The sequence below is a fragment of the Erigeron canadensis genome, chromosome 2 (assembly GCF_010389155.1).
Source record: "Erigeron canadensis isolate Cc75 chromosome 2, C_canadensis_v1, whole genome shotgun sequence".
NCBI lineage: Eukaryota > Viridiplantae > Streptophyta > Magnoliopsida > Asterales > Asteraceae > Erigeron > Erigeron canadensis.
In genome coordinates, this window is record NC_057762.1 from 140,612 (window position 1) to 212,700 (window position 72,089).

The window sequence follows — 72,089 nt, forward strand, 5'->3', positions numbered from 1 at the left end:
ATATTCCATTTCCCAATGAGTCATCCCCCAAAGATGGAGATGTAATACCACATCGGGAATAAACCAAGATTCATCTTACTGATGTGGATAACCATTCCTCAATTACAGATGTAGTCCAGGTCGAAAAGGAGCAAGAGCTGGGTGAAACAAGCAAAATCGAAGAATCTGAAAACGGTCAAATGCACCCAGTGCTACTGGTCCCTCAAGCCAGCGCCGCTAGTGACAACCTGCGCCGCTGGGAGCCCCAACAACAGCTCAGATTTTCGCGAAACTTCATTTTTATCTCATTTTGAAGGTGCCGATGAAGCCCAAATCTCTAGCAAATGCAAAACCAATCAACATAAGGTTACTTCAAGCACCAAGGGTGGACAATCTTTCAAGGTGGGAACAAGAGCATGTAATCCCGAAACAAGAGGAGTTGAATCAAAGTGAAGCACCACATCCGGAACCAAACAAGAGGAAGCTTGTTGATGTTGATATCGTTTCGTCAACTGATGGTGAAGTGCAGGTCATAAGGGAGCCAAACGAAGAAGAAATGGAAGAAATCGGGAGACTCTCAGCGCCGCTGGTGGCCCCTGCAGTTCAAATTTGCTTGAAAATTCGTTCTTTGCTCAACCGTTCGATACTGAGGACTTTGAACTTGATCTATTTGAAGGAGAAACTAACGAAGAAGAGGAGGAAACTAGTGTTCTCAAAGATGAGATGCAAGAAGATTCAACCCCAAAGAAAGACGATCATGACACACCACATCTGGAACCGCACGAGTCGAGTAAGGAGAATGGGAATGACCGTGTTGATGTGGTATTGGAAGAAGAGAGTCAAGTAGTTTGGGATGATGCCGAATGTGAAGACGAATTTGAGATCATTTGGATGAAAAGTTAGTGACGACCCCGACCATGGAAACCAAGATTGTATCCACCATTAGGAAGATGCCACCCGACATTGAAGCTCATAAGGAAGAATGGGTAAACATCAATTGGGAGAAGTCCAATGTCGAATGTGAGGACTTCTCACCTTTCAAACATAGACCCCCCAACACTTTAAGTGTGGGGGAGTCCATAATCCCACTGACTCGAGACAAAGTGAATTATATGTTCACTTATTTAGGTAAGTATTCTGAACCCTCTATCGATTTTACATTTATACCTGATAATAGTTGGCAGGTCCAGAGATTGAAAGCTTAAAAGTGAAAAAAGAGATTGAAGAACCGGAACCTAGCCCAGACAGAAGCAGCACCGCTCCAACTGCTGTGGAGCGCCGCTCATGGCACCAGGACAACAACCAGTGCCACTGGGAAGACCACCAGCGCCACTGGTATCTTCAGATCAACATCCAGTGCCGCTGACAGCCCTGTTTCAAACAGATTCGTGTTTTGAATTCATTTTCACTCCGGAATGGAAGTCCAGAGTGCCGATGCCGCTGATATCTTTCAAAAGGATCATGGCATGGTAGAAGGAGCCAGACAAAGAGCATACGGCTCCAATGATAGCCGAAGTTGAGGACACAGGACAACATCATTTGCAAGCTAAGTCGGGTTATCCAGGGAGCTCTTTTACTCTAACTTATTGCTATTCAACTTGCATTGAGTTAGAAAATATTAGGGTTAGTAGTAATTTTATGCACTACTTGTTTTTGGACCTAGCTCCCGACCCTTTAGAATGGATGGATATAAGCCTTAACATGAAATACTTTAAGGTTCCATGTCATAAGGGAATTCTTGAAATGGTATACGTTAGGATGAAAGGATACATTTTTAAGATGACTTTTACAAAGGAAATGAATAATTTTGACATCTTAAAAATGAAATGGATTTTTGTTAAGGTGAAAGAAATGGTTTGGGTAATGGTCAAGATTAAATTCACATTTTACTCACCTTATTCGCGTAAACCACCTGACACTTTAAGTGTGGAGGCCTTTAAGACCCCGTGATGGTAAGTTTGGGAATGAGTCCGGCTGAAGACTCGGTAAATTTAGCGCTTCTTGGGAGGAAACCCATGTTTTGGTTTTATTTTTCATGCATTAGACCATATTGTTTAATAATAATATTACTTCTTGTTCTATTTCGGTTGAACAAGCAAGTAATTGTGTTTTTCATTTTTGTTTTTTCTTTTCCGTTTTGATATTTTGATTTAAATGTGCAGACGACAGGTTAATCATGAGCTTTATAGATCATTTCAAGTAGTAAGGAGGAGAACATAAAGGAACAAGGTTACACGAGCTCAAAGAAGTGTAGTGGCATGACTGTAGTGTGAGAGTATGTCTAAGTAGTCACTCACAAGTACACAAACGAATGAAATGTAAATGCCTTGCTAGTAGCTAGTAGATCTGATTGCTATACAAACCTTAATTAAGTGCTTAACTAGTCAGCAGAAGGAAGTAAGATTGAGTTGTAAGACATGTGGAATTATAGAACGGTTTTAGAGGTATTAAAATGAATATAAGGTTAACTTTTAGTTTAGACTGACTGATTATCTTTACCTCTAGCTATAGCTTACTGATTTTGTCTTAAAGCTTTCTCAAAAACAAATTGCATAACTAGCTTTGAATGTTTTGAAAAGTAGAAAAGTTTTGTCACTTAAGTTGTCCGCTCATCATTTTAAAGTTTTTATTTTTCTTTTGGACAATTTGCTTGAGGACAAGCAAAAGCTTAAGTGTGGGGGTATTTTTATTTTTCTTTTGAGTTGTGATCCACAAGCTCATATGAGAGCTAGAGTGGAGATCGCGGATTATTACTATGATCCAGGATCTATGAGGGATCAAGAGAAGAGGAGGTTACGGTAACTCATACTCCTTCAAAGTCAGAGTCGGATTCTGATTTTGAGACTGAGACTGAGACTAAGAATGAGCGAAGCAAGAGCAAGAAGAAGAAGCAAAGGAAGTAGATTGATGAGCGATAAATATATAGACTTTTACCGCACTATTCTTGGCCACTTAATGGCATAATATGTGATTTCAGGTTCATTGCTCGTGGCATGATGGAAAAACACCAAGAAATGGTGATAAAGGACTTAAAGAAAGATAAATGATGGTTCGATGAAGGTTCGGGTCGAGTTTTAAAACTTAAGATGAAGAAACTTGTGTTGACATGAAGCCTATGACCATGTGTTAGTACTTTGGGGATAACATCTTCATACGGACTCCGTTTCTGACGAGTAAGCTCTCCACGGAAAGTCGAGAGAAAGATCTACAGCTTTTGTGTTGAGCCTGAAGCATCCAGAGCTGCTCATTTCTCTTTAGCACCGCTGGAAGTCATCCTAAAGCTAACAAGCGCCGCTGGTGGCACTACCAGCGCCACTCCTCACCCAGAAAGCATGCCCAGCGCCGCTGGAACCTCACGAACGCTGCTCCTACTCCATGAGCGCCGCTGGGACTTTCCCAGCGCCGCTCTGAAGGTCGGTTCAGCTAGGGTTTGGCCCTAAAACCTATAAATACCCCTCTAAAACCCTAGGGCCGCAACAATACTTCCTCCAGACGACTTTAGGGGCTATTCTAGGGTATTTTCATCGGATCTAAACCCTCACAACACCTCCATATCATCCGAAAGATCAAGCATCGATTCTTTACAACATAATCATCAATAAATTCTCTATTTCATTGTCGGTACATTATGTTTTCATATATTACTGATTGTGATTGTTCTTTTATTATGAGTAGCTGAATAAGTAATCATCTACTAAGATGAAGTGACATGATTATGTGATGGTTGCATGTAGATACACTTAGCATTTTGTCGTGATCTTGATATACTTAATCCTTGTTAATTATTGTTGAATTGTTGGTTTTGTATGCATGCTTGTAATGGTATTATTGGTGTGTCTTCATGTTCTTGATTGTCTAAGGTTTAGATAGTTGGATTTATATCATGGACTGGTAAAGAATAATTCAATAGTAATAGGATTAAGTGTGTTAACGGATTGGTAATTCGGTAGACAATATTGTCATTGAAATAGCTAAACAAACTAATTGGTTAGGCAACTATAGGTGGATAGGGTGGTACTCACACTTGTAGCTAATCGGTTTGGGGATTCGAGTAGGAGACAAGGATTTGTTAGCGAATAGGGTGGTACCCACGTGACCGAGTGTGGTAACTTATTTAGATCTCAACTATGGTATTGAATAGTGCAACCTGAAACATGTCATGGATCTGATTCGAGGTAGATGACTTTTTACTTTATTGTTTTTTAATTAAAATCTTTTCGTTGTGTCTTTCGACACGGCCTGCCCCGGTAATACCGTATTTAATTGTCTTTTATTTTCATTAGTTTACTTAGTGACAAAACCCCCCAACAAATCTTAGTATTACTTGATCTTGCTTAGTTCTTAAACATAGTCCCTGCGAACGAACCTGGTCTTACCTATAGCTATATTACAAACGAACAGATCTACTGTCCGTGAGTGTGTATTTAGTTTGGTATTTCCTTGATTTTATAAATTTAAAACTTGATTGCTTTTAATTATACACAAACGACACATCATAGATTGATGACAAAGACAAGACGAAGACATTTATTTTAACATCTAGATGCTATTGCCAGGGGGAGTCTGTAAGTGCACGTCTATGTCAATAGTAGTCTCGATTGTTCGGGCTTATATTGTAATATGTCTTTGTAATGTGATTGTCATTAATGAACTTTGTATTATGCATAGAATACTAGATTAAGTGAGAGTATTGAATGTATAATGATAATCTACTAAGTGAATTGCGACCTTGCAATTCACCATATGAATACGACCCCGTATTTACAAGGACAAATACGAGGCTAGAGCATGAATACGACCCGTATTTGGGTCGAGCTGGACTAGAAATACGAGGTGGGCATGCTGAAGCCCAGTCGTGTGTTTTTCTATATATACCGAACCCTAACAGAGATTAGGGTTGAACATTTTTCGAATTATTAAGCAGGTATTGCTAGGTTATAGTCGTCAAAGGTTGGTCCGCTAGCCTGAAGAAGATCTGCGAGGCAGCAAATTATCTAGAGGCTTTGTTGCGAATCAACAAGTTATAGAGAGGGATTCCGCACCTCTAAATAACTGGAGCAAACTATTAACAATCCGTTTCAAGGGAACTTACACTACTGACGTCAGCACGAGGAGCGTTTTGTATCCTTTATTTTGCATATTACACAACGTTCAATCACCGTTTAAGCATACTAACACAATCATAACTTTGGTTCTACATTCTTGTACCTGCAAAACAATAATATAATACACAAACATAACAATAAACATAAACAGAACTTACATTGAAGTTCAAACGTTATCTTTAAATACAAACGCAAGTCCAAATGACTTATTATTTAAACGATTACAAACATATTCCTAAAACAAAAACGTTAATCAAATCTACTTTGCTATTGTCACACAAATCTACATCTACAACATGTATTAATATGTAATATTAATGTCATAAGTCTCGTGTCTAGCGTTAGACACGGGTTTAAAATCTAGTAAAATAACTATACTAGCATTTACATCAATGAGGTTTAGATTAATAACCACATGGTTACCACCGCCGCCATTAGCATGCACCACCCGTTGTTGCCACCGCCGCCGCATTGTGCGAGTACCCATCTCGTTTGTATATGTAATGATTATCAAAAAATATTGAATGACTTTAGATGTATGTGAGATTTCACACACGACAATTTATCATTAAGCAGGTATAATATTAATATTTATTACATGACATAACATAAGTGGGAATCAAATCCTCAATTGATTTTTTTAGCCATAAATAAGAATCAAATCTTTACTTTCATAAATTTTTATTATGACATATTGATTATCTTATAATATTGAATGAATCAAATATTATAACAAATACACGTGCTCTTTCAAACATGATAGTTTATATTATATAGATGCTTATAATTATATATATATAATGCGTTTCATGTGGGTACTCTATTTTTTCCATCGTTATGCACAAATAACTTGCTATATGTAAGAATCCAATATATTATAAATATGCGTAAGTTAAATCATAGATAAATGTATTTTTCAAAATTATAAGTTCCCAGCTGTGAAGTGTAATATGACTCATTTTAGACATATTTCATACATTTGATTTGAACTATTTAAATATTTTTTTTTTTATCATTTATATAAACATTCAGTACTTAGATGTATGATTTTGTGATTTCACATTCATTTGGTATAATAAGAAGGAAAACACTTAAAAAAGTTTTTCTATATACATATATATATATACATATATCTATACTCCCTATATAAACAAACTACCCCCTTCACAAATTAAACACTCTACCTTTAAATTCTTTATTTTACCCTTATAATTTATATTTTCCCAAACACTTTATTCTTGAATTTCCTAAAATACCCTTAAAGAAACCTTATGCATCTACGCAAGGTTTGGGATACTCGTGACTCAGACTCGACTCGGCGGGGAGGGGGGGAGGTTTCAGGAGTTTTTGAAAAATCGGACTCGACTTAGGGGGAACTCGGATTGGAGTTTTATATACAAACATAAGTATTTTTTAAATTATATGTTATAAACTTTAAAAATATATTCTAAACTTCAAATTTAAACATAATTGTTTAAAAAACATTAACATAATAATTCAAACTTCAAATTACACGTTAGATTAGTTGATAGATGCACGTTTCATCATCATTTTTTCCGTGTCAAGGTTGGAGAATTAGTGACTCGGACTCGACTCGGCGAGATGGGGAGTCAGGAGTTTATCTTGAGAATTCGGCCGACTCGGAGGAGTTTTACAACCTTGCATCTACGTATCTATCATTGACTTTTTGGAATAGAGATGTTTGTGCGTTTAGGTAATGGATATTGTGGTATGTTGATGTTGCAGGTTGTTCACTATGTATAGTCATGTAGATTGAAAGTAGTTTTTTTTTTTCAATTTTGTTTTAATTTTTATAATGCTGGATTGATAAGGGTTAGTTGATGTAGAAGACACGATCTCATTTTAATTTCTATATTCGATTAGAATTATTAGCCGGATCACGTGTATTTCTATTCAATACAGCCCATTGTTTTTTGTTCATGATACCCCACATTTTACCCTTTTTTTTCCCCAAAGGTGCCGCTGCAACGCGCGGGTATCGCTCTAAGTATATATATACATATACGGACAACGTCATACATGGACTGAGTCCAAAAACACTTTATTGAAAATCAACATATAATAAATACGTTTGCTCACAAGTGTTTCTAATCAAATATATATATTAAGAAAAATACCCCGTTCGATTCTTTATACACGTTGCATGGTCTTATTATTGATATTACATCTATGATTTGGCGTGGTTTCACTATTTATTTTTGCTAACAACTTTGCGTACAAAATATATATATTTATTTATGGGCAAAATATAGGCAACATCATAAAAGGTTCAAAAGTTTTCAATATCAAATACTTGTATTTGTTTCGTGCAACAAAACTCAGCATCAAATACAAACAAATACCAAATTTCAAAAAACTATGCAAAATATTAAATATAAAACAAGATATATAAAAAAATTATATGTTTGCTAAAAGGTTTGACAGTCTTACACCTATTTAGGAAGAGGTATAACACTATTTATATGTCAACCTCACTCATACACCGTCGTTATATTGGGACCTAAAATCCATAAAAGATAACATTTGATGTTTACTTACTAGCTTATGTAAGCCTAATGTTTGAGGTTGTGGATGAAGAAGGTAAATGGTATAAGGGGCCCTTAAGTGTTCTCAAGGATTTGTTGGCGATTCCCCGAAAGTTAGAACAGTGTTCCTTTACGCTACCGAAGGTGGATGGAAGTGATAGTCGAGTTGTATTCGACTTTGGGATTTGTGGTATTGGTTCGATCCGTGATCGTATGAGAGGGGTTTATTCGGTGGTGTTCCGAATGTATGATAATCGAAGTATATATCGTTTATGAGGGAATCCTCCTCCTTTTATAGGAGGAGGTTCCTTGGGGGAGAAGGTTAGGGTTTTTGCCTATTCCTTTTTTGTATCAAACTCTACTTACCATATTTATCCGATCTAGATTCCTTAGGATGATATCCTAGAGAGATCGAATTAGGTAAGGATTGTATTTGTTATTTGGAAAGGATTTATGTTGATCTTTTTGTCCTTCGTTCGACGTTAGGTACCTTCGGGCTTATATCCTTCGTGAGAGAGCTTCGTTGTTATTAATCCTTCGTATAATGATTCGGAGGGATACATCATCAATCACAAACTAAGTTAAGTGGTGTGTATTGTTCACTATCGAATTAAGCAACATGTGTGTCCATTTATTTGTTATCGAATTAAGTAACATGTGTGTCCATTTATTTGTTTTATATGTGAGAATCACTATCAGCCTAATATATTTTTGAGTTAATTACTGAAATGGTAACTAACGTTTGCGCCATATTATTGATTTCATACCTTTCTTTTTGAAATTACGCTGATCAAACCCAACGTATGCAAATTTCCACTCGGACCATACTGGATGCTAACACCGTCACGTGGCCGTTAAAAACCCTCTCACGTGACTTGCACGTGAGGGGTAAAGATATAATATCACGTTTATTAATTACTTAAATGGTACCTAATGTTTTTCTTAATTACTTAAATAGTACCTAATGTTTAGTTATTATTTTTTTTATTTTTTTCTTTTGAAGGGTGAATTCCGTTTTAAGCCAATGTCTTAAAAACTGGTATTTTAGTCATATTGGTGTGGAATTTTTTTTGGTCTTCTCAGTATTACCGAAAATACTGGCCGGTACAACTATTTTTAATTTGTTTTATTTTTCTTTTATGAAAAGTTTCCAAAACTTGTTTATATTTAACGAAAATAGTCAAAATGCACTTGTAATACAGTAAAAAATAATACAAAATAGATTTTTCATAACAAAATATAAGTTTAAAGCTCACAAATAACCAAAAAATAACAATAAAGTATCATAAAAATAATTTATAAACAAATTCAAATTTTCTTTTTTAAAAATACTGGAAATACCGCAATGGTAATACCGGAATATTCAAGTAATACCAGAAATACCGATCAATATTTACTGCGACACGAAGCTTAAAGCAATGTTTTAAATACCGGTAAATACCGGCCGATATTTCTGGTATTTCTGGATATTTCTGGTATTACCGTTGCGGTATTCCCAATATTTTCGAAAAAGAAAATTTGAATTTTTTATAAAATTATTTTTATGATACTTTAATACTATTTTTGGTTATTTGTGAACTTTAAATTTATATTTTGTTATGAAATACTTATTTGGTATTATTTTTTACTGGATTATAAGTGTATTTTGACTATTTTCGTTAAATTGTAACAAGTTTTGGAAACTTTTCATAAAAGAATAATAAAACAAATTAAAAATAGTCGTACCGGCCAGTATTTTCAGTAATACAGATAATACCAAAAATTTTTCCAGACCAGTATGACTAAAATACCAGTTTTTAAGACATTGACTTAAAACGAAATTCACCTTTCAAAAAAAAAAAATTAAAAATAAAAAAACTTAATAACTAAACATTAGGTACCATTTAAGTAATTTAGAAAAACATTAGGTATGAAATCAGAAATATCGTGCAAACGTAAGGTATCATTTAACTAATTAAGAAACGTGAAATTACATCTTTACCCCTCACGTGGGGGAGTTTTTAACGGACACGTGATGGCGTTAGCCTTCAATATGGTCCGAGTGGAAATTTGCATACATTGGGTATGATCAACGTAATTTCGAAAGGAAAGGTATGAAACCAGTAATATGACGCAAATATTAGGTACCATTTCAGTAATTAACTCTATATTTTTTAAGTCATAAATGGGAATCAAATTTTAACCTTATATATTTTTTTTCTGCATTGTATTTGTGTGTGTAATGATTATCCTAAAGTATTGAATGACTTTAAACATATATGATATTTCACATACGACAATTTATCATTAAGTAGATAATATATAATCACATGGCATGATATATGTGGGAATAATCCTCAATCTATTTTTTTTTTAAGCTTAGAAATGAGAATCAAATCTTTACTATATATAATTTTTTATTATGATTTAGTATTTATACGCATATTGGTTAACTTAAAATATTGAATGAATTAAATATTAAAACAAATACATGTGCTCTTTCAAACATGAGAGTTTACTATAATTATATTTATAATGTGTTTCATGTGGATACACTATTATTCTGTCGTTATGCGCAATTAACTTACTATATGTAAGAATCCATTATGTAATAATATATTAGTAAGTTATAAATCATAGTTTAATGTATTTTCAAAATTATTATTTCCTAGATGTAAAGTGTGTTGTAACCCATTTTAGACATTGTTGAAACACCTTGGACCGTTTAAATCGACAATTTGCTCAAAGAGAAAATGGAGGGTTGTATTTTTGCGATCAATTGTGGATATCAATGTATGGAGGATTAAGCAAGCTAATAATGGAGGAGGCGCACCAAACAAGATATTCTATTCATCCAAGGATAGATAAGATGTATCAAAACTTGTGAGACCTGTTTTGGTGGCCAGGAATGAAAAATGATGTGGCGGTTTATGTGAGCAAGTGTTTAACAAGTCTGAAGGTTAAAGCAGAACACAAGAAACCGGGAGGTCTGTTGAGGCAACTAGAGATTCCCGAATGGAAATGGGAAAGTATTACCATCGACTTTGTCACCAAGTTACCTAGAACCAGTAGTGGTAAGGACGCGATATGGGTTGTTGTAGACCGACTGACCAAGTCAGCACATTTTATACCCATCTGAGAAGATTATGAGATGGTACCATATGCGCGACTGTATCTGAAAGAGATTGTAGCTAAGCATGGCGTTCCAATATCGATCATATATGACAGAGATAGTCGATTTACGTCACGATTTAGGAAATCAATGCAACAGGCTTTGGGAACGCGAATAGATATGAGTACAACTTATCATCCTCAGACAGATGGACAGAGTAAAAGGACGATTCAAAATTTAGAGGACATGCTAAGAGCATGTATTATCGACTTTAGAGGAAGTGGGGATACTCACCTCCCACTACTAGAGTTCTCGTATAACAATAGTTATCATTCGACTATTGGGTGTTCGCCTTTTGAGGCTTTGTATGGAAGGAATTGTCGATCTCCACTTGCATGGCACGAAGTGGGAGACATGCAGTTGATAGGACCAGAAATCTTTGTGGAAACTACTAGAAAAGATTGCACAAATCAAGGAAAACCTCATGAAGGCTAGAGATAGACAAAAGAAGTATGCTGACAATCGAAGAAAACCTTTAGAGTTTCAGGTTGGTGATCGAGTCATGCTTAAAGTGTCGCCTTGGAAAGGTGTAGTAAGATTCATCAAGAGAAGAAAACTAGCTCCAAGATATACTGGACCGTTTGAGGTTACAGAGAGAGTTGGTATTGTTGCTTACCGTTTGAGACTTCCTGAAGAGCTTAGTAATGTACACGATGTGTTCCACGTGTCAAACCTTAAGAAGTGTTTAGCTGACGAGACGACATACGTTCCTTTGAACGAAATACGAGTAGACGAGAACCTATGTTTCAAAGAACAACCCGTTAAAATTATGGATCAAGAAGTGAAAAAGCTTAAGAGACATAAGTATACAATTGTAAAAGTTCGTTGGAACTCACGTAGAGGCCCAGAGTTTACCTGGGAACGGGAGGATCAAATGAAGCAGAAGTATCCACACTTGTTCGCCTAACACGTTACACGAAGCTTAGTAAGTAGACTTGAACTTAATGTGTGACTACCTGAGATGAACTTAATGTGCGACTACCTGACCCGAACTTAAGGTATGACTACCTAACTTGAAATTAATGCGTGACTTATTGTTTGACAACCTAATGTGGAAACTTGTTACTTGAGATCTAGTGTGCATTTTGATACTTGAAAACTAGGCGTGTGTCCTAGAAATGAAATGTATTGTGTAATCTGAATTTCGGGACGAAATTCCCTAAAGTTGGGGAGACTGTGACACCCGTGAGTTGACCATTTAAGATTTCGAGTCAAAATTAATCTTTCTGTAAATACGACCTCGTAATTTTGGACCCAACCTCGTATTTTAAGTCGACATCGTAAATTAAGTGTAGCATCGTATTTGGAGTTTAGCCTCGTAATTGTGTCGGCCTCGTATTTTTGGTGTTAGCCTTGTATTCCTGTGTTTGCCTCGTATTCGGACGCCTAGTAATATGGCCTTGTATTGAATCTCCTATAAATACTCTCATTCTCCACACATTCTCATTTTCCACCACCTTAGCCTCCTAACAAAAACACACACACACTTTTGCTACTCCATATTCCCTTACTACCCCATCCTTACTACCTTACCTTTGCTACCCCATAAACCAAGCTTTAATGAAATTCAACTTTACTTTTGTTTAGATTTAGTGTCAAAAACTGTTTTTCTACCTTCTAAGCATCATCACAAACATCTATTTTGGGCAGATTTAATGTAAGAATCAAAACCCTTTTTATGCTCTTCTTTTTGTATTTTTTGGTTTTTCTTTTAATACACACACTACCCCCGCCAAGTATCAAACTTTTATGTTCAAAACGTTTAGAATCATATACTACATCTTTTGTCAAAGTTTCGTGTGATTTCGTGAACAAAATCTTGAGATATAAGAATTTTTGTACACTTTTTATAAACTTTGTTCAAATGGCTTTTCGGGTTTAAGTCCGTTTTTCGAGTTTTTGACTTTAGGATTGTTTTCCCATCATAATAGGGAGTCTAAAAGTACAATCCGATGATAAAAACACCTTCCAAATCGAAAGAAACGATTAGGGTTTACTAGATGGAATTTTGGGGAAGAACAACCTAGTTTGCGACCCCGTCGAAATGCAACCTCGTATTCCCATTTGCGACCTCCTATTTGATTTGTGACCTCGTATTTCAAATGTGACCTCGTATTTCAAATATGACCTCGTATTTCAGTTTGCGACCTCGTATTTCAAATGTGATCTCGTATTTCAGTTTGTGACCTCGTATTTCAAATGTGACATCATATTTGGAAATACTACCCCAGATTTACTAGCCTCTTAAGTTTAGCCTCTTATTTTAGCCTCTCAATTGTAATTTTATCCTTTAGTGAAAATAAGACCCCAAATTCAATTTAAGACCTCAAGATCAATTTAAGACCCCGAATTTCAATTGAGACCTCGGACTTCGATTACTACCCCGATTTGGTCAACCTTGGTCAACTTTGGTCGGTTTAGTCAACTTTGGTCAACTTTAGTCGATATGGTCAACTTTAGTCGATATGGTCAACTTTAGTCTATTTGGTCAACTTAGTCAAACTTGTAATTTCGTCAACCTTGGTCAAACTTATAAAAATTAGTTTAAATCAAACTAGTACGCTTTTGGACAAGATAGTCAACACTTGGCGGCACATTAAGAGCACGTTTACCTATAATGAACACATACTTAATTATGATAACTTGAAACAGATTGTTGCGTGCCGGTTACTTGCTTACTGATATCTTGTGTAGCATAATCTTGTTGCTAGCATTCAAGTAAGCTTTGTAGTCCCCTTTTTACATGTTTTCTCAGGGCTGAAAGGATACAAAATGTTTTCTTGTAAAACAGTATTTATGTGATATGATATTGAGACAACCTATTTTGACTATACGATTGATAATCTATTTTGATACATTTTGATAACATATTTGGATGCATGTTGATAACATATCTTGGGATACATTTTGATAATGTGATTTGAATACATATATGATTTCATGAGTTGGATACCTATTTATCTACATTATGGTTACATTATGGATACATTTGATGCATTGGATACATGTTTTTGAGCACGGCTTGTTCTTGAACCGTAAGTCCCTTCCGTTGTTAGCACGGCTGGTTGTTGAATTGTAAGTCCCTTCATAGTCAACCTTAGCCTGGTACCGTAATAGTTGTTAACCATGATAAGTCCATGGCAACCTTATGATTATGCCAACCGCGATAAGTTCATGACAACATTGTGATTATGGCAACATTGAGTATACGTTAAATGCATCACGTTAACCTGACAACCTAGACTACAATACTACGAACTCACCAACCATTGTGTTGACGCTTTTAAGTATCCTTTCAGGTGCACAGGTTAGAGGTGGCTGAGGAGAGTAGCATGGAGCCTTTATAGCAGACTTTGGACTGTAGGATTCCTTGTTGCTGCTATGTCATCTTATGTTCTCTTTGTATTAGTATGGCATTATGCCTAACCATTGATCCCCTGCGTGGGAGTTGAATTATGTTTTATTTGTGGTTAGATTTATGTTAAATGTTTGTGATAATCTATGATAAGACTATCTATATTTGTGGATTCATTTAGTCTTCCTATGTAATATCCATGACGTGTGTACTATGCGTCGCATCCCGAGTTTTCTGCCTTAGTCGGGATGTGACAGCGTGCGAGATACTGAAGGACACCGTGAAACTCTAGTGTGCATCCCGACTCAATAATGTTGAGATCAATTGCAGCATTATGTTCCTTGACGAACACGCGAGCACCTTGTCCTGCCATACCTACACAAAACAAACGAAAAACGACAAGAAAATAAAAAGTTAAAAGTTAAAAACTAAAAAAAAATTCTAAGTATCACAACTATCTTCATGATGACGTCAGCACAAAGCGTTCTCCGTGAACCTAGAAATCGATCAAAAACATATTCATATCAATGTTAAAATGAATCAAAATCTTATTTTAACATGAACTTGAACTTGTTTTGTTCTTAGTCGTGCCCAGAAATCAAATTCGAGTTCGACCTCGTGCTGACATAAGCAAGAGGTTTGTCGTGTGAACAGTGGACGCGGACTAAATTCATTGATTAATCTTGATTTAGAATATGTTAATTCGAACTTTTGTTAGATTTAAGGTGTAGAAACATCAATTAATCCAATTTTAAGTTCAATTTTAAGTCCAAATCACCAGAAATCAATAATCTAAAATTCAATTCGTCCAAGTTACTATTCACGCGAAGAACAAGTCGAAATTTGGGCATTATAACGGCTGAAATTCGATGATTTTTGAAGTTAAAACATCAATAATCTATCCCAAATCAAGTATATACCAACAAATCTGGAAGATTGAAAATAAATTGTAAGACAGTAAGTAGATACGATCTAGATGGGTGCCCGTGAATCTTCAACGAATCCGCCTAAGAAATTATCTTGATTGGAGATTGAAGAACCCTTGTAGAACAACTCCTAGAAAGATTTTTGATAACCTATTTTCGAACTAGGGTTTTTGCTTTTATACTCCTTCAAAATCTGATTCAGAAAACGATCCAACCCTTCAGCCCCCGTGCACCAACTGCGGCGCAGTGGGTAGTGCATCCCCATCTACGGCATAGTGAGGTAGGTTTGACTTTGGCTTCAAGGTGACTGCGGCGCAGTGGGCTTACGAACCCTCCACTGCGGCGCAGTCTAATTCCACGTCCTATTTTCCTCTTCCAGTGACTGCGGCGCAGTTATGCACATGCAACCCCCACTGCGGCGCAGTCATCATAGTGTAGAAATTCTTCTTTTGATCTTGAACTTGCTTATCTCGCCGTCTCTTCTACTCGAATCAACTCTTGATATTATAAATCAATTCTACGCCAATAAGTCTTCCAAAAATGCACCAATCGAACGCGTAACCTGCTTAGAACCTGAAAACACTAACACACACCATAAACACGCCAAATGCATACGAAAACGACTTAAAACACATAATAAAATGGCCAATAATGTTGTGGGTAATGGGTATAAATTAGTCACATCAAAGTTCTTAGTAGAGCTCTAAGAAATGGATGACGCCTTTAATGACACACTTTGAGTCCTGGGTACTCCATCCGTAATTAGATGTAGTTGATCAGGTTATGTCTAATTAGGGCAAAAGTACTTACTACTCAAAACGGTCGTATGAAGGATCACCTAAGAGTGGATTCAAGTTATAGCTCGAGTTTTCCTTAGGAAAAAGCTCGGTGTTCACTATAACCATGGCTCTGATACCAACTGTAACACCCCGCTAAAGCGGAATATACGGGATGAACAGATAAACACAATTGCACATAGTACAAGTTCCAACACAACCAATAACATTAATAAGAGAAGAAGTATAATAGTTATTATAGAATACGGGGTGTACCCAGAATAGTTAATATTCAAAAGACAGAACGATTGTCTTAAAGTACCGAAGTCTTGAATTGAATAAACAAGGGAAAGTCTTCACAGCTCCTGGTCTTGAATGCTCGAACAGTCGCCAAAAAAGATGAGTTTAAAATAGGATGACTCCTATGCAAAGAGATCTACTAGCCTAGCCTGAAAAGCATGTAAGTTCAAAAGGTCAATTACGAAAGTAGTTGGTGAGATTCATATGAAGTACTATTTAGTATACTTATAAATAATATGTAGAGTAAGAACAAGGTCATAAGATCTGTACGTTTAACAAAAGTATTTTGTACTAGTAAGAACAGTACAAGAACAAATAATGAACTGTAAATGTATTGTCACTACTAACCCGATTGGCCAGAACTAAACTGTAATGTGAGGATATGCTCATAATAATCAAGTAAGTCAAGTAAGATCTAGATCAGAACAAGAACAGATAATATGCATCCTCCAGGACTACGGAGAATGAGGGTGGGCCTACCCTAAACAGCGCTGTCCATAATTACTTATGGTTCAATCCCTGATCTGGGAGATATGAATTGATAGCAGTGAATAAGAACTGAACAAGAACAAGTAAGAACTAGAACATGGTAAAGAACAAGTACAGTAGTATAAGTGTATTTAAGGATCTTGCCCATTCAAGACTTAAATACCCTTTTTAAATAGTTAAGAATCATATCATAAGTATCTCATAAGATCATAAAATAGTACGTAAAATAGTTCAAGAACGTATATATAAGTACAAAATAGTTTTCATGATTTTCAGTCCCCGATAGAAGAACTTGAACAAAATGTACAAAAGGGGGATTAGTGAACTCATAGTGATCTGGTACGAGCACAGTTTATAATCACAAAGAACAAGCACAGAGATAGATAAGTTATATCTATCAAAATCCAAGCACGACTTGATGGAAGCCTAAGTACAAGTCATTGATCATAAACAAGCACACATATTAGTTCATGTGATTAATTAATCATTGAAATATCCTTGATGAACTGATGATTTGGCCCTTGATGATTTTTGAAAGTTTTGACTCAAAATGAATTTGAATGAACTTAGGCACTAGAACCGGACTCTATCTGAACGTCTTTGAACTCACACACATGTAATTATAATGTTAATTAGTTGAACATGTCTTTAATAATGATCTTTAGCCTTAAGAATTTAGTTTGGTTGTTCATAGAACTTGCACTTTAATGATTAAGATAAATCATGACTTTAATGTACTTGGTCAAGGATTGAGCAATGATTTTAGCTAGGATTCGAGTTAGGGCTAGCCTTGATATGTTTGTACAGCCTTTAGTGTATATTATCGCAAAGTAATGAAGCTAGGAACTGGTCTAGTGGTTATGTACAAGATCTAGTCGAATTAAGTTCAAGTATGTCAAGTTATAGGACCAAGATCGTTTTAGGGCCACACTAGGACCAAGATCGTTTTAGAGACACTAGGACCAAGATCGTTTTAGCATTGGAAGTAAAACGATTACATAGGTATTCGTATTGAACTCAGGACTGGGACGACTATGAGAGGATCGTCTTGGCTCAGGTAGAGGGATGACTTTGAGAGGAACGTATTAGCTCAGGTAGAGGGACGACATTGAGAGGATCGTTTCATGGTTCAAGAGCAAGAAAAAGGGTACACGATCATTTCTAGTTCAAGAACAATTGATTGAGCAAAACCTATTCCAATGGAATGGCTACCCAGGGTGTATGGTTCCCAACCACACACCGAAACAACATCACAATCGCAACACGAGATCCAACGAGCAAGCACATCAGAGTACAAAGGAGCAGCCTTAACACGATCCTTGTAAGGATCGTTTTAGACTCAAGGACAGGCTGAACAAGCACGAGCACAATAATGAATGTCTAGATCGATTTTCAAGACTTGTTTGGACATAGCACTATTACAATTATACTCAATAACAGTATCTAATTGTACCTTCATTTTCAAAAATGGGTTTTGTAGATTAAAGCATGTTATGACCCAAATTTGTTCATACAAATGTTATTAAACACATTTAGACACAACCCACTAACATTTAACACGGTTATCATTCAAACATTGGACCAAATCATCAAGAACATGAACTTGAAAAAGTACATTTTTAATTTGCTCAAAAACCCATCAAATGTTGTTGTTATCTGAGAAATGATTCAAGAAGTGTGTTTTCATTATCACAAGGATGCTAAAAGTACAAACGATTTCGATTAAACGTTTCAAAATCAAGAGATGCCCTAGTATGTGTTTTATGGTGTTTTGGTGTGTGTTTTTAGTGAGAGAGTGGAGAGATGTAGAAGATGGTGAATAGGGTTTTCACTCTTCAAACTCTTCTATTTATAGTCTTCCCATAATAAATGAACTTAATAAATGCAAGGACTATTTATCAACATTTTGAACTAGAACTTTTATGAACACGAAGATTTACGAAACGGACTCTAGTATTTCATCGTATTTAATCATAAACTCGTCATACAAATCAAGATTTAAGGTCAAATTGACCTTCATATAAGCACATAATTGGGTCTAAAGTACGTCAAGAACTTAAATAAATTAAACTTTCTAGCCGTTCTAATGGCGAAAGTACGATTCGAGGAACTTATTTAGAACATTTCTAAGACGGTTGTTACACTTTGTGTCTGATCAGTTGGACTAACTCTAAAACCCTCTTTAACTACTAATTGCTTTAAATTTAATTTTAGTATAGTTATAAGAATAGACTTAATAAAGTTATTATCTTGTCTAAGTTTTAAAAATGTCATGAAACAATTTGTATTTATAATCTCATTTTCCAATATCTTTCATTTATAATTCTCATTAATCGTATATTTTTTCTCACATGTTACACTAGACAATAGTATATATAGTATATATATATACTATATATATATAGCCATTTCTTGAGCGAAACCAGCTTCCCATGCAGCTCTAGTAACTTGAGGATCCATCTGCTTAACATCTTCAAAAGCTTCAAGCTGAGGAGTATTGGCAACTATAATCTGCTGCACCCCTTCATTATGTTCTTCCATTTCAATCTCCCCCTCAGCACCAGCAGGGGAGCTTCAGCACTTTCATCCTTCTCCAAATCTTCTTTAATTTTCTCCCCCTCAACACTAGCAGGGGGAACCTCACTTACATTTACCTCACTGACAGCCACAATTGCCAATTCATTATCATTTTTAGTTTCAGTGGCGTTAGTGGCATCATCTTCATCCAACACCTTCTCAGCAACTTTGTAATAAAGTTCTTTTATTGCTTAATTTACAGCTGCAGTAACCGATTCAAAGATCTCAGCATCCAGTTTCTCCCCCTTGGAAGCTGTATTATTAATTACAACTTCCACAGTGGCTACTGGTGTTGACTGTTGTTGAACAAGTTGTGACAGCAGTTGTTTGATCTCACCAACTTCTTTTTCCAATTTCTCTTGCCTTTGTCAATCTTCCTCAGTGAAAGAAGCTTAAGGAGTGCGAAGATCAGCCACTTGTTTTTCCAAGGCATTGATTGCCTTCGTATTGCTTTCTACTCGGGTGGCCAGAGGGGAGATGAGATCAGCCAGCTTCTTTACTTCAGCAGCGATATGAGTGCTAGTGGAGACTGCCTTCTTGGCTGAATAGTTGGTTGAATTTCCATGCTTTAACAGTGAGCGCATAGAACACTTGATGGCCTGCTGATCCTTCTGATGGTATTTGTAGATATGCGAGTTTTTTCTTGATCAACAGTCATGGAGACAGATTTTTCTTTGAGCCTTTCAAAATTTGAAGTGTTCTCTCGTTGCTTGTTGTACCAACTGGTTAACGTTTGTACCAGACTATCAGATTCAACATCACGTAATTCAAAGTCAGGCTTGGCAACAAATGAGCAACCAGGAACACTTGAGAAGGAGGAAGGCATGCCAAGAGATAGCATGGTATTCACTGGTCGAATGGTGGAGTCGGAGGCCTTGCAGTAAGTGTAACCCCCTCACGGGATTCAACATTATCAATATTTACTGTTGCATTGTCATCAGCTATAGCAGCAACATTCTCATCAGTGGCTGATGCATTTTCACCAAAAGCAGCAGCCTCATCATCAACTTCCATGTCACTAGCATCTAATTCATCAGCCATGAAATCTCCTAACTTTAAATCACTCTCCTCATCAACGAATTCAACATCAGCAGCATCAACAACATTCCCATCATTTCCAGCACCAGCAACTTCAACATTTTCTTCCAACACTTCGCTTTCATGTGTAATGTATTCAGCACCCATACCCATCTCAACATCACCAGCTACAACAACATCAACCTGCCTTTCCTCCAGAGAAAAATTTAAAGGGTTTGGGGAATTTGGTGCCTTTGTCTTAGTGTGTTCTAGCACCAAAACGTCATCGGCCGTAGAATTTGTTATCTCTAGCATCACCTGTGATCTGGCTGCTGACAACGACTTAGAGCGTTGAGAAGAACAGGGAATTATTGGAGTGGTTGACTCAACTCTAATAGGCTAGGGTGGCCCTTGTTCTACACCAAGCTCTCCAACAGAAGATTGAGGTGGCTGCTGACTGTTACCCTTATTCTCGTCAGCAGTCTTTTTTGAGACTGCTGTTGGGCTGGCTAGGTATCTAGTGTCCTTGGGCTATGAGGACGTCTTAGCCTTAGTGGTTAAGCCCTTTGGTACTCGCTGCTTCTGTTTTGGGACATCAGTAGGAGGTGAAGTGGAGGTAGATGTTACTTGTGTTATCTTGTTTTTTTTTTTTGATCTTTGGAGGCCGCTGGGGGGATTACCAGCAAACCAGCTCCAGAGGGTTGCTTCTAATATACATCAGGATAAGTAATGTATAGTACCTGTTTCATTGATGGTGGAAGCACAACATATTTGGCATTAAAACACTTCAATGTCACAAGCAAGTATCTTGTACACCATGCTGGCAATTCGTGGTGCAGAAAAGATAGTAGCACCATAAGGAAGATATTCTTCCTTTAGCTCATGCTTGAAGACCAGTGAGAGGAATCGAGTAAAGGGCACTGAACTCGATCTGTTCCTTGCCAGAAACTTTGCCTTCAAGTCTTCAAAGATGACACTGGCAAAGTCAATGAAACGACCCTTTGCCAGTGCATATATTATTTGCATCTGGGCAGCAGTGGCCTGATCAAATGACCCAGTATTCCCACCCTGGCATTGGCTGACATGGGTAAACAACAACCTCCATACCCTAGGCAAGAATTTCTTCTGAGGATTTCTGTAAACAGGTTGAGATGGTTCAGTATTGGTTCCATAACCAATAGACAGCAGCCATTGTTTCCACACCTCAGCAGATACCAAATCAGCGAATTGTCTTTCTTCATATTGGGAAGGAAGACGAAGAACATCTCTTAACAATTCAACAGAGATGGAGATGGTGTGTTTTCCTTTCACAACAGTACCAGTGATGGTGCTGCTAGCTATGTTGTAATCACATGTCCACCAAAATTCTCTTAACAGATGAACACACATATCTTTTGGGTCCTTGTAGATGGCCCTTCTAACTGGACATGCTCTAATGAAGTCAAGCATTTGATAGTAACCTTTAACCTTGGAAGGGATTTTAAGAGATCCAAGGTAGTTGCATGGTTTAATAGCCAACTTGTGGGCTTGGAAGGACACTTGATTTGATGGAACAATGCCTTCTGGATCGAAAACTTTCGATGAAAGATAGAGAGGAACATTTTCCAAGGTTTCTTGAATTTCAGCAATTTCTGGATTCTCAACAGTTTGAGGTTGTTGTTCAAGAATAGGTTGTTCAGATTGAGAAGCCATTTGTTTGATTTAAGAAAAAGATGAGAAAGAAGGATGAATGTTGATTTAAAGAGGAGAATGGAAGAGATTTGAAAGATATTTGGAAAATATGAAAGAAAAATGAACGTAAGAGATGGAGAAGTGGAAAGGATTTGTATATATATGGTATGGATATGGACCCCATAACTTCAAAAGTGAACCGTCACAGTTTTCTCTCTCATACGTCATAAATATATATACTTATTTATTTAAAACATAAAACTTAAAAGAATTATTTTTGTACCAATGAAAGTACAGAAAAATAATATTTATTTGAAGAAAAATACGTATGTGAGTAACGTATATAGGTGGTGTGATGTGACAACTTGTACAAGTATTTCAAATATACTTGAGTGTTTACGGCGAGTAAATTGTACAAGTTGCCCATTTGGGAGAAAATCGAGGTAGCCGTTTGAAATATCAATAAAATATTAATAAAAATACGTAGTGGATACACTCAAATTATTGAGTAGATAAGATTGGAAGGTATCCACTGATGAGTTTTTAGAGAAAAAATATTGGTTACCGTTTTGGAGAGTTTTTGATCAGCGATTTCTCAAAACGATGAAGGTCACTGACCAATTTTGTACAATTTTTGGCAAATTGTCAGCCATCAACGGATTTTATTTGTGTTTACCACCAGCCATTTGCTGCTGGACAAGATAGGGACTTTTAGCACCCTATTACTTTTGTTTTGCTTTTTCCCAAAGCAACAGGGATCAACGGATTTTACTTGTCTTTACCAGCAGCCGTTTGCTGCTAGACTAGATAGAGACTTTCAACACTCTATTACTTTTATTTTACTTTTTCCCAAAGCAACGGGGATCAACGGATTTTATTTGTCTTTACCAGCAGCCGTTTGCTGCTAGACTAGATAAAGACTTATAGCTCTTCATTTTCTTATTGTTTAGCAAGTAAGACAGACTTAAACTTACTGAGAAGAGTTTTGACAAGGAAGTTAATTGTTTAAGTTATAAGAGACATACAAGTTAAGCATCAGATTCACCATTCAGCATACCCAACCTACTAACGAGATCTTTGAATCTCTTTTCATCTAAGGGTTTAGTGAAAATATCAGCAAGCTGATCATTAGTGGGAATGAAGTAGATTTCAACATCCCTTTTGATGACATGGTCACGAATAAAGTGATACCTAATATCTATGTGCTTGGTCTTGGAATGCCGAACAGGATTATGAGTGACAACAATAGCACTGGTATTGTCACACATAATGGGAATCTTAGAGAAGTCTAGGTCATAGTCAGCGAGTTGGTTTTTCATCTAGAGGACTTGTGCACAATAGTGTATGTTGACATCCACTATTGGTGGTTTTCTTGTCTAACATGCATCCAGCATAGTCAGAGTCAGAGTATGCAACTAGGTCAAAGTTAGAGTCTTTGGGATACCAGAGACCTAACGAGGAAGTCCCTTTAAGATATTTAAAGATTCGCTTGGCAGCGAGAATAGGAGACTCCCTGGGAGATGCTTGATATCTTGCACAAAGGCAAGTAGCAAACATGATATCAGGAACACTCGCTGTGAGATACATCAGCGAGCAAATCATTTCCCGATAATGAGTAGGGTTCACATGCTTACCATCAGGATCAGCATAGATTATTTGGTGGAGACATAGGAGTGGGCTTAGGTGTGATATTGGTCATATCAAACTTAGTCAGCATGTCTCTTATATACTTTTTCCTGATTGATAAAGATGCCATCAATAAGTTGGCGAATTTCCAACCCAAGGAAGAAAGTTAGCTTACCCATCATGCTCATCTCAAAGTGAGAGGACATCACCGAGCTAAACTTGGTGCAAAGTTTCTTGCTGGAGGATCCAAAGATGATATCATCTACATAAATCTGAACATACAGGACATGAGCACCCTATCTAAAGATAAAGAGGGTGTTGACAATGGATCCTCGCTGAAAGTTATTTGATAGAAGGAATTCAGAGAGACTGTCATACCAAGCTTTGGGAGCTTGTTTAAGGCCATATAGAGCCTTGTATAGACGATAAACATGGTGTGGCTTGGCTGGATCTTCAAAACCAGGTGGCTACTGAACATAAACTTCCTCTTTGAGTTTTCCATTTAGGAAAGCACTTTTTTACATCCATTTGATATACTGTGAAGTTTTTATAAACAGCATGTGCCAAGAATAAGCGTATAGCTTCTAATCGAGCCAATGGTGCAAAGGTTTCATCACAATCGATACCTTCTTCCTGACATGTTGTCTTTGAAATTGAGTAATTTCCTCTTGCATGGCAGCAACCCAAGATGGGTCAACCATTGCTTCTCCAATGTTCTTGGGAGTGATCATAGATAAGAAGTTAACATAAAGACATGTGTTTCTTCTTACTGATAGAGTAGTAATACCCTGCAAAGGGTCACCAATGACTTGGTGAGCTGGGTGACTAGATGTCCATTTGAGTGAAGGAACACTTGATGAACCTAGGAGAGTGTCAGCGGAAGACTGAGTAGTGGGAGCAGCAGGAGTATTATAAGAGGAGAGATCAATGGTAATAATGGGTTCAGAAGTTTGATCAGTAGATCTATTCGACTGAATTGAGTTATCATTGATGTTGGAGTCACCAACAGACTCCATATCTTCAGCATTATCTGAAGCATCATGAAACTCTTCTTCAGTCATCAACATGCACATCATCAACCAGTGATCTAGGTTTGGCTGATACAGCATGGATTGATTTTAAGATAGGCTCAACTGGCTCAATCGAGTAGATATGAGCAACAACTTGCTCTAGTTCAGTGTCAACTGAACTATCCTGTAAAATTTGCTGATTACTTTCAGACAGCGAGCAAGAAGCATCAACAAATGAGTCAACATCCTCAGTGAGAAGATCAGCGAGCTCATTAAAAATGATCTTAGAGGAGGATGATTGAATTTTTTTAGTGCTGATGAACTTTCATCGAAAGTTACATGGATGGATTCATCAACCCTCTGAAGGCGAGTATTGAATACCTTTAAGGCCTTGTTGATGGATGAGTATCCAAGAAAATATCCGTCATCAGCTTTTGGATCAAATTTACCTAGGTGATCCTTGTTGTTAAGAATAAAGACAGGATACACTTCATATGCAGTCTTGTCATGTCTCTTGACAATCAGACATTGATTCTGAGTATGACAAGCAGTGCTTACAGCTTCTACCCAAAACCTGCTGGGCAGTGAGGACTCACTGAGCATGGCATGTGCTGCCTCAATAAGAGTTCTGTTTCTTCTTTCAGCAACACCACTCTGCTCAGGAGTTCTAGTAGAAGCGAAATTTTGTGAGATCCCTTGATCAGCACAAAATGTTTCAAGAGTGTGGTTTCTAAACTCAGTGCCATGGTCACTCCTGAGTCCTTTAACCCGTATGCTATTGATATTTTCCATTTTCTTGATAAACTTGATAATTTCATCATCATCATCATCATCATCACTCTTGGAATGAAGAAAGATGGTCCAAGTATATCGTGAATATTCATCCACAGTTACTAAAGTGTATCTGCTACCCTTTAGACTTTGGACATTCACTAGACCAAAAAGGTCCATGTGAAGAAGATGATAGCAGCCTTTGATAGTTATAGCTTGCTTTGTTTTGAAAGTAGACCTATGGCTTTTACCTTTCTCAAAAGCACCACAGAGTCTGTCCCTTTTGAAAGAGAGATGAGGAAGGCCACGAACAAGGTTCTTTTTGGCCAAAGAATTGATGGTTTTGAAATTCACATGCGACATACGCTTGTGCCATAACCAATTAAGTTAAGCTGTTGACTTAGCAAAGAAACAAATCTCGCTGTCGGTTTTGACAGAAGTAAAGTCAACAAGATAAACATCTCGTTTTCTTGGAGCAACCAAGACGACTTCCTTGTTAACATTTACAATGGTGCCTTGATGTTTATCAAGAATCCCTTTGTAGTCAGCATCACAAAGTTGACTTATGCTTATGAGATTGTATTTAAACTAATTTATATAAGCAACTTTGGTGAACTTGATAAGACCATTAGAAAGAAGACCATACCCTTCAGTTTGTCCAGTGGACAAGAGCCTCTATGTAGTTATCCAGTAGGGACTTAAAGCCAGTCATGTGTTTTGAACATCTTCTGTCCAAATACCACACTCCTTTTCCCAATGAGCCCTGCATGGATACAACAAAAGCATTTAGAGAGATTCACTGTTAAACTCACTGACAGCCATGTCAGCAGGATTAAAAGTGGATGCATCAGAATTGATGGCAGCAGATTCAGAGTGTTCCTTTGTAGAAAGAGCATATTCATGTGTGGGATAATTTCCCATATCGACATATCCATAAAATCTATCATTCTCATCAAAAGGCATTATGTTCCCACCATTGCTAAGAAGGAAAACATAGCTACTGACCACGTCAGTATCACTATATTCCACCAGCATGGTAGGTTCTCCAAAACCATTGGTGATAACCCTATGTGAGTGAGGAAGAGAGATGTGTTGAGAAGAAATGTACTCAGTGACATTTTCCTCAGTGATAGCAGTGGCATCACTTGACTCAAGTTCAGGAGAAAGGTTCTCACTGATCATATTAGAGGAAGAAGAAACTTCAGCAGAGAAGGAAGAATTAGGTTTAATGACAACTTCAAGAGCTTCTCTGGAGCTAACGCTTTCACATTCAAAAGCAACATGTCCTCTGCTGCTACATAAGTAGCACTTTTTGTTAGAGGGGTTACTTTTCTGATTTTGAATGAGAAACTCTCTCAATTGAGATGAGAGATCATTAACTCACTGAGTTATCTCATCAATGTGAGGATCAGTGGATGATGATGCCTTACCCTTTTGTTTAGATTTAGACTTATTCCTTTGCTTAAGTCTGGGTTGAGGCATCATGGGAATAGGACCAACCAGAGATGGAGCCAGAAATTTTTATAAGAGAGGGCAATTTTAAAAATTGTTTGTCATACTTATAAGAGTCGTATCCAATAATGTAAAAAAATGGACCTTAACTCGAGAATAGAGAATGGACCCTCAAAAGAATTTTCTACCCCACACCGAATGTAACGTTCATATTTAAAAGTACCAGTTTTTTTAATAAATAAGAATCACATGTGTCGGACTATATCTTATTAAATGAAAACGTATCCAATCATAATGCAAGAAACCAAAAAATATATTTTTATGAAATAATTAGCTTTTCCTACATAACGTTTATGATTATTATAAATTGTTGTTTGTGATAAAAATATATAATAGTTTTAATGAAAATAGTTTTTTTCTGCAAACTACATTATTTATGTACTACAAATATATACCCAAACAAAAAAAAAAAACTTTTTCTCCAACCTTTTTTTTTCATTCTTTCTATTAAAAATCAAAATTAACACAAGGTTTTTATTGTTCCAATGAAGATATCTATCTCAAAATTAATGCTTCGGTAACCAATGATTTCAAAAGAATAAACTTATGATAACAAATTATGTTGTACCAAAATTGGAGTGGGGGCAACTGACCCCACTGCCCCCAAAGTGACACCATCCCTGGGACCAAGAATGGAATTTCCATTTGGATCATTAGAAGAAGGAGGATTTTGAGTAATTTATGATCCCTGATCATTGTCTAAGCTTTTCTTCTAGCAGGATGAGAAGAGGAGGGACCCTGTTGATGGGATTGATGCACTCTACTGGGAGTGATAGGCCTAAATTGGCGGTGAGGAGTAGCTGACTTCACTTGCGTATGAGGCGGATACTCTCTGTTTAGGATAGAGGATTGAACTTGCTGATTTGGCAAGTGTCCTTTTGGAGGAGTAATAGGTCTTACTTGCTGATGTGGCAAGCAGGTTCTCTATGGGGTGACAGGTCTAACTTGTTGATGAGGCAAGTGTCCTCGTTGAGGAGTGATAAACCTGTTTTGAGAAGACATCCTTCCTCGTTGAGGAGTGTTACGTCTTGAAATGGAGTAAACAGGCACAAATTGAGGTGTCTGTTGATGAATTTTCCCATCAGCAGGTATGTCCTGTAGGAACGTACTTGCCGATGTCTGGCATCAGCGAACCTAACGCGTCTTTTCATAAGACGCTCATGATGGTCATCTTTGTTCCCAGCATGCGTAGGAGCTTGCTGAATAGAAGAGGAAGGTTGAGAAAAATTTGATTGGAATTCCTGACAGACAAGTTTAGTTCTTAGAGGAGTGTTGTAGTCATAGGAGACAGGAATTTTGCTTCGTTTGAAAGGTTCAGTAGCTCCTATGGTGAGCTGCTGAGGAGCAATATTTTTAAAACCATCGCTACTGATGTCACCTTCAGATGATTCCCTAGAGGAGTATTGAATTCTTTCTTCATTTGGCATCATGCCAACAATGGGAAGATGAGAGAAGAGGCTGCTGGTGCTAGCTGAAGAGCTTGCACCATTTGCCTCAGTAGAGATAGAAGATGTAGAAGGGTTGCTGGTGGAAGAAGAAGTAGCACCAGCTTTCATTTCATTATGGTAGTCACTTTGTCCTTTGAAAAAGTACCATTTCTTCATTTCTTCAGAAGAGGCTACAACAGATGAAGGAATTGAGATTTCAGGTTTCACTTCATCATTGAACGAGTCAGCTAGAGAGGCAGCAGCGTTATAATCGCCTCCTATCACTGCCTTAACTTTGGCAAGGACTTGTTCACTTAAGCATTGATGGTCAAACTTGGAAGCTTTTGACCAAGAGCTCATAATCTTCTTAAGATTTGCAATTTCAAGCTTAAGTTTTTCATTCTCAAGCTGAACCTTTTGAGTCAGCAACTCACGAGATTGAAGTTCAACATGAACATTCTTCAATTTCATGAGTTTTTTTGATTTTTCACTCAACTCTGAACTGACAGAGTTAAGCTTTGATTGAAGTTCAACACGTAAGGATTCTACGAACTGAAGATCACAGGATAAGGACTCAATAATTTTTGTCTTCAATTTCATGTACCTTTTTAATGGTGACATTCACCCACTGACTGGAGGAGACTTAGTCTTTTGTCAGTGCATCACCATCAGCAACCAGCCCTTTTGCTGGTGTTTTGGCCTTCAATTTCAATTAAACATGTATGATAGTATGTGAGTTACATAAAAAAAATTTCAGTTAAACATGTATGGAGTTACATGTCATGTAACTCATGACATAAACACGGTGGATGTATAATTATAATTATACTAAGATATAATACTAACAATAATAATACGAGTAATATGCCAAGTAAATTAAAATAGAAATCTTTATTAATGACATAGTGAGACATAATATCAGAGAACTGAACGAACCAAGCTTAACCAAAAATTGCAATTAGATGGATCGATCTTCATATGAATTTTGAGTAATAGTAGTAATGAACTCTTGATCGCATTCCAAATCCATCATATATTGTGGCAGAAGACAAATTTCCACACCCATGCTCCCGGCCCCATCCCGACCAGGAAACAATGTGATTTTGCCATCGGCCTTGTTTGCGCAACCACTTCTGGTAGCAACTGCTTTCCCCAATCCGAAGTCACAGGCGTACATGTCAAACCTTGGTGAGCTTCCAATGGTGACAGAAGTGTTGGACTGCTCAAAGATCCCACTCAGTTTCACTATCGACGGGGATTTACACCAGGAGTCAATCCATCCTTTGACTGCCGTATCATCATGCTTCCTGATAGCCTCATTTAACTGCAAAGCCGCCCAACCAAGACCGTTGCTGATCAGATCCGCCACCGTTGCTGTTCCCTTCACCAGGTTAACCGGATTGCCAAAATAGTCACCAGGCAAAGGTGGGTTCAGCCTATGGCGGTTACTAGTTGCAAGCTTGCATACCGTTTCAGCATCTTGCGGTAGACGTCGGGCTCGTGTGATGCACCTCCACAGCAGTGCGGATACTGCCTGTAAACTTGATATCTTTTGGCATTCCGCCTCGGCGTTCGCCTTTGCTTTGAGTTTGGAGATGGAAGAGGATGACAAGTGGAAGAATCTCTCTGTTATGACCACCGCCTGCGGATCAGGAAATATTCGTTCGATGAATTGATGATGATGGGTGTAGGGAAGATTTATGATCGGATCACATCCCTTGATTGGTGTTCGTATGAAAGAAGACACATTATTTTCATTATTTGTGTTGTTGTTGTTGTTGGATTTAAGAATGAGATATGTTTGGCTCCAAGAATCCATGAAACGCCAGAAAGAAGTTCCATCCGCCACAACGTGGTTAATGGAGCCACCGATGAAGATACCATCCACAAGCTCGGTCACCTGAACTGATAACAACGGGAGAGTATGGCCGTCGTGGTTAATGGCGTGATTAAGGTCGAAGAATGGATGAAACAATGCGACATCATTTGGACCAAGGATGTCGGACACAGTTGCTGACGATGTCGCGTAAACGAATTTGATTCCGGGGCTGTTTTCGGGATCTAAATAGATGACGTACGATGGTGATGGGTTTGATTGTTTCCGAGTGGCCAGACGGCCGGCCAGAGGGTGGAACTTAGTGAGAGTGTCGGAGAGAGAACGGCGTAGGTCATCCAAAAAAGCGGACATTGAAAAATTATTAATTTCCTTGCTGGGTGGTGGTTTTGCAAAAAGAAGACCCTTTTGGCTGTAGTTGATGTTGAGGTAAACGAGCTCAAAAGGTGTCAAGTGGATTGGTTCTTCTGGGAGCGGGTGTGATGGTTTGATAAACCATTCGGAAACCCAAGTTACAGTTGGCGCCGGAGCCATCTATCTATCTGGTTAATTACTTAGGAGGAAGATCGGATGGAATAATAATGGAACGCACAATTCATTTCATTTGATTTATTTATGGACGTACGACGTATCTAATTAATTATATATTCATTTTCATCAATAGTTTATGAAAAATTCCCTTCCTAGTTTTGGCTCATTGATATGATTTTATTTCTCTTACTTATTTTTTCTTAAAAAAACAAAAATGATAATAACAACTTATTACAAGCTTTAAAAGTTAATACATTACTTGTTAAAAGTCACCTATTCACCTTTATAGCAATGTATAAATTTTAATGAAACAAAAAACCTTTCATTAACAAATCTCTTTTCTTTCACTTCAGTTTAAACTAGTTTGTTTTTCTATTTAAAAAACTTTTTATAAACCTATTATGATGAAATTGTAAATATAAAAAGTTAACGTTTAAATTGTAAAATTGGGAAAACCTAAATTCTAAAAGTTTGGTGGCTAAAAAAAGTGGCTGCAATTGGTGACTTTAATAATGGTCTGGTGCTTATGCAATGCTAGAAATAATCTAATCTTCAAAGGAACTCAACGCAACGTGGTTGTAGTAGTGGATAAAACTGAAATCATGGCTTTCATTTGGATCAAAAGTAGAACACAAAATTACAATTTGTCTTGGTGTATTCGGGGTATAACCTATGATATGGGTGAGGTTCATGAGGTTCATGTAACAACTATATATTCACATATAAACATACGTAGTTATAAGTATAACTTGATATTTCATATGTAAACGAATATGTTTACATATACAATTCACATATAAATATCAAGTTATAATATAAAAGTTCTCATGAATTCAGAACGGTTTTCACATTAACCTTTTAATTTCTCCTATGATAATAAAATATTGTGTACTATGTATTGGGCTTCGCTTTAGTAGCTCGATGGGCTTAGTCTATACTGTATTTATCTAATTACAATCAATAATGTTTTTATAAATATCGGTATTTTAGTCTTATCGGTGTGATACCCGGTACCGGTGTTACCGGTATTATCACTATGGTTAATTCCATAGTTTATTTTAACTAGTCAAAATACCAGTATAATACACTAAAAAATAATACCAAATAATTATTTTATAATAAAATATAACTTTTAAAGTTTACAAACAATAAAAAATAATAACATCAAACTATCACAAAAATCATTATAAATAAAAAAAAATTAATAAAATGAAAAACCGGTTTTACAACACGAGGAAAACCAGAAAATGTCGACAGTAATGAATAGTGAAAATACCTGACAAAATACTAGACTAATTTTACCGGAGTATACTTCGATATCGTTAATACCGGCCGAGATATACTGGTATTTTTAAAATATTGCTTACAATAATAATAAAAGAGAGTCTTAAACTCCATCTTTATTAAATAACAACCATTTGATGCATTTCAATCTTTATATTTTAACCATTGTATCATATTATTGGGCCATGATATCTTTGATCCATTTACATTTCGCATATGCTATAAATAAACCATAGTATTAATAATTATATATTTATTTTAAGGGCTTAGCTTGATGCATGACTGCATTATTTTCTGATGAAGTTATCTTGAAAATCAAAAGGTATTTTTGTAATATATCAATCTACGAACTTTACATTTAACTGGCACATTTGATTTTTTCTTATTTTAAAATAACTTATAATACTTTGTTTAGAGTTTGGATTCAAATGGAGTTTTGATACTCCTTGCATCCCACTAAACTTATCCACTTTTATATTTTCAAAGTCAAATTTTACGAACTTAGACCATAAATATTTTTGTTTGTGTTATAGATTATTTGATAAAAGTTATATAAATTGATTGTATTTTAGAGGTATATTTCATTGGTATAACTTTTATCGACTAATATATAACACAAATAAAAATATTTATGGTCAAATTTCGTAAAATTTGACCTTGAAAATATAAAAGTGGACAAATTTAGTGGGAACAAGTTTAGTGGGACGAAGAGTATAACTTTTAAGTTTCAACCAGAATTGCATTATTATCTCTAATATCCTTATCAGTATAAAAGAGCCCCTTAAATTTCTATTAAAAAAACCACAACCCTTAAATGGAAAACTAAGTTTAAATTGTAACATTTAGATTGATTTGCTAACTTTATCTTCTTTTTTGAGATTTACTAAATTATATTTAAACTCCCTTTCAATTAACAACAATATGTCATTTTAACGTTTATTGATTTGCTGATTTCATATATTTTTTTTTAAGATTTGCTAACCCTATTTGGGGATTTTTTGCTTTTTAATGCGAGTCTGATTACAATAACTTAGTTTAGACTCTCTGTTATGATACTTGATTCGCACCTGTCATAAACTAAAAAGATAGCAAGATGAAAATTATAAAGGTCATCCCACTTTCCAAGTTTTATTTATTTTTATTTTTCATTTTTTTAGAATCTCATTTAAGAATGGTTTAGGTTGTGATACCACATGGTATACTCCTCATTGAGGTCAATATTCCACTCAAAATTTAAGTTTTGTTATACATTTATAATATTTTTAATGTACTTTTAAAATTTTCATATATGTTTATAATGTTTTGCATATTTTTGGCTTGTCTTTGATAGAATTTTTTTAGTTTTGCTTCTTTTAGATTTTTACTTACATACCGCCTCTGCTGCTATTCTAATAATATTGACTCATGACACGCGTCCCAATCATTTGTCATGTCACTTGCCTGATCGCATAACCTTATCTCAACCTCCTTTGAAAAATTTAAATAAAAAGACATAAAAAAACTAGAACCAATCAACAGGTAGCAAATAATGAAAAAAGATGAAATTTTAAGATTATCCATATTTATTTTTTTTCATGTAATGATTTATGGTTTGTAAGATAAATAATTTTGAATGATTAAAATAAATTTTGTCATGAGAAAAAAATAGAGGGATATGTAGCCTAGAATTGATCACTAATTTTATTTTTTTTAGTTCTCAAATAACCATTCGTCTTTTTATTTAAATCCCGATATTGAACAATGCTACTCTTTTTAACTTTTGGTCTAGATCCACACCGGTTATCGCAATGTCATTTAGTGTGGGAGCACGAGAAAAGCAACAACCGACAATCTATAATTAAGAAAGGAAAGTAAAATATGGAGATGGATGATTTGAAAATATATTCAAGTATATTTACGAAAAAATAACTTTTAAAAAAGTTCAACACACTTTTGTTGAATTCAATATTTATTTTCTAAATTGATTAGCCTGATGAATCACCAATTGAAGCCACTAAAGAGCCAACTGCGCCAGCTCCAAAAAGAGTTGAAGATAACTAATTCCGAACCAAAGGTGGCAATAGATCTTGTAAATCGACTTTCAGCCATGAACAAGTCAGGGTTAAGTGAAAGAACCTCGTTCCCAGAATCGACATTATGAGATCTACTTCTGCAATCAATTTCTTTAGTGGAATTTAGAATTTGATAATTGATATATGTAGTTATTCGTGTGATGGAACAAAAGCTTAATCTGAATTGCATGTGTAATACTCGTAAATAAATTGAGTTGTTGCACTATGAGTAATTATTATGTTCCATTTAATGGTTAATTAAAGTGCTCCTAATGCAAACCGTCTGTCGTCGAATCCAAAGTTTTAACAAAAGTACTGCGTTATTCATAATCAATCATGCATATCACAATGAAGTTTTAACATTTTTTTTCTTCTAAAACAAATTCCAAACTTGAAAGGACGAGGGAAATCGCAAGTAGGAAGAACATTACTAGAGCTGCACAAGACTCATAAACTCTTGGTCAGTTTCAAAAAGCGCCATGGTTTCCGGTAGCAGGGAGAGATCCACATCCATAAGTCCTTCACCGTCGCGTGGCCGTCCGGCGTTCAAGGAGACCTTGGCGTCAAACTTCATCGCATTCCCACACAACACCGCCACTCCTTTCCCCAACCCAAATTCAACACCGTACATATCAGACTTTGGTGAACTCGACATACTTACACCAACCCCATCATAAATCACGTCCATTTTATGCACAATCGGATTCTTCACCCATGATTCCGCATACTCACGGATCTGTTTATCCCCATGGTTAACCACCAACTCGTGCAATTGCTTCGCCGCCCACCCGATACTGTGATCCAGCAGCTCCCCGGCGGTTGTTTTTATTCCCACGGTTTGAATCGCAACACCGAAGTAGTGTTCTGGCAAAGGTGGTGACATCCTGCTTCTGACGTTCACCGGCAATTTGCAAGAGGTTTCTTTTTCAGCCGGAAACCGCCTGGCCCGGATCACGCACCGCCATATCACTGCCAAGAGCGTCTGTAAAGTGGATATCCTTGTGGTGCTGCATTCTGAGTTCACTTTTGCTTTGAGTTTAGCCATAGCATTTGAGTTAAGATGGAAGATTCGCTGTCGTACCAATGGCGGATTTGGTCTGTTGACGTATTCATCTTGATGGGCGAAGGGGAGGGAGATGATCGGGTCGCATCCTTCCGGAACCCATCGCTTGAGAACAGGAGGTGCGATCGGTTTGGACAGGAACACTTGCGATAACGAGTTGAAAAAATGCCAGAAGGAAGTTCCATCAGCCACCGTGTGGCTCATTGAACAACCGACAAAGATTCCATCAACAAGTTCCGTGACTTGAATCGACACCAACGACTTCTGGTGCCCATCGTGACCGATAGTCTTGTGATGATCGAAAAACGATTCCATGATCAGCGGAACATCGGTGGGTGTAAGAAGATCATCAATCGCCAAGTTGACCGAGGCATGTATGAATCTTGCCCCCGGACTGTTCTCCGGGTTGATGAAGATGACCACAGAAGGCGGGTTTGTTTGTTTTACGGTGGCTAAACGGCCGGCGAGTGGGTGGAAATGAGTGAGTGTGTCGGAAAGGGAGTCTTTGAGACGGTGCAGGAAGTCGGCCGTGGAGAAGTCTTTTTTGGTTTGGGGGGGCAAGGAGTAGAGGAGACCCTTTTGAATGTAAGTTAGGTTGAGCATGGCGAGATCCCATGGGGCCATGTAAGTTGGTTTTTTAGCTTCTTCTGATACGAATTTTGGTTTGATGAAGCAATCTGATATCATTTTCAAACTTGCAGACTCCATGGAGGTGGCTTTCTTTCTGTCCAAAAAACAATCAAGTAATTACTATAGAATTTTGATTAGAACAAATGAAATGAAATGAATGCTAAAAAGAAAATAAACCTAACGTGAGACAAACATTTAAGCTAGAACAAGCTAGCACTTTTCGCACACAACCGGATGGGATAAATATAATCCTCTTATTTGCAAAGTACTAAGGCACCTTCATTTGACCTCTTATTACAGAAGGAAACTAAAATATACTGTATGAAAATACAGAAGAAGAAGCAGTTGATGATATGATGCAAATATTTATGAGAGCAAATTCAGATTATCAAAGCAAATAAAGAACTGATCTTTCTATCTAAAGTCTAAACTTTAAGATGCAAATACAAGATCGTTCAAACTTTAGCGCGCAGTGACTCAAATTTCACACTAATCCGAATTAATATCATCCAAGTAAACATCAATTAAACTTCAATTCAAATAAAAGAGATACACTTATAATTTAGAATTAAACCGAGAAGAATATAGGAATGATTTACCGATCAGATAAAGTTGCAGATAGGATTAATTCCTTGCCTAATTTTAGACCGAGAAACAAATTGCCTGCTGGATTTGGAGACGAAGATCGGATTCCGTTGCTCTAATTTACCGCCGCCGATAAAGGAAGAAGCTACAATCCAATCCTCTATATATATATATAGGGAGTCTTATTTTAAAAAACCATGATAACTCTTAAATTATATATTGGATCACATGTTTTTTTTTCCATTCACATGTGAAACGTTATAAATATACATGTTATAGACAAAAAAATGTTTTTTTTTTTCAAAACCTTATATATATACCAATTTATTAACATGTGAACGAAAATGTGAACATATTTATTCACAAATTTTTTCAAAACCTTATATATATATAGGGGAGCATTCAAATACATACAGTAAAAAAAATAAGAATGAGTAAGAACATACCTGAGCCATTCAAAATTCATCTATTTCTCTGATCTAACGTACTTACAAACTCAACAAGCCATATCTCCAATCATTATCATATCATCCACCACTCCACCAACATCCCTCTCCTATTTTTCTTCTCACCTACTATTTTATCAAAGTTCATTCCAATCAACCAAAAAATAGATCATTAAAAATCATTAATCATCTTCTCCTTTCCAGAATAATATTAACTATATACTAATTTTGAAAAAAATATGGTTGGCCATAACCCTAGACGAAAGTATCTCTGCTTTTGGTGATGAAGGTTATAAATGGCGGCAATGATGGTAGTTTCTTATGGTTGGCAACGATAATGGTGTTTTTCATGTAAACTTTCTCGAGCCTTTACCTTTTCAAACCGATCACCCTTACAAGTTTTTGGGTGATCAGCGGCATCATGAAACGGATGATGGGTTCATAAAAATGCATCCAACATTTTACTGTGCATCCATTTTTTTCTATAGTTATGCGTCCAATTTTTGTGCATCCAAGATTTCAAGTTATTTGTGTTTTCACTCTTTGTGCATCCAAATTATTGTATCCTTTTTGTGCGTCCAAAAACAAAAAGTAGTATTATCTGCGATCGATGCACCAACATAGCTACTACTTCCTATATTTACCTATGCTCGTGTAAATGTGTTGTGTAATTGTTAATTTAAAAAATGGATGCATCTGGTGATTAAAAATAAGGATGCACAATCTTATCTCAAATTTGGTGCATCCATAGCAAGTTTTATAAAATTTAATAAAATTAATATCAAATGAAAGAGCACAAAAATTCGAGTTTAATCATATATTTAAATTGGAATAATGGTTATTAATTTTCATGTTATGTCTATATGAAGATTTTTGGGGTGAAAAAGATTGTAGATGAGAGAGAGAGAAAACTAGAAAAGACGAAAGAGAGAGAGAAAACTAGAATAGACAGAAAATCCCAAATTTACCCACTGTTCGCACGGTTCGTATTTTTGATGGGTTCGTAGGGGAAGGGGACCATATATATATATATATATATAGGGGATGGTAATATAAGGCTGTTAGGTATTATATGTGGAACACTCACATATTGTTTTTTTAATCTATAAAAATAATTGGGGCGATGGGGCCCAAGTATTTATTTATTAATCAAGAAATATCAAAAAATTTGTATGTGAGAGGTTCTATACCTAAGCTTAGGTGCCGAACACACTTATATTTACTTTTCTCATATATATATATATATATATATATATTAGTCCTAATATGATATTTATATAAGAATAGTTATTATAAAATCTATATTACTATATAAAGCAAACACTCCTTCCCCTTTAAGTAATTAAGAACCTGAAATGACCATATTACCCTTCTTATTTATCACTAATTTAAACATCTTTACCTATATACCTATAATACCCTTAATAAAATAAACTACAACATAGATTCTCCAATCCTTAAATAACCTTATTAACCCTTACCGCCGCACATCATCGCCACAATTGCCGCAGCCACATCTTTGTCGTTACCACCATCACCGCTGCATCGCGCGGGCACCCTGTCTCGTAACTATTATTGTAAAATAAGTAAAGACAAAACTATAAGTAGGAGGTCTTGGTTTTAAGACTTGGCACCTGCCTTACAAGTTTTTAGTTTTTTTCAACTTGAAACAAACTTTTTTGACAAATTATATTTTTGTACGTGATGTATCTGAATGCACTATTAGACACTTATATATATTATAAAAGAAAATGTAAAATTGATTTTTATCCTACCATAAATGAATCGATAAGAATTGGTGCATCATAATTTAGGCAAACGAATCAATACGATGTATTGGTGCATCATAGTTTAGAACTTTAGATAGATTGATGAATTCACGTATATATTGCTGCATCGTAATATAGACAGATGAATCAATATGTATAAATTGGTGCATCATATTTTTGACAAATAATGATTTAGACAAATGAATTGGCATGTATAAGAAACTGTATCAATATATATATATATATACTCTATATTAAAGAAAATACCCATGTTAAAAGTTATATGGGGGAAATGTCTAAAATGCCCTTTTATGTAATATTTTCACCTACAAGGCTACAATCCTTTAAAATATTTTCACATACACTATTCTCTTAACATTAATAATTAAATTACACTATCAATCCTTTATTTTTCTAAAATATCTCCATTAACCTTTTAAATCAATTACTTTTATATAAATTATCTACGGCACTCGACGTCGCATTCACCACCAACACTCGCCTCCACCACCATACCATCGCTGTCACGACCACCGCCGCATCGCGCTGGTACAATGCTAGTATATATATATATATATTGTTGAGTCATGGATTCACTGAGAGACTCAGCGAGGCACTTCATCAGCGAGTTCTCAGCGAGCTCTCAGCGACCTACATTATCTTCGAGTTAAAGGATAAGTTCAATGACTCACCGTTATATTTGTAAGTCAAATATGGGCGGCAAAATGAAGATAAAAAGAATGGTCCTAAAGACACGTGTTGATCAAGAAGATTGAAGACATGTGATCATGTACCAAAACGGTACCAGGGTCTTTCTCTCTCATACCGGATTTGGAAACAAATAAGATGAAGACAGAGAACCCTGCAGATCTGAGAGATCCACCAATAGATGGTTGACAACCTTGAGGTGTCAACATCTATTGGGTTGTCATGTGATTCCCATCTCTGCCTATATAAGGACTCACTTGACCCAGCCACAACTCTCGTTGGTGTAGTTCTGCAATTGTCACTTTGTGTGTTCCTTATTGTTGTAGAACATCTAAGTTTTTGTGTGTCAAAAACTTAAACAAGTATTTTTTCTTTTTCTTCTTTGTAAACCAACCATGTATTCACTGTTTAATTAATATATACATATAGTTAAACGTGTTTACTTTATTTGTTTGTGTTTACTTAATTAAGTTTACATTAGTTGTAACTTAACTTAATCTGTGCAAACGTGATCTACCTTCATTCTTTAACCTGCAATACTAATACAAAACACAATTTTCCTATTCCTAAAAATGTACGTTAGTACCTAACCTAAAATTCTTGCTTTCCTAAGTCATTTTGAAAGTGAACTCGTCCCGTGGGTCGACTTCCCTTTCTCCTACTTCTTGATTATACACCTTAATTCTCTGTCCATTAACTATAAAACTATCTCCATTTTTGGCCCTTAATTCTACATAACCTGAGGAATATACTCTAAGTAATAAGTATGGTCCTGACCATTTTGGTTTGAACTTAGGCGATTTAAGTTTGAACCTAGAATTAAAAAGTAACACTAAATCTCCTTCCTTAAACCTTTTTGCCTTTATTCTCTTGTCATGCCAAGCTTTTGTCCTTTCTTTATACAACTTTGAATTTTCATAAGCCATCCACCTAGTTTCATCTAATTCATGAAGCTGTAAGAGTCTCCTATCTCCTGCCTCTAACATATCAAGATCTAAGTTCTTAAGTGCCCAATAAGCCTTATGTTCGAACTCTAATGGCAAATGACAAATTTTGCCATAAACTAACTTATACGGTGTTGTTCCTATAGGTGTCTTATATGCTGTCCTAAATGCCCAAAGTGCATCATCTAGCCTAAGTGCCCAGTTTTTGGGGTTATCGGTAACTGTCTTTTCTAAGATTCTCTTAAGTGCCCTATTTGTATTCTCTACTTATCCACTAGTTTGAGGGTGGTAAGCTGTTGAAAATCTATGGTTAACCCCATGCCTCTTAAGCACTTTTTCTAACTGAGCATTAGCAAAATGACTACCCCTATCACTAATTAAGGCTTTTGGCATACCAAACCTACTAAACAAATTCTTAAGGAAATCTATGACAGATTTGGCATCATTTGTAGGTAAAGCCTTGGCTTCAGCCCACTTTGACACGTAATCTACTGCTACAAGTATGTACTTATACTTATGTGATGGTGGAAATGGTCCCATAAAATCTATGCCCCAAACATCGAAAACTTCACATACCTGTATGCCTTTCTGTGGCATCTCATCTCTCTTTGTTATGGATCCTTGGCGCTGACATGCATCACATAAGCTAACTAGAGTTCTGGCCTCTTGGAAAATTCCTGGCCAATAGAATCCTGCTTCGAAAACCTTCCTTGTTGTTGTTGTTGGTCCATAATGTCCTCCTGTGGGTCCTGAATGGCAGTCATCTAATATCCTTCTACTTTCACTTTCTGACACACATCTCCTAACCATACCATCTGCACAAATCCTAAACAAGTGTGGTTCTTCCCAGAAATAATGCTTAAGGTCAGAGAAGAACTTTTTCCTATGGTAATAATCTAAATGCAGTGGCAACACTCCTGCAGCTAAGTAGTTTGCTATATCAGCAAACCATGGTGTATCATCCTTATTTTCTACTTCTACTCTCATCAAATTTTCTTCTGGAAATGATTCTCCTATTTCCTCATGATCTACTTCTTCTTCATCTAAATTATCTAACCTACTTAGGTGATCTGCAACTAAATTCTCTGCTCCCTTTTTATCCTTAACTTCTAAATCAAATTCCTGAAGCAGTAACACCCATCTAATCAACCTCGGTTTCGCATCCTTCTTGTTAACTAAATATCGAATTGCTGTGTGGTCTGTAAAGATGGTCACTTTCTGCATGACTATGTAATTCCTAAATTTATCTAAGGCAAAAACTACCGCTAGCAACTCCTTTTCAGTGGTAGTGTAATTCCTTTGAGCTTCGTTCAAGGTCTTGCTAGCATAGTAAATCGGTCTAAAGTGTTTGTCTATCCTTTGTCCTAAAACTGCTCCTGCGGCATAATCGTTAGCATCACTTATTATCTCAAAAGGTAATGCATAATCTGGTGATACTACTATAGGTGATTCCATGAGATGCTTCTTAAGTTTCTTAAATGCTCTTTCACAATCTTCATCAAAGTCAAACCTAACTTCTTTCTCCAATAGTTTAGTCATTGGCCTTGCTATCTTGGAAAAATCCTTGATGAACCTCCTATAGAAACCTGCATGACCTAAAAAGCTCCTAACTCCTTTCACATTGACAGGCAAAGGTAACCTAGCCATAACGTCAATCTTAGCTTTATCTACTTCTATTCCTTTTTTCGATACTTTATGTCCTAGAACTAATCCTTCCTTGACCATGAAATGACACTTCTCCCAATTAAGAACTAAGTTGGTTTCTTCACATCTAGCAAACATCTTATCTAAATGCCTTAAACATGAGTCAAACGAATCTCCGAAAACTGAAAAATCATCCATAAATACTTCTACTGACTTCTCTAACATATCCTGAAAGATCGCAGTCATACACCGCTGAAATGTCGCTGGCGCGTTACATAGTCCAAAGGGCATCTTCCTATAAGCGTAGGTGCCATAGGGACAAGTGAAAGTTGTCTTCTCTTGGTCCTCCGTATGAATGGGAATCTGAAGATACCCAGAAAAACCATCGAGAAAGCAAAAATACTCAATCCTTGCTAGTCGCTCCAACATCTGGTCCATGAATGGTAATGGGTAGTGGTCCTTCCTTGTGGCCTCATTAAGCTTCCTATAGTCTATGCATACTCTCCATCCTATAATGGTCCTAGTTGTTATCAATTTGTCATTCTCATTAGCCACTACTGTCATTCCTCCCTTCTTAGGGACGCAGTGAATAGGGCTTACCCATTCGCTATCCGAAATGGGGTAAATTATCCCTGGATCTAAAAGCTTAATCACCTCCTTCTTTACTACTTCCTTCATGTTTGGGTTAAGACGTCTCTGTCTTTGCACTACTGGCTTCGAATTGGCCTCTAGGTGAATCCTGTGGTGACAGTACGATGAGTCTATGCCCCTAATATCTGCTATCTTCCAAGCAAATGCCTTCTTATGAGATCTAAGTACCTTCATCAATGTTCCCTTCTCCTTCGTACTAAGCTTTGATGAAATAATGACCGGAAGTTGCGACTTCCCTTGCAGGTAGGCATACTCCAATCCTTGCGATAACGGTTTCATTTCTAGATCTGTAGGCGGTTGTTCTAGCGAGGTTACTAGGTTATTTGGTGCTTGCACTAAGGCTCCATCAAATTCATTTTCCTCTAATTCTCCTAAGTCCCAAGGGCGTTTTGGTGATCCTATTCCTAAGATTTCTTCTATCTCCTGATTTGCTTGGCTGTCTACTCCCACTATATCTACTTCTTCGGCAAGTTTTCCTATCTCATCTTTTCCTAGGTCTGGGTCTCCTTCCATGGTCAAACTCAGCTTCCTCCTACCATTTCCTATGGTGATCCTACGTTCTGCTACTTCTATTACGGCTTTGGCGGTGTTTAAGAAAGGTCTACCTAAAATTATTGGCATTTTCTTATCTTCAGGAATGTTCATGACAACGAATTCCGTTTGAAAATGCAGGTCTCCTACTGTCACAATTATCTTATCAGTCTTTCCTAAGGGACGTTGAAAGGTCTGGTCTGCTAACTTAATGGTCATCATGGTCGTATCTAAAGCCTCATTACTTAATTGAGTGTAGATAGACGAAGGCATGAGGTTAATACTAGCTCCTAAGTCTGCTAAACAATCACAAGTTATTTTGTTTCCTAACGTACAAGGTATGACAAAGCTTCCCGGATCTTCCAACTTTGGTGTGATGAACTCATCTTCTTCTTCCAGAATTTCCTTGACTTCCTCAATCCCGTGCACATCTTTCGGCGTTCTATCTTCCTTTAGCATATCCTTAATGTGTCGGGCATATCCTGGTGTTAACCTTACCAAATCTGTAAACGGTATCGTTACCTTCGTGCCCCAGATTGTATCCTTAAAAATTTCCACTTTCTGCTCCACTCGATTCTTTTTCAACTTTTTCGGATACGGAACTGTTCTGTTGTAAGGTTTCGATCGCATTTGGGAATCTGTTCTGGGTGGCACCAGCGGCGCTGGTTCGGTTCCAGCGGCGCTGGTGGTGAATCTGGGTGGAGGAGCGGCGCTGGTTGGGTTACTAGCGGCGCTGGTGCCCTTTTCTGGACGGAGAGCGACGCTGGTTGGGTCTCCAGCGGCGCTGGTTCCTTCAGGTTGTGTTCCAGCGGCGCTGGTGGGTGGCCAGCGGCGCTGGTTCTTCTGTCCAACATTCGTCTCATTGCTCTTTTGTCTCACTGTGTCAGTTTCCACTTCTTCCTCTACTGATTCTTCTTCTTCAGTCTCCAGAGGGTTTCTCGGTGATTTTGTTGCCTTCCCTGACCTTGTCGTGATTCTTTTCACCGATTCCACGTTCGAGGAAAGTTGACCACAGATGAATTCCATCATTTTTGTGACCTTGTCAAATCACTCCTTAAGTTCTCGAATGTTTCAGTCAGTTTCTTCATTCCTTTCCTTCGAGCTCTGTACTAGCGTGTCGACTTGCATTTGCTAACTCTCCATCTTTCCTTCAAGAAGCTTCGACTTCGACCAATCTTTGTCTAAATTCCTTTTTGCTATGTCATCTAGAGCTGCGTAACTGCTATTCGCGGTCTTGTAATCGAACGATCCTCCATTCATCAAATCCAAGTGCTTTCTTGTCTCGCTCGTTCCTCCACTGTAGAAAAGCTGCACTAACTCTTCTCTCCTCCTTTCACGACCGTAGCAAGCTCTTGACATATTCTTTAATCTCTTCCATGCTTCGCCCATCGTTTCAGATTTTGTGGGTAAAATCTGTTGCAAAACGCTTCTTTCAATTCCTCCCAAGTCTTGATTGAATCCGGATCGAGCTCTTCCAACCATGCTAACGCCATTCCTTGCAATGAATACCTAAATATTCCTAATCTAACCGTCTCTTTAGTACCTGTCCCGTAGTTGAAAAGTCGACATTCCTCCTTAAAACGTGACAGGTGATGATACGGATCGTCATTTACCTCACCATCGAATCCTAAGCTCTGCACCATGCTCATGTGAGTCGACTTGGCCGAAAAAGGGACGTCCGCTTCAGGTACCTTAATGGGTGGATTAGGGGTTTCGGGGACTTTCCTACTTTTTTCTAGCATTGATTCCTCTACTTCGCTATCCTTTGCCATTCTACCTATTCCTTAAGTGCTTACTAATATTCAAAAATGAATAACTAGAAAATTATCCTAGAAAACTAAAAGTAACTTATCTCTAACTATTCTAACCTATTCCTAATTTCAAAGTTCCCCGGCAGCGGTGCCAAAAACTTTGATGTGCGTTTTTTTTATTAAACTATCCAAGTTTTAAATTTATAATTCAAGGTTTTACCTAATCTATCTTAAAACGCAACTAAGAGCAGTGTACTCTATCTAGTAGGAATATAGTCTAGGTAAGTCCAGGTTCGTTCGTAGGGAACTTAAACTAAGGAAATTAAAATACTTAAGTTAAGGTTACAATTTTCTTTGGGGGGTCTCCTAGTTAACTAATTGCATATGAAATTAAAGACAATAATAAATGTAAAACTGACATTCGTTTGGTTTTGATTGACATGCTTAAAAGTGGTTATAGTTGAAGTTATTGAACGACTCTTTTCACATTCAGATTCTCGTTAGATTCACTTGAATTATTTAGCCTGACTGCCTTTCGACTGGTCAAACACTTCAATGAGTTCCTGTTAAGGTCACTCACTGAGCTTTAAAAACTGAGCCTGTAACAATGACTGAAATCTTTTATGTAAGTCTTTGTTCTTGTTAAAGTTAAAAGACATTGATTACCCTAACCACCTGGATCCGGTTTCCGTTCGCCAGATCAGCTAGATTAACCTAATTAAACACATACTCGTTTGAACCAATTATTAATTCTCAATCAAATGTCCAGTTATAGATCAAATGGTTACACTGATTAAAGACGATCAATGTTTCGCAAACAGATTAAAATGACCCTGGAGCCGCTGATCAGTTCGACTCGACCAAATCAATAAAAATCAGTTTGTATATGAAAACTAATAACAATTCAGATTCAAATAAATATGGATCAACGATTTAGCATAGAAACTGTTCAACAATCAACCATAATCAACAATCAAGTCATGTTTACATCACGTCCAAACGAATGTCTAGTAACTTAGCTACTCATAGACTGAGTAGCCATGAACAATCTGATAAAATAAAATAACATAGAAATCTAGATCAAGAACTGCTGAAGCCAGAAAGGTAAGGAGATGCTGATCTGATCAAGGCTAAGGAAGAATGCATGTGGGAGTAGTTAGCCTATTTGTTTGTAATGTTTATATTGTGTAACAATTTTGTCATATATAAAATCAGCGTTTCCATCTATCTATCTTGTAAATTTCTCCAAGCCCATATGACTCACTCTCAGCTAAGTCTCCTCAGCGAATAGGGGGAGATTATTGAGTCATGGATTCACTGAGAGACTCAGCGAGGCACTTCATCAGCGAGCTCTCAGCGACCTACATTATCAAACAAGATGAAGACAGAGAACCCTGCAGATCTGAGAGATCCACCAATAGATGGTTGACAACCTTGAGGTGTCAACATCTATTGGGTTGTCATGTGATTCCCATCTCTGCCTATATAAGGAATCACTTGACCTAGCCGCAACTCTCATTGGTGTAGTTATGGAATTGTCACTTTGTGTGTTCCTTATTATTGTAGAACATCTAAGTTTTTGTGTGTCAAAAACTTAACAAGTATTTTTTCTTTTTCTTCTTTGTAAACCAACTATGTATTCACTGTTTAATTAATATATACATATAGTTAAACGTGTTTACTTTATTTGTTTGTGTTTACTTAATTAAGTTTACATTGGTTGTAACTTAACTTAATCTGTGCAAATGTGGGACTTTCATACATTTATATATATATATGATTTTGATCATTTGAAAACTAATTTTTTGTGAAAACTAAAAAACTGGTCAAAACAGATTGTGATCTGAATTTAACACAATGTATTTTTAATTTTTTTTAGAAAACACATTGTGTTAAGTTCATATTACAGTGTGTTTGAACAATTTTCTGATTTTCACTCGTTATAAAAAACACACTGTGATAAAAACCTTAAAACAATACGTTTTTGGATTACACAATAAAAACACAATTAAAACACATTGTGTTTTTAAAAAACACAGTTAAAACACATAATGTTAAATTCAGATCACAGTGTGTTCTGTTCATTTTCCAAGTTTTCACAGAAAATTTTAGTTTTTAAATAAATATTTCACTATATATATAGCAATTAATATGTAAAAAAAAAACATGTATAAGAAGTGTAAAATAAACATATTCATGTCTCACACATATAGTTTCATACTCCATAATATTTTTAGCACATGAAATTAAAAAGTAAAAAAATGATGCATAACGTACGTATTAATAGTAATAGAGAGATAGATATTAAAGAAAGAAAAAAAAAAAGGAAAAGTGGAACATAATTTTTTTTCTTACAATGACTTTTCGATAAACGACCATGTCAACGTCTCTCAAAAATAAAAGTGAGTTTTTAAATTTCTGTTTCTATTAGAGTGAAAATAAGGTTTATAATTTATTTTATTTTTGACTATTATATAGAACTAGAGAAAAATATTAATATATTTTTTATTTTTTTTTAGCATGAGACGAAAGCATAGCCGGTGAAATTTGAATTACAGGAACTTCACAAAGTTAACTTGTTTTAATAAGAAAGAGAAAAACACTATTATTAAATTTCTAAAATACAATTTAAATCTACATGACACATGTCACTTCCCAAATATATCTTACGAGTATTTGTTTTAGGTTGGTTGCTTGTTTTATTTTAAGTAACCTCTATATACCTCTATATATATATAATTCTCTATCTCCAAAGGCATATATGGTATATCTCCAGTATCGCCACATCATCTTTTTCCTACGTGGCGTTCTCACGTCGTCTTTTTCCTACGTGGCGTTCTCACGTCATTTGTCTATCATAAGTTGACACGTAAACTGCCACCTATTATAGGTCTTTTTCCTTATATATATATAATTTATTACAAAAATAGATTAAAATCAGTAAGGTTGGATTCGAACCTTACTCCTTTCTTCAATATATAAATCCCTAGCCAATCCAACTATAAGTTAGTAATTGCTTATTTTTCCTATCCTAAATCTAAAAACCAGCTAATGAAGTATATATTATGTATTTTTTTTTAACTTTTATATAAGATTCGGTGGAGTTTATATTACCTTAGGATGGTCTTTATTTCAAGGTTGCCTAATTCTTATATTGGGCTTTTTGTATGCAACATTCGAAGATTTTGTTTTGCCGAGTTTTTAATATTGAACTATCCCTCATATTATTTTTTTATACAATCTTTTGAATCTCTACTCAGACCATACATAAAGTATCAAAATTCTACTCGCATGGTACCTAAAACTGACGGCCGTCTATTACTGTTAAGTCCAACCATTTGGGGACTAATTTCGTTATTTTCTTACAAAAAGGACCACAAATGTAATCACTTTTATAATAATAAACTTTACTCATTAATAACATATATACATATACTTATATTTTATTTATTTATTTTTATTATCTTTTTTATTTATTTATTTTATCATTTTAAATAAAATAAAATATTAATTTATCTTTTATTTTATTTTAGTTATTTATTATAATTTATATTTTTATTGTTTTTCAGTTATTTACTTTTATCTATAATAATATTATACAATTTATTTATTTATTTTCTTTTGTTTTTTTCAATTTTTATATAAAACTTTTTCTTAAAAAATCAAAAATAGATCGAATAAAAAAACATTCTATTTTTGTTTTTAAACCATATGACCTATCACCTCTAGCAATTAACTCTTATTAATACCGTTATTTTTGAAATATGTTTTTATTATAAAAGATTAATTACATACTAGTGGGCTTTATTCATTTTTTTGCAATGTGTTTTGAATGAGAATCTTTTTATTTTTTTTATTTATTTTTAATAAAAACATATTTCAATTTATTTTATATTAATACAATACGAGATGTATATTAAAAATAAATAAATTTTTCTTATTTATTTGAGAATAAGTTTATACTAAAAAAAATACAAACAATAATTGCAAAAACATAGTAAAATTAATAAATAAAGTGTGTATATATATATATATATTGTTAATGAATAAAATAACAAATTACAAAGGTAATTACACTTTTGGTCCTCTTTCTAAAAAGAGCAAAATCGGTCCTCAAATGGGTAGACTTTAACAGCCAATAGACGGACGTCAGTTTTAGGTACCATCCGAGTAGGATTTTGAAACTTTAGGTATGGTGTTGAGTCTTGGATTCGTTGATAAGACTTGCTCGCTGAGGTGTGTCGTCAGCGAGTCCAGTGACTTTCTTCTGCGGGTTGTCTGCTGCCTAAATGTTTGTCATGGCGGGAAGAATTCAAACCAGATGAAGACAAAAGTCACATAGTGGTTCGACCAACTGTAATTTACCTTGAATGGCAAAGGTACAGTTGGAACCAAAACAAAGGTTTCTCTCTCATACCCGTTTTGATAAAGAAGACAAAGGCTCCTGATTTCAAGTACATTGAGCGAATAGAAGATCGACAACCATCATCGAGTCACTATCAATGCAAGGCTGTGTTGCCCAAATCTTCCTCTATAAAAGGCAACACAGCCACAACATATCAAGGGTGTTTGTCACCCTAAAAGTGTGTGTCACTTTGCTTGTAATTGTTTAAGTTTGTAGTCTGTCTAAACTTAGCAATTACTTTGTTCATTTGTAGTCTTGTAAGTCAAGTTTGTAATATCGACCATGTATTCATCGTTTAATCAATGATACATATGATTAGACTTGCTTAGATCTCTTGCATTTGAACTTGTTATTGTTCTTGTTATTTAGTTTCTTCTTTACATTCGTGCCTAGCTAATCATAATACAAGTTGTGCATTCTTGGACCATCAAGTGGTATCAGAGCCACCGTTCCAAATACATTGGAACAAGATCTGTTTGTTGATGTGTTAAATCGAGTAATAAAATTTATAAACACGAACTACTAGAAAACTGACTACAACACACTTACGGACAGTATACCCGTTCGTATGCAGTATAGTAAACCGGTAAATCCGAGGTCGAACACAAGGACTTATTAAGTAATTATCTTAAGAAATGTGATTCTAGAAAATGGGGGGTTTTGTGACCGAATTATCACTTTGCAAGTAGTTAGTAAAAATTGGTTAGTAATCCCGCAGGATTAATCGAAAGAAGAGTTTGTTGTTTTAAACAATAGTTTAAAGGTCACCCATCTTGATTTCGCTTGACAACATGTTAAGATTGCACATTTTATGAAGTTCAAATTCAATTTAGTTGATTAAATAACCGATAATCAAATTGATCGCCAACCCCGTACCCGTCAAGTTAACAACTTCATTTGACTCTCTTGTTTAAACTAGTTCCATTATTAAGACCGGTACCCCGAAACGCCTTTTTTATAAATTTACTAATTCAACAATGGTTTTGGTCATTTTAGATAACAATTGTGTCTATTGATTGTACCCAACCATTAACCCGTTAATTCTTATTAATTATTAATTACCTTCTACCGTACCCGTCATAGAACCAATTGCTTCTAAGAAAGCGATCAAAATAACTTCTACCCAACCCTAGTTACCACCAAGATTATGCAAAAATTATCCGAAATCAATAATTAAATAACAAAGAATTAATAAACTAAGATCACGACACAACGTTAAATTAAATCAACTTGAAATATGTAAATAGTGCAATCTTTACATATTGTCTTACTCCATCAAGATGGATGAGAAGGAGATTAGTCACTCCTATTAAAATACGAATAACAAATCAAATAGAAAGAATTCATCGTTACCAAATACAAAGAATTGAACGGAAATAACGAGAATAATCCAATCGTAATATCGATCTTCAAGGATGATAAATCTGATCAAAAGTCTCCTCAAAAGGTCTTAAAAATGGCTAGAAAGTATAAGATAGGGTTTTGGAATGATTAAGCAAGCTATTTATAAGTTTCCAAAAATCTGCCCAGATTCGGACCTAGTTGCGGGGCAACGAGGTCCAGCTTCGCGTTGACTTGTTGATGTCCAATGATTTAAAGCTGAAGGTGTTGCGGGGCAACTTAACGATTCTCCTCTGTTTTCCTATTGCGGGGCAACTACAAGTTGCGGGGCAACTCCCCACTTTCCAGCTTTGACTTTCATTTACTTTCTGCTATCTTCATCCAAACGCTTCATGAATCATCCGTTAGCACTTATTTCACCTCAATAATGTCATTTTCTCCAGATTTATGCTTAAACACCTGTCAGTAGCCTGAAACACTAACAAATACCATAAACGCACCAAATGTATACAAAAACGACTTATAAACCATGCTAAAACAACTATATTCATTGTGGGAGATGGGTCTAAAATACGACATATCAAATCCCCACACTTAAGCTTTGCTTGTCCTCAAGCAATTCCAAGCTGAAAACAAATCAAACCTTGGTACATTAAGGAACCACATTTCAGTAATCAAAAAGAAGCTCAACCATAATCAAGAATGAGAATAAATGGTTAGGCAGTTTTAATCTTAAATAAAAACTGGAACGTTTGACAATATTTGACCGATATACAAGCCTTAATAACATGACTAAGCACAAATGAAACGTACAAGTGAAATCTCGCCTATCCTACTCCAACTAACTTACTTTTGGGGTTGAATATTTGAATAATCACTCAATAGCCAAGTCGTGATACATAATCTTTTAACCATAGGCTTGTACTAGGTTCGTTCCTTCATCGCCAAGGCGCTAGCGCCCTATAACGTCTATCAGAAGAGGACTTTAAGGGTTTTAACATTAGGCTAAACAGGGTATTTAAACAGGATAGGAAACTTGGGGTGAACAATTAGTGTTAACAAAGAACTAACATAACATTTAACAAATTTTTCACATATAGTCTAGTCCAAACAAACCCATGTCATTAGTTGCCAACGGTCCACATCCCAAAAAGTTCTCCATCAAACAACTTATCCAACCAAACCTAACCAATATTGGCTTAAACAAACTTGCCAACTTAAAACATTTTAATCAGATATATCAATTCAAGAACACTTTGTTGGTTACAACAATGCACCAACTTACATAAAATGATTTGACAAAAAGGAGAAATACCAACTGACAACCCAAGCTCATTTTTCGTTTTTACTATTTTTTTTCTTTTTCTGTTTTTCAAATCTTTTATTCTTTTTATTCATTTTTTTGTGAGCTACTTTTACTCTGACTAATTGGTATTCTCATTATAATACTGAAACAGTTACAAATCATTTACAAAAATGCTAACATGAACAATCCAGACTTGTTCTAAATACCATGTCGAAATCAAACTACCCCATTGGATGAGAATATCCCAACCCGACATAATAAGATAAACCCAAACTATCCACAAGCATAGGCAACAAATAACCCACCAGGACTTCGACTATCGGTATGGCGATGAAAGGTTTATGTTTAGGTAGATTTAACAAAGAACAGGATAATGACAACATGTTTTTTATTGTTTCTTCCACTAAAATTTAGTGCAACATAGGGGTTTTAAACGGGTGGTTCACTAACCAGTGTAGTTAGCTACTAAGCACATTACGAAACATGCATATATAACTAAAATTTTGTGAGCTACTTTTACTCTGACTAATTGGTATTCTCATTATAATATTGAAACAGTTACAAATCATTTACAAAAATGCTAACATGAAAAATCCAGACTTGTTCTAATTACCATGTCGAAATCAAACTACCCCATTAGATGAGAATATCCCAACCCGACATAATAAGATAAACCCAAACTATCCACAAGCATAGGCAACCAATGACCCACTAGGACTTCGACTATTAGTATGGCGAGGAAAGGTTTATGTTTAGGTAGATTTAACAAAGAACAGGATAATGACAACATGTTTTTTATTGTTTCTTGCACTAAAATTTAGTGCAACATAGGGGTTTTAAATGGGTGGTTCACTAACCAGTGTAGTTAGCTACTAAGCACATTACGAAACATGCATATATAACTGATTTTTACGAAACAAGGGTGAAACATACAAAGAACAAAGGTTTAATTCTAAATTTGCCTCTTCTTCATCTAGAAAACCACGGAACGATCAACCAGGACAAGTTCTAGAATCAACGCAATCACCGGCATACTCATAGCAAATGAAATAACTCGGAAATGGAATATCAACCTCAAACTTGCACATCATAGTTCAGAGCTCTAAAAGAGACCCTTACTTCCTGATAAATCCAAAGGCCTAAGAGAGGGACAAATTTACAAGGCTAATAGTTCCAAAAGCGAACACCTGTCATCACTAGTAATGAATTAATAATCTCACAATTTGGTGTTTTGGTTGTAACACCCCGCTAAAGTGGAATATACGGGATGCACAGATAAGCACAAGCACACACAGTACAAGTTCAAACACAGCCAATAACATTAAAAGATAGTAAGTATCATAAGTTATTACAGAACATGGGATATACCCCAGAATAGTCAATATCAAGAAAGACAGAACAATTGTCTTCACAGACCCGAGTCTTGAACTGAAATGAGCAAAAGGAAGTCTTCACAGCTACTGATCTTGAACGTACGAACAATCACCAAAGGAATGAGCTGAGAGAAGGAAGACTCCTATGCTAAAGGATCTAATAGCCTAGCCTGAAAAGCATGTAAGTTCAAAAGGGTCAACTACGAAGTAGTTGGTGAGATTCACATGAAATACTTAACAGGTATACATGATAATAATAATATGTATAATAAGAGCAAGTCATAAGGTCAGTACGTTTATCAAAAGTACTTCGTAATAGCAAGATCAGTTTAAGAACAAGTAATGTACTTTATATGTATGTATATAATTACTGCTAACCCGATTGGCCAAAGATGAACAATAATATACCAGTAAGCTCACGTAAACAAGTAAGCTAAATATATGATTCAGATTAGAACATGTACAGATAATATGCATCCTCCAGAACTGTGAGAATGAGGGTGGGCCTACCCTAACAGCGCTGTCCATGATTACCTACGGTTCATTCCCTGAACTGTGGGATATGAATTGATAGCAGTAAAAATAGTACTCATACATAGATCAGTAAGTACATAGTAGCGAACATGTATAGCACTATGAATGTATTCTAGATCCTGCCCATTCAAGATCTAAATACACTTTAGAAGACAATTCAGAATCATTTCATAAGTATTTTCATACGATCATATAATAGTACGTAGAACAGTTCATGAACGTATATATATATTTATATATATATATAGGTACAAAATGGTTTTCATGCTTTTCAGTCCCCGATAAAGAACTTGAACAAAATGTACGAAAAGGGGATAAGTGAACTCACAGTGATCTGGTACACGCACAGTTATTGAGCAGAGAGAACAAGCACAAAGATAGATAGGTTTTATCTATCAAAATCCAGGCACATCCTGACAGGAACCTAAGTATACGTTGTTGGTCACATAATATGCACATATATTAGTCTTGGTGATTATTTAGTCATAAAATGTCCTTGATGATCCGATGATTTGGTCCTTAATGAACTTAGAATGTTTTGACACAAACGGACTTTAAATGTGCTCAAGTACTCGAACTGAACTCAACTTGTACATCTTCGAATACACACAACCTACTTATATCGTTAATTAGTTGTTCATACATTATTAGTGATCTTAATTAGGGTTTTGGACAATGAATGTTGTCTTTAGTGTCGACCTTTAGTCTTAAGCGCTGTGCCTGGTTGTTTGTAAAATTCGCACTTTAATTATAAGATGACTTGTGTTGTAATGTACTTGATTGATGATCGGATTATGTTCATAGTTAAAGTTTGAACTTGTTTTACCAAAATTGTTGAGTCTTTTGTAATTGTGATTACTTGTAATGAAACTAGGAACTAATCTAGAAATAATGCACAAGATCGTTTTGTAGGTTAATAGCTCAAGATCGTTTCGATGTTATCGAGTTAAGGTTATGTCATAAGGCTAGGTTCAAGATCGTCTAGGCCAAGCATTTAGGTCGTCCCACCTTATGTATTCAGATCGTCCCAAGGTTATATTTAAGATCGTCTTAGGTCTCTTGCCTTGGATCGTTTTAGGTTTCTCCTGCTCTAACTTCATTTAGATCGTTCTGGATTCTTCCTCATTTGGATCGTCTGGCTAGCTTCCATTCAAATAGTTTCAAAGTTAATTATCAACTTGTTTTATTAATAAATCAAGGCTGTACTTTTAGGAACTTGTCAAATTGATTTGCCTTGGTCTTGTGATTAGATCGTCCTGGTTACTGGCTAAAGAGATCGTTTCATAATTTGGGACCAAACAGACCGTTCTAGCAGCTCAATCCTTTAGGTCGTCTGGCTCTTCTTTTGATTTAGATCGTTTTAGACTTCTTCTTCAAAAGAGGTCGTTTTAGTTCCATTAAAGAGGTCATTCTTCATGATCTGATCATTTAGATCGTTTCATGATAAAGCAGAAGAGATCGTTTCTTTACATTCCAAACACTACCACCCATTCGACTGATTCAATTCAACATTAGATTGAGCGAAACCGATCATATGATTAGTTACCCAGACTGTGAATCAACATCAGACCACACCACACATAAAACAACATCGAGTAACAAAAGTGGCAGCTCAAGCACATGAACAAGAGCCCAAACAACCAAGAAATCAAGTCTAAGAGGTCTAAGTCGATCTTGGAACGAGTTAGGACGTAATATTAGTACATGTTAACATATTAACACCATTTTCTTATCACATTTTCAGATTTCAGGATCAAATTACCACATGAACACTTTGAACTTCAAGAACACGTTATGTTCATTTTTGAAAAATGGGTTTTGTAATTTAATCATGTTATGACTCAAATTTGTTCACCAAAATGTTGTTGAACATATCTAGACACAAACCCATTGATTATTAACACGATTTCTTAACAAAAAAATCGGACCAAATCATCAAGAACAAGAACATAAAAAGTACACTTTTGTTTTGATCAAATTCTCAAAAGAGGTTGTTATTACCTGTGATTTGTTGTTGGAAACGTGTTTTGATCGTCACAAGGAACCCAAAAGTACAAACGATTTCACTCAAACAACCCAAAATCAAAGTGGTGATGTTTAGTGTGTGAAAATGGTGGTGGAGAGCTTACTATGTGTTTTTAGTGAGAGAAAGGTGTTTGGAGGTGATGAATGAATAGTGTGGTTTCTCACACTACAATTTCCTATTTATACCTTTTTCCAATTGGATGCACTAGGTATTTTCAAGGGACTATTTGTGAACATTTTGTACTAGAATACTTATGGACATGAACATTTATGAACCGAACCTTCATATTTTATCGAACTAATTCATAATCCGTTACATAAATCAAGATTTAAGATCTAATTGACCTTCAAATAAGCACATATTTTACGTCTAAAGTATGTCAAGAACTTAATCAAAGTGAATTGTCTGGCCGTTCAGGTGGCGAAAGTACGATTTAAGAAACTAAATTAGAATATTTATAAGGCGGTTGTTACATTCTCCCCCACTTGGAGGATTTCGTCCTCGAAATTAAGAGTCTTGCCGATCGAAAAGATGAGGGTACTTCTTCTTGATGAAGTCCTCGCGTTCCCAAGTGTCCTTATACCCATGTCTAGCACTCCATCGTACACGTACTAGCGGTACTCTACTTTGTCTAGTCCGTTTAGTATCTCTGCCAACGATCTCGATGGGTTCTGTAGTGAACTCAAGCCCTTCGTTGATATGAACATCCTTAACAGGAATGACAGTCGGGTCATCAACCAAGCACTTCTTCAGATTGGACACGTGAAAGGTGTCACGAACATTGCCAAGCTCTATGGGTAGTTCTAGTTTGTATGCGACTGGTCCAACTCGTTTGATAATCAAATAAGGTCCAATGTACCGAGGCGCCAATTTGCCTTTCTTGCCGAAACGAGCAGTACCTTTCCACGAGGAAACTTTTAACAGAACTTTATCGCCCACTTGGAATTCTAAAGGTTTACGGCGTTTGTCAGCGTACGACTTCTGTCTGTCTAGAGCAGCTTTAAGCTTCTCTTTGATAATAGCGATCTTGTCAGTAGTGTACTGCACAACTGGGAGTTCTAACCAACTTCTTTCACCAGCGTCAAGCCAGCAAAGTGGTGATCTGCACCTACGTCCATATAAAGCCTCAAACGGTGCACACTGTATGCTAGTGTGATAGTTGTTGTTGTACGAGAACTCGATCAACGGGAGATGTTTGTCCCAACTCCCTCTGAACTCTAATGCACAAGCACGAAGCATGTCCTCCAATGTCTGAATAGTACGTTCGCTCTATCCATCAGATTGTGGATGATAGGCGGTGCTCAAGTTCAGTCTAGTACCTAAAGCTTCTTGTAGTGACTGCCAAAAGTCAGAAGCGAAACGAGGATCTCGGTCTGACACAATTGACAAAGGGACACCGTACTTGGTTACAATGTCTTCTATATAGATTTCTGCAAGTCTTTCCAACGGATAGTCATCATGAGTTGGTAGAAAACGAGCTGATTTCGTCAGTCTGTCTACTATCACCCAGATAGAGTTATGGTTGTTCTTTGTGCAAGGTAACTTCATAATGAAATCCATAGTGATATCTTCCCACTTCCACACCGGGACTTCTAGTTGTTTCAACAACCCCGAAGGTTTCTGATGTTCAATCTTAACTCTAGAACATGTCAGGCACCGGCTGACGTACTTGTAGATCTCTCTTTTCATCCCAGGCCACCAATAGTCTAGTTTCAGGTCCTTGTACATCTTGTCAGAATCGGGATGGATCGAGTACCTTGAACTATGAGCTTCCTGCATGATGATCTCTCTAACACCATTAGCTGCAGGGATCCAAACTCGGTTCTTGAACTTCCTGACTCCTTTATCATCGGCTTCGAGTTCTTGAGCGATTGGGCCTAACCTTTCTGCCTTTAGGTTTTCTTCTGACCCCAATCCGATCTTTTGACCCGCGATCACGCGTTGTCTCAAGTCTATATGATCAGCTTCTTTGATTGATAGGATCTTGATTCGTTCTTTTCTGCTTAGTGAGTCGGCTACTACATTCGCTTTTCCAGGATGATACTTGATGTCACAATCGTAATCACTCAGTAACTCTACCCAACGTCTTTGTCTCATGTTCAGCTCTTTCTGATTGTACACATGTTGTAGGCTCTTATGATCGGTAAAGATAGTACATTTGGTCCCGTACAAGTAGTGCCTCCAAATCTTCAGGGCAAAAACAACCGCTCCTAGTTCTAGATCGTGAGTGGCGTAATTCCTTTCCTGTACTTTGAGTTGTCTGGATGCGTAGACGATCACTTTGCCTCTTTGCATCAGTACACAGCCTAGTCCTTGGTGTGAAGCGTCACAGTACATGACAAAGTCTTCAGTGCCTTCTGGTAAGGTTAGAACAGGTGCTTCACACAATTTGTCCTTTAAGGTTTGAAACGCTTGCTCTTGTTGTTCACCCCAAACAAAATCCCTGGTCTTCTGAGTCAATTGGGTCAAGGGTAATGCGATCTTGGAGAAGTTCTTAATAAAGCGATGATAGTATTAACACGATTTGTTCACCAAAATGGGTTTTGTAATTTAATCATGTTATGACTCAAATTTGTTCACCAAAATGTTGTTGAACATATCTAGACACAAACCCATTGATTATTAACACGATTTCTTAACAAAAAAATCGGACCAAATCATTAAGAACAAGAACATAAAAAGTACACTTTTGTTTTGATCAAATTCTCAAAAGAGGTTGTTATTACCTGTGATTTGTTGTTGGAAACGTGTTTTGATCGTCACAAGGAACCCAAAAGTACAAACGATTTCACTCAAACAACCCAAAATCAAAGTGGTGATGTTTAGTGTGTGAAAATGGTGGTGGAGAGCTTACTATGTGTTTTTAGTGGGAGAAAGGTGTTTGGAGGTGATGAATGAATAGTGTGGTTTCTCACACTACAATTTCCTATTTATACCTTTTTCCAATTGGATGCACTAGGTATTTCCAAGGGACTATTTGTGAACATTTTGCACTAGAATACTTATGGACATGAACATTTATGAACCGAACCTTCATATTTTATTGAACTAATTCATAATCCGTCACATAAATCAAGATTTAAGATCTAATTGACCTTCAAATAAGCACATATTTTACGTCTAAAGTACGTCAAGAACTTAATCAAAGTGAACTGTCTGGCCGTTCAGGTGGCGAAAGTACGATTGAAGAAACTTAATTAGAATATTTATAAGGCGGTTGTTACATTGGTGCTATAAGCATGCTAGCAATGTTATTAATCCAGAAGGGATGCCACATCAATCAGTCAAAACACATTCCTCGTATTAAAAGTTTGTACCAAGGATGTAGTTAAATTGCTTCATTATATGTATAATTAGGTGACAAAAGCAATTAACTACAAGGACAAGCATGCAAAATCTTCAAAAATACCCGACTTTTTCCTATTTGCCTCCCCCCCACACTTAAGTTGGACAATGCTCTCAATGTTCAAGAAACTAAGGCAAACTATGGGAAATAGGGGAAAGTAAACAAAAAGCAAAATAAAGAACAAGAAAAACTTGTCGGGTATGACGGGTGTTCCATGCTTGAATGATGCCAGCAAGAATATTGCGCTAAACTTACTGCCAGCACATGCATATGACATTCAACTTGCTATAAACATGAACACACGATCAACGAGCAACATTATAAAATAAAACATGCATACCATTCTTCCTACTTATTTAAACAGAAATGGGGGAAAAAAATAAAATACAAAACACGGGTTGCCTCCCGAGAAGCGCTTAATTTATTAACGAGTCGTTAGCTAGACTCGATCCTCGCAGAATTACCAATGTTGGGATTCTGACACCCCCACACTTAAAGTGTTGGGAGGTCGACCCTTGAAAGGAGAGAAACAGTTACCTTTCACCTTTTCAGAAATCTAATCATTTGCTCGACTAGAAATATCAACAACCATCATCAGCTCCTCTTTCTCACTTGTTGATAAATTCGAGCACAACTCTTCAGACAACTTAACATTCCCATGAGAGACAACAGACTTCAAACGACTATAAAGTTTACGAATCTTAGCACACGGGCCATCCATTAAGTTTGAAACTGGCACTGTTGCCTTCTTCAACTCACCCTCCTATTTCTCAAGCTTCTTATCTAACCATTCATCAACCTTCGAATCCAATGAACTAACACAAGCAGTTTCAACTGAGTTAGCAACATTAGGAAAAGATACAGAACAAGTGTTTGTAAATGTCACCGACTCATTTCCTGCTCTCAAAGTAAGTTTTCCACGACCGACCTCAAGTTTAGCATCGGCCGTGGCAAGGAATGGTCTCCCTAAGATAAGAGGCACATCTAATGCTTCATCTGCTTCAATAATCACAAAATTGACAGGAAAAACCAAACCGCCCACCTTAACTAACACATCTTCTAGAATTCCCATTGGTCTAATTTCAGATTTATTGGCCAAATGGATTTTCATTTTAATCAGTTTTGGTTCTCCTAAATTCATTTTAGAATAAATCGATGAAGGCATTAGATTAATACTTGCTCCTGAATCGTTTAAGGCTCTTTTCACAGATAAATTACCAATCTTGCAAGGTATGGTAAAACTACCTGGATCCCCGTGTTTTTCGGGCAACTTATCTGTCACTACTGCTGAACAAACATCCTGAAGCACTATAGTTGTCACCCCCGCCAGATTTTTCTTATTCATCAAGATTTGCCTCAAACACTTTGCAAAACCTGGCATCTGCACAATTGCATCTAAAAATGGAATGTTAATATGCAATTTACTGAGGTGACTCACAAATTTATCCATTTGCTGCTTTAGTTTATGTTTCACCAATCTCTGAGGAAATGGGCTTTTGGGCTGGTACGGCTTTACTTCAGGTTTGTCAGCCTGTTTTGATGGAACGACCGGTGTCTGCACAGCTGGGTTCGGCTCTATCTCTACTTCTTTAGCAACCTCCTCTTCTTCTTCATGTACCTGCGCAAGCGGAGTAGATTCATCAGGCAAATAATTTGTAGAATTATACGTATTACCTGATCGAGTTGTGACAGCATAGACATGCTCATTTCGAGCATTGCTGATTAAAGTTCCCTTGCTGATTCTGGACATAGTTAACTTCTTGAGCCGGCTAATCCGGGCAATCCTCTGAATAATGCATGTCCCCACAGTAGTCACAACCATCAGCAATTACCTTAACATCCCTTTCAATGCTTTTAAATCTCACATCTTGGTTGTCAAACCTCTCATTCATCTACTTTGTGAGGGCTTTGACTTCAGCAACCAAGCTTGATTCTTCACTACTCTCTAGCTTTGACATCTCACAGTCTTACTACCAGTTCTCTTGCTTACAAGCTCTTCGCGATTAGAAAACTCCTTAGCCATATCATCTAGGATTTTGTAACCCTCAGCTGGGGTCACATTGTTCAAACTACCCCCAAATGCCCCGACTAGTTCCCTTTGAGTTCTCTTGAGCAAACCATCTTGGTGAGTGGGAAAAGCTCAAGCTTCACATTATCATCTTGGTTTGCGCCATAGTGGTAAAACCTACAAATTTTCTCAAACCTCTCTAGATGACCATACGGATCATTGTTAGTTACCCCATCAAACTTCTCTTCCTCCACACTTTTCAAATGACTCCCTTTGAGAGAAAAGTTAACTTCGGTGGTTGGAAGGCATATAGGAGTGCCCCTATTAGTCGGTACATTTCTCCTATGGTCACCGTAAAGACGGTTATTGGGGTTTACCGGTTCTTGATCACCCATTCTCCTTGCTCTAACTGGTTGAATTACTTGAAGATTTGCTCGAGGAATTTCTGTTGAATCCGGTTGATAAGTTTTATCCTGATTATCTTCTTCCTCTGAGCTATCACCAGTTTTGAACAAACCACTACCTTCGGAGAATTTAGAACTTAAGTGCACCTCGGACGTTGAACCTTTCTTTGAGTAATGTTGATCCAAATCTACGTCCGGGTGATCACGGGTTTCGGTACCTGAATCTATGTTGTCGGTGTTTGAGGGCTCTGTGTTGTTTGATCTAAGTAAACGTCATCTGGCTTTCCCTGGATTAGATTGTGGACTAAGCAAAGGTCTACCAGAGGCTCTTGTGTTCATCAACTACAAAGCACCTGCAAACGCACCACAAGAAATACCGTTAACCGCACCAGAAACTAAACAAAACAAAACTAAAACAAAAATAAAATCTATCTATTAAAAACAAATAACTTCCTCACAAATGAATGCAAGGAAGGATCGAATCACAAAACGAACAACTACTTAATTTAAGTCCCCGGCAGCGGCGCCAAAAACTTGATGTGTTAAATCGAGTAATAAAATTTATAAACACGAACTACTAGAAAATTGACTACAACACACTTACGGGCAGTGTACCCGTTCGTATGCAATATAGTAAACCGGTAAATCTGAGGTTGAACACAAGGACTTATTAAGTAATTGTCTTAATAAATGTGATTCTAGAAAATGGGGGTTTTGTGACCGAATTGTCACTTTGCAAGTAGTTAGTAAAAATTGGTTAGTAATCCCGCAGGATTAATCGAAAGAAGAGTTTGTTGTCTTAAACAATAGTTTAAAGGTCACCCATCTTGATTTCGCTCGACAACATGTTAAGATTGCACATTTTATGAAGTTCAAATTCAATTTAGTTGATTAAATAACCGATACTCAAATTGATCGCCAACCCCGTACCCGTCAAGTTAACAACTTCATTTGACTCTCTTGTTTAAACTAGTTCCATTATTAAGACCGGTACCCCGAGACGCCTTTTTATAAATTTACTAATTCAACAATGGTTTTGGTCATTTTAGATAACAATTGTGTCTATTGATTGTACCCAACCATTAACCCGTTAATTCTTATTAATTATTAATTACCTTCTACCGTACCCGTCATAGAACCAATCGCTTCTAACAAAGCGATCAAAATGACTTCTACCCAACCCTAGTTACCACTAAGATTGTGCAAAAATTATCCGCAATCAATAATTAAATAACAAAATATTAATAAACGAAGATCACGACACAACGTTAAATTAAATCAACTTGAATTATGAAAATAGTGCAATCTTTACATATTGTCTTACTCCATCAAGATGGATGAGAAGGAGATTAGTCACTCATATTAAAATACGAATAACAAATCAAATAGAAAGAATTCATCGTTACCGAATACAAAGAATTGAACGGAAATAACGAGAATAATCCAATCGTAATATCGATCTTCAAAGATTATAAATCTGATCAAAAGTCTCCTCAAAAGGTCTTAAAAATGGCTGGAAAGTATAAGATAGGGTTTTGGAATGATTAAGCAAGCTATTTATAAGTTTCCAAAAATCTGCCCAGATTCGGACCTAGTTGCGGGGCAACTACAAGTTGCGGGGCAATGAGGTCCAGCTTCGCGTTGACTTGTTGACGTCCAATGATCTAAAGCTGAAGGTGTTGCGGGGCAACTTCATAAGTTGCGGGGCAATGATTCTCCTTTGTTTTTCTATTGCGGGGCAACTACAAGTTGAGGGGCAACTCCCTACTTTCCAGCTTTGACTTTCATTGACTTTCTGCTATCTTCATCCAAACGCTTCAGGAATCATCCGTTAGCACTTATTTCACCTCAATAATGTCATCTTCTCCAGATTTATGCTTAAACACCTGTCAGTAGCCTGAAACACTAACAAATATCATAAACACACCAAATGTATACAAAACCGACTTATAAACCATGCTAAAACGACTATATTCATTGTGGGAAATGGGTCTAAAATACGACATATCATTTGCCTTCTTGTAGTTATATCAATTTCTTGTTTCTTCTCTCTCTTAAAACTTTCTTTTCTTAAAACAAGAACATGTCTACTGTTCCCTCCCTTGTGAATACACGTGACTTTGGTTATGTGTCTGTTCCTCCCAAGTTTGAGCCCAAAGATTTTGGGTCCTGGAAGGAAAGAATGCTTCTTCACATAGTAGGAGTGGAACCTTATCTAATGACCATCCTAACTGTTGGTCCCTACATACCTACTTATGTCCAAAGAACTCCAGGAGCCACACCTGAAGCTCCTGAGATAGTGACGGATTTGGTAAAACTAGAAGTCTAATGGACAGATGATGAGTGAAAACTGGTAAATCTTGATTCCAGACTCAAGAACATGATCGTCACCACCCTTCCTACTGAAATCATGAAGCTCATCATCAAATATCCCACTTCCAGGGAAGTCTGGGATAGATTGTGCAACATGTACGAAGGTTCTGCAGACACAATTAAGACCAAGAAAATTGACCTAAAAAGGGCCTATGAAAACTTTTTCTCTCTTCCTGATGAAAGTCTTGACAGCACCTATACCCGTTTCAAAGGGTTGCTAAATGATATGACTAATGTTGGCATTAACCATGATAATTTTGAATTGTGCCACAAATTCATCGATTCTCTTCCTCTTAAATGGCAAAATTTGAGACAAATCCTTCGTACTACCAAACAGATTCAAGAATATGATCTTGAGGAACTTTTTTATGTTCTTTAATTTGAAGAAAAGGCTCTGGCTCAAAACATACGAGCTGCTGCTGATGCTCGTAGACATGCTAGTCCCTCTTCTTCTACCAGCACGTCTGCCTTTTCTGTCTCTGACCCCCTTGCCCTTGTTTCTGCCAAACCCATAAATCTTAACGTAGGTTTCAGCAACTCAACTCTTCCCCCTCTATTCAATCTCTTGTTGATGATCTTGATGCTGAAGAGAAACAAGATATGTTTAGCGATTTCATGGACTTTGCCCTGATCGCTGGGAAGAGGTATTCTCGAAAATGGAACAACCGTAAGTCAGTTGCTCCATATAAGCCTCCTGTTGATAAATCTCAGGAGGAATGATGGAGGTGTGGTAGAAAAGGCCATTACCAAAAGGAATGCAGGGTTTCTATTCCTACCCAACTGCTCCTAAAACTAATCCCTCTAAATCTGCTGATGAGTATAGGAACAAATACTATCAGCTAAAAGCAAAAATTGTTGAAGAAGAGGAAGCCAAAACATCAGCCAAAGGATTAGTTGCTAAAGAGCATGATTGGGCTGACTCTGATGATTCAGAAAACGATGAGTTTGTTGACACCATGTGCCTAATGGCACTAGCTGATGGTGATGCACTGACAAAAGATCAAGTCTCCTCAAGTCAGTGGGTAAATGTCACCGTCAAAAAGGTACATTCTCTTCTCTCCTCTTCTGATGTGGACAAGACCAAAATTATTGAGTCTTTGTCTTGTGATCTTCAATTCATAGAAACTCAACGTGCTGAACTTCAACTCAAACTTAACTCTTTTGGGACAGAGTTAAATGATAAATCAGAAAAACTCATGAAATTGAAAAATGTTCATGTCGAACTTCAATCACATGAGCTGCTGACTCAAAAACTTAAGCTTGAGAATGAAAAACTCAAGCTTGAAGTCTCTAATTTGAAGAAGATTGTGACCTCTTGGTCAAAAGCTTCTAAGTTTCGTCATCAATATTTAAGTGAACAAGTCCCTGCACAAGTCCAGGCAGTGATTGGTGGTGATTTTGACACTACTGCTTCATGCTGACTCATTCAAAGATGATGTGAAGCCCGAAATTTCTATCCCTCCATCCTCCATTATTTCTCCTGAAGAAATGAAGAAATGGTACTTTGTCAAGGGACAAAATGACTACCATACTGAAGTTGATGCTGGTGCTACCCCTTCTTCTTCCACTAGCGATTCCTCTACCTCTGCTGAGGTAAAAGGTGCAAGTTCTTCAACCAGCACCAGTAATATGTTTTCTCAACTTCCTATTGTTGGTATGATGCCACATGAAGGGAGAATTCAATATTCTCCACCAAGAACTTTTAAAGGTGACATCACAAGTGATGGTTATAAACCCATTGCTCCGCAGCAGCTTTCCATCAAATCTGTTGAGACCTTTAAAAGAAGCACTGTTGTTGTGCCCTATGACTACAGTACTCCTCAGCGAGTTGATCCTGTCCGCCAGCAGCAATCTAGTGCTCAAACTTCTTCCTCGTCTCACCAAGAATCTACTCGTGTTGGAAACAAAGTTGACCAGCTTGACCGTCTAATAAAAAGGCGTGTTAGGTTCGCTGATGATAGACACCAGCAAGTACTTCCCTCAAAGGATATACCTGCTGATGTGAAATCTCGTCATTTGACACCTCACTACAAGGTATAACACTCCTCAAAAAGGAAGGTTACCTTCTCAAAACAGGTCTATTACTCCTCAGCGAGGATACTTGCCACATCAGCAAGTGAGACCTGTTACTCCTCAGTAAGGACACTTACCACACCAGCAAGTGAGACCCATTACCCCACAAAGAGGACAAATGCCAATTCAGTATGTTCAATCCTCTGTGTCAAACAGGGAGTATCTGCCTCATAGGCAAATGAGGTCAGCAACTCCAAATCATCAATCTAGACCCATCACTCCAAGTAGAGTGCATCAATCTCATCAGGGTCCCTCTTCTTCTTCCTACCCTGCTGGAAGACAAGCATGGACAATGATTAGGGGATCACAAAATCCTCATCAACTTCTAAATGATCACAATAATCAATCCATTCTTGGTCCCGTTCCTCGGATGCCTCCTCCTAGACTTAAACAAAGGAACAAACCAAAGTCTAAACAAAAGGGTAAGGCTTCTTCCTCCTCTAATCCTCAAATCAATGAGTTTAACCAGTGAGTCAATGATCCTTTGTCTCAGCTGAGAGACTTTCTCATTCAAAGTCAAAAAGGCAATCCCTCTGACAAAAAATGCTATCTATGTAGCAGCAGAGGACATATTGCTTCTGAATGTGGAAGTGTAAGCTCAAGGGATGCTCCAGAGGTTGTTATTCAACCAAACTCAGCTATGTCTACTGGAGCATATTCCTCGTCTACTAGGATCAGTGAGAACACTTCTTCTGAACCTAGATCCTGTGACACCACTTCAGTCACTGGAATAAATGTTGCTGAGTATATCTCCTCTCAGCGCATTAATATTCCTCACTCTCAAAGGGTCATTTCCAATGCATGGGGACATCTAGCTATGCTAGTTGAAATAGTGCTCTTGACGTAGTCAGCAGCTATGTATATCCCCAAAGCAATGGGACTAACATCATGCCTTTTGATGAGAATGATTCTTCCTTTGGGTATGTCGATGTGGGTAATTATCCCCCTCTTGAGGATGCTCTTTCAACAGAGCCAACAGTTACCTCTGAAGTACCTACCTTTAACCCTGTTAACATGGCCATCGATGAGTTCCAAAGCGAACTTGCCTAAAACCTTCTATTGTATCCATGCAAGGCTCGTTGGGAAAAGGAGTGTGGTATTTGGACAATGGCTGTTCAAAACACATGACTGGCTCTAAGTCCCTGCTGGATAACTATACAAAGGCACCTGGTCCTACTGTAGTGTTTGGTGATAACTCCATTGGACAAACTGAAAGGTATGGTCTTTTTTCTAATGGTCTTATAAAATTCACCAAAGTTGACTATGTAAATCGATTAAAACATAATCCCATCAGCATTAGCCAACTGTGTGATGCTGACTACAAAGTAATTCTTGATAAACATCAAGGCACTGTGGTAAACATTAACAAGGAAGTCGTCTTGGTAGCATCAAGAAAAAGGGATGTATATCTTGTAGACTTCACTCCTATCAAATCCGATAGTGAGACTTGTTTCTTTGCAAAGTCAGCATCTGAATTAAATTGGTTATGGCACAAGCGTATCTCGCATGTGAATTTAAGACCATTAATTCACTGACCATTAATTCCTCCTCTCTCTTTTGAAAAAGATAGACTCTGTGGTGCTTGTGAAAAAGGGAAAAGCCATAGATCTATTTTTAAAACCAAACAAGCCAATTCTATTAAGGGTTGTTTTCATCTACTTCACATGGACCTCTTCGGTTCAGTGAATGTCTAAAGTCTAAAGCGTAGCAGATACACTTTAGTTATCATGGATGAATTTTCACGATATACTTGGACTATCTTTCTCCATTCCAAGAGTGATGCTGCTGATGAGATCATAAAATTCATCAAGAAAATGGAAAATCTCAACAGCATAACAGTTAAAGAACTCAGAAGCGACCATGGCACTGAGTTCAGAAACCACACTCTCGAAACATTCTGTACTGATCAAGGAATCTCACAAATTTTCTCTTCTACTAGAACTCCTGAGCAATATGGTGTTGCTGAAAGGAGAAATCGAACTCTCACTGAGGCAGCATGTACCATGCTCAGTGAATCCTCTCTGCCCAGCAAGTTTTGGGCAGAAGCAGTCAACACTGCTTGCCACACTCAAAATCTCTGTCTGATTTTCAAAAGACATGACAAGACAACATATGAAGTTTTAAGAGGCAAGAAACATCAAATCAAATATTTTCATGTCTTTGGATGTCCTGTCTTCATTCTCAATAATAAGGATCATCTAGGTAAATTTGATCCTAAAGCTGATGATGGCTATTTTGTTGGATATTCTGCCATCAGCAAAGCTTTCAAAGTATTTAATACTCGTCTTCAAAAAGTGGATGAATCTATTCATGTCACTTTTGATGAAAGCTCTTCTGCTCTCAAGGATATTCAAACTTCATCAACTGAAGTAATATTCAATGAGCTCACTGATCCTCCTATGGAGGTTGCTGACTCATTTGTTGATGCTTCTTGCTCATTGCCTCCTGTCAATCAGCAGACTACACAGGAATGTTCAGCGGAATCTGAACTATAGCAAGTTGCTGCTCATCTTTTGTTGGTGCATTTCCGGGTGACAACATCATTATAGAAATTTGTCTTGAGTCTATTGAATATGTACTTGTAATAAACGTTAAGTTTTCGCGTATAATAAAGTCAACCTTGACTGTTGACCAAGTCAAGCTCGACCTTTGACCAGGTCGAGCTCGACCTTTGACCAGGTTGAGGTCAAGGTCAAGTCAAGGCTTTGGCCCGGTCCATGTTTAAGCCTATATATATAGATGTAAGGTTTAGGTTTCAGAAGTCAGAGAGAGAGGGAGAGAGTTTGAGTGGCAACTCATTAATCTTCTAGTTTTGTTTTCTCTCATACTCTTGCACTTAGGAACTTGGTATTTACTTGTAATTGCATTTACTGAAGTAATATACGGTTCCAGTTTATTGTTCCAGTTTATATAAGATTTTCCGCACTTATACATTAGATACTTAATCTTGTTAAATCAGGTGGCAAAGGGACTTACAAGTGCAAAGGCACTTGTACATTAGATACTAACCCTAGCTCTTCCAAACACTAGCTAGACCTCCCAAGCTCGACCTAGACCTCCCAAGCTCGACCTCGACCTCCTAAGCTCGACCTCGACCTTTTTTCTAGCTTGAGCTCGACCACCCTCCTAGCTCGAGCTCGACCACCATTCTCCTAGCTTGACCATGCTCCTTCCAGCAGACTCGACCTTCTAGCTCGACCTTGACCAGGTCGAGCTCGACCTCACCCAAACTCGACCTCAAGCTCGACCAATACTAGTCAAACTCGACCTAATTTTGTTTTGACCATAACTTTCAAACCGTAACTCCGTTTTTGACGATTCAAGCGGCCACGAATTCGTAAATGAGTCTACTTTCCAATGGTTATGGGAACATCACTTGACCTCGACCAGGTCAAGCTCGACCTCAAGCTCGACCTCGACCTCGACCAACCTTCTGGTATTTTGTGTTCGAAGGTTCGTGCACTATATAGATACGTATCTTTTGTTCGAGTAAAGTACATGTTTTAGAATTTGCAATCTTGATTATGTTTGGGTTCTAAACTTGTCTGGATATTGAACTTGTAAACTCTTTTGAGTTTAGGTTTGATATCTGTTAATCGAGTTTTGGACTTGTAAACTTGATCAACTTTGGATTCTAATTAATCACTTTTCGAATTGTCAAGAACTTGTAATCTTGATTTAGTTTTGGCCTATGCATGTTGGAATATTGAACTTGTAAACTCTTTGAGTTTTGGTTCAATTTCTCTAATAAAGCATTAGACTTGAAAACTTGATCAACTTTAGGTTATAAGTTTAGACAACTCGAATCAATGGTGGCTAGAGTTCTATCCTTTATAGAAGCATCTGAGAAATCTTAGAAGGAATTCAAGACCAGGCCAAAAAGGTTGTTTTGGTAAGGAGCTACTATGTTATCTCTTGATTTTATATGTGAACAATTGTATCATGATGTTGTTTTGGCAAGGAGCTACTTGGTTATCTCTTGATTGTATATGTGAACAATTGTGTCATGATGTTGTTTTGGCAATGAGCTACTGTGTTATCTCTGGATTACATATGTGAACAACTGTGGGATGATTTTTGCATGATGTTGTTTTGCAATGAGCTACTGGGATGATTTTTGTATGATGTTGTTTTGCAACTGTGTTATCTCTGGATTACATATGTGTCATGATGTTGTTTTGCAATGAGCTACATATATGATTTTTGCATAACATGTGTTTGGGATTTTGTTGAAAAGCTTTTGTGATAAAGTTAATCATTTGTAGCCGAGTAATTGAAAATCAAACCTCTATTTAATGCCAATGATGTAGAGATGATTAATCCGGTGACTAGTGAAGAGGTTGCAGATTAAGTGGTTCTCTATTTATTTTGGAGATGCTTACCTTGAGGGGGAGATTTGATATGAAAGACTTCAGGTGATTGGTGGATTCATGAAGATACAAGACAAAGTCAGACACTATTGGTTGAAGACATGATCTTGTGAGTGCTACATATCTAAAATTCAAGTTACAGAATTTCTTATCGTTGTGAGAGCTAATTAAATTCAATGCTGATTGTTGGAGATTCAACTTCTTTATCATATGTCGGTTAAGCTTGAAGATCAAAATAGATTAAGCGATGTTATTTTGCATAATGTCTGGAGTGATGATATCCGAATTGCATGAGGAGGCAATGATGTCTGTATTACTTTGAAGTGATGATGTTTGGCGTGATAATATTGCTTGGAGCTTAATTTGGATGTTATTGTTCAGGGGGAGAATTATAATCTGAGTATTGGATTTGTTAATTGTCATAAGGATACAGAGATTTTGCAGTTTGAAGATCAGTGTGCAGCGCATAAAGATCAAGTCTTACCAAAAGAAGACATAATATTATTAGTTAACGAAAATTTGTTGATTGCAGATTTGTGAACTAATGATTGTCATAAGTGATAGCAATAGTTAAGGAGTGCTTGATTGGGCATTTCTGTTACTATTTCCATGCATTACAAGTGAAGACTTTGAAGATCGATGAGAACTTCTAAATGTTGATGTCAAGGGGGAGTCTGTTGGTGCATTTCCGGGTGACAACATCATTATAGAAGTTTGTCTTGAGTCTATTGAATATGTACTTGTAATAAACGTTAAGTTTTCGCGTATAATAAAGTCAACCTTGACTGTTGACCAAGTCAAGCTCGACCTTTGACCAGGTCGAGCTCGACCTTTGACCAGGTTGAGGTCAAGGTCAAGTCAAGGCTTTGGCCCGGTCCATGTTTAAGCCTATATATATAGATGTAAGGTTTAGGTTTCAGAAGTCAGAGAGAGAGGGAGAGAGTTTGAGTGGCAACTCATTAATCTTCTAGTTTTGTTTTCTCTCATACTCTTGCACTTAGGAACTTGGTATTTACTTGTAATTGCATTTACTGAAGTAATATACGGTTCCAGTTTATTCATATTCGTGTTCGTATTTATATATTGTTGTTGATTAATTTTGTATAAGATTTTCCGCACTTATACTTTAGATACTTAATCTTGTTAGATCCGGTGGCAAAGGGACTTACATCTTTACACGATTGAGCCAGTTGAGCCTATCTTGATCAATCCATGTTGCATCAGCTAAACCTAAATCACTGGCTGATGATGTGAAAGTTGATGACTCTGCTGAAGAAGAGTTTCATGATGCTTCAGTTAATGGTGAAGATATGGAGTCTGTTGATGACCCCATCATTAATAATGACTCTATTCAGTCCAATGGCTCTACTGATCACACTCCTATTGAACCTTCTATAACCATTGATCTATCTTCTTATGATTCTCCTGCTGATCCCATCCCCTCGTCTTCCGCTGTACCTCTATTAGGATCATCAAGTGTTCCTGCACTTAAATGGACATCTGATTGGTGATCCTCAGCAGGGCATTATGACTCGATCAGCAACTCGAAATACATGTCTTTATGTCAATTTCCTGTTGATGATCACTCCCAAAAATATTGGAGAGGCTATGGTTGACCCATCATGGGTTGCTGCCATGCAAGAAGAACTTACTCAATTCCAACGATAGCATGTCTGGTTTTTGGTTCCTCTACCTCCTGGCAAGGAACCCATTGGAACCAAATGGGTTTATAGGAATAAAATGGACGAAGATGGTGTTGTTATTCATAACGAGGCTCGGCTAGTAGCACAAGGTTACCTTCAGGAAGAAGTTGTCGATTATGATGAAACCTTTGCTCCAGTGGCCCGATTAGAAGCTATACGCTTGTTTC

General features: G+C 36.8%; 4 protein-coding genes across 4 annotated transcripts; 1 reads left to right on the plus strand and 3 right to left on the minus strand.

The window, feature by feature from the left end:
- The first annotated feature begins 11,283 nt into the window (after positions 1 to 11,283).
- LOC122586623 lies at positions 11,284 to 11,688 on the plus strand. The gene has a single exon (XM_043758602.1). The coding sequence runs from the start codon at positions 11,284 to 11,286 to the stop codon at positions 11,686 to 11,688; it is 405 nt and encodes a 134-aa protein (XP_043614537.1).
- Positions 11,689 to 29,114: 17,426 nt separating this feature from the next.
- LOC122590016 (uncharacterized acetyltransferase At3g50280-like) lies at positions 29,115 to 30,646 on the minus strand. The gene has a single exon (XM_043762354.1). It carries the CDS (start codon positions 30,604 to 30,606, stop codon positions 29,197 to 29,199), a length of 1,410 nt encoding a protein of 469 aa, XP_043618289.1. The 5' UTR covers positions 30,607 to 30,646; the 3' UTR covers positions 29,115 to 29,196.
- Positions 30,647 to 34,239: 3,593 nt separating this feature from the next.
- LOC122588736 (uncharacterized acetyltransferase At3g50280-like) lies at positions 34,240 to 36,359 on the minus strand. Its single transcript, XM_043760910.1, has 2 exons — positions 36,231 to 36,359; positions 34,240 to 35,725 (listed from the first exon to the last, which is right to left on the minus strand). The coding sequence occupies exon 2, from the start codon at positions 35,707 to 35,709 to the stop codon at positions 34,369 to 34,371; it is 1,341 nt and encodes a 446-aa protein (XP_043616845.1). The 5' UTR covers positions 35,710 to 35,725; positions 36,231 to 36,359; the 3' UTR covers positions 34,240 to 34,368.
- Positions 36,360 to 59,754: 23,395 nt separating this feature from the next.
- On the minus strand, positions 59,755 to 60,813 carry LOC122586625. Its single transcript, XM_043758605.1, has one exon. The coding sequence runs from the start codon at positions 60,811 to 60,813 to the stop codon at positions 59,755 to 59,757; it is 1,059 nt and encodes a 352-aa protein (XP_043614540.1).
- Positions 60,814 to 72,089: the final 11,276 nt, after the last annotated feature.

Excerpts from the sequence above, each read along its gene's own strand:
- LOC122586623 (XM_043758602.1), top strand. The coding sequence starts at position 11,284 with ATGCTTAAAGTGTCGCCTTGGAAAGGTGTAGTAAGATTCATCAAGAGA.
- LOC122590016 (XM_043762354.1), bottom strand. The coding sequence starts at position 30,606 with ATGGCTCCGGCGCCAACTGTAACTTGGGTTTCCGAATGGTTTATCAAA.
- LOC122586625 (XM_043758605.1), bottom strand. The coding sequence starts at position 60,813 with ATGGTTGTGACTACTGTGGGGACATGCATTATTCAGAGGATTGCCCGG.
- LOC122588736 (XM_043760910.1), bottom strand. The coding sequence starts at position 35,709 with ATGGAGTCTGCAAGTTTGAAAATGATATCAGATTGCTTCATCAAACCA.